Genomic DNA, 67,376 nt, shown 5'->3' with positions numbered 1-67,376 from the left:
GAGGATCACAAGTTAGAGACAAACCTGGGCAATGTAGCAAGACCCTATGCAAAACAAAAAGTGCTGGGGATGTGGCTCAGTATGAGCATATTTGCCTTGCATATGTAAGATCCTGGTTGCACTCCTGATTATGGGAAATGGGCAGGTAGAAAATGTGCATGTTTCCTGGCAGAAGAGTTGAGAGCTCAGTTGAAGTCATCCCTCTTAGCTGCGTGGACTTTAATTTGTTCCCAGATCAACTTTGCCAGGTGCCTGCATTGCTTTGCTACTATGTTGTAGGACATTCATAGGTCCCGCTCCTGAACTGGGCCCTGAACTGGGAATACTTGGTAGACACTGAGAGGAGTATTGGCCATTCCAATCATCTGCTCTGTTATTCTCTCAATTCAACAAAAACAGGTTAGTGTTCAACTTAATTTAGAAAGTAGTGTAATAGTGTGCACTGTATTTTGATGCTCTCAGACTTTGGCCAAGCCATTTAAATTATTTATCTCAGCGGTGAAATCTAATAATGAAGCTGTATATTTTATCATAAATGGTGTACATTTTTCACCTCCAACTGAAACTATTTCCATTATCTTTTTCATTTTCCTTTTTAAAAAGATCATTACCACAATCATAGGTTGACTGGTTACGAGTGCGCTTCTCCTTCACTTAAAAAATGATTGCACCGAAATCCAGATTACATTAGTAAATGTGAATCAATGCTATTATTTTTTTCAAGCTTGGAAAAATCCATTTCATTTTTTTAGTATAAATATTGGGTAAACATTATATTCATTGTGGGTAGGATGTGTTCATGCTTTGAAAAATGAATGGAAAAATTAATTTTATTTTTCATATATACTTGTATATATTTATTATTGAACTGTATTGTATATATCATAAATTTTACCCTTTTAACCCTTTTTGAATGTACAGTTACTGTTCACTGCATCAAGTACCTGCTCATTGTGCAACTATAGCCAACATCCAACCCAGAATGGTTTTTTTTTTTTTTTTTTTTTTTTAATTTTTTGTCTTCCCACACAGAATCTCTATACCCTACACAGGGAGGACCTCATGGGGTCATTCTTCCTCTCTCTTTTAACCAGAATAGTAATTCTTTCCCTTCTTTCATTTTTATGAAAAAACAACAACTATGGTTCTTTTGTTTCTGTTCTGTCCTGGCAGGACCTGGACACTCTGTCAGCTAATTTCAGTGTTTACCCAACCTGTCAGCAAAGGAGACCTTTGCACTTGAGAAGAAGCTCTTTATGTGAGTAGATCTCTATTTTAGGAAGGAGCTTGATGTCTGTTGACTAAATTGGTGATATCCATAATTGGACCAAGGATCTGATTGGGAGAATATCAGTATTTTTCTTTTCTTTCATATGTTGATTTGTTTAAAGGACCAATACAAATCATATATACCTATCATGTACAATATGAGCTTTCAAAGTATGTGCAGAGATAACCAGTATTAACTGAAAAAAAAAAAAATGAACAGGGTAGAAAGTCAAGTGTATGGGGCCTCCTGCCAAAGGAAGAGTGAGTTTTGGGGTGAGGTGTAGTCAGCAAATTCCAGTGCTGCAGAGAAAGCAAGTAATAAAGGAGCTGAAATTATCTTTTTGTTTCTAGCAAATAACAAATCAAAATGACTCTGGCAAGAACATTTTGAGGAGCTAGGTAGAATTGTAGTGGTGGGTTAATCAGCAAATTAGCAGTAGTAGATAAAGCTGACAAAGAATTGAAGGTGTGCAGCCTTCAGTGGATTTAAGAATGGAATGAATCAAAGAAAAAGAAGAAAAGGTTCAGTTTTTCTCTTGAGATTTTCAAATATAAAGGAGATTTGCCCGTGCTTACATATGCATCAAGGATAGCAATCATCAGAGAGGGAAGGGATGAAGATACTGGTGGAAGAGTTTGAAAATACAGGAAATCCATGTGAAGAAGAGGAAAGATGAGGATTTAGTATCTGAAAGGGGGTATTGTTGAAAAACATGATCATTGAAGGAAGAAGTCTTTTTTCTTCTTTTTATATCATGAGAGGAGCAAAAATAAAAGGAGAGGGATGGGATTGTAGCTCAGTGCTAGAGCACTCTCCTAGCACATGCAAGGCCCTGGCTTTGATCCTCAGCACCACATAAAAATGAATAAATAAAATAAAGGTATTGTGTCCAGCTACAACTAAAAAATTAAAATTAAAAATAAATAAAGTAAAAGGAGTTTAGGAAACTGCACCTGCATGTAGGGCCTTGGAGAATAATAAAGCCACCTTTGTCACAATCATAAGTGGGGAGAAGAAAACCCTCTGTTATCACTGAGATTAGCCCCTGACATTTTGCGCTTCAATCAGAGCCCAGCTCAGAGGAGAAATATAGCCTCTGAGGAAAGTGAGGAGATGCAGACTCTGTCCCTGGAGGGGTGATGTGGGCCAGAGTGGGCAGCACAGGAGGAATGCTGTCATGAGAGGATCCCGACAAGAGCCTTGGGGGGCTGATGCCCCAGGAAGGCTACACCTGAAGTGGAGAATGACGTGGGAGTGGGGGTCAGCCTACAACCCTAGGATATCTGCAGTGTCAGACCTGGTGGCAGCAGGAGTCTGCACAGCAGAGTCTCCCCTGGGCTGTGCCTTCCTGGAATAATCTGGGATGTATGGTATGTGTTTTTGTTCTGCAGACAAGTGTACATCAGTGGATACTACAGAGTGTCTTCTTACTTCTTTGGAATACTGTTATCTGATTTTCTACCCAGGAGTTTGTTAACAATCATTCTATTTACTTGTACAGTATACTTCATGTTAGGTAAGTAACAAGACAAAGAGGATGTGTTCGTAGTCTTACAAATGAAAGGAAACCAATTTCTCTTTGTAAACATATTTATGGTTTCCAAAACGAAAGATCAAGTCATAAGCCAGGAGAGCAAGTATTCATTCCTCACTTTCTAAAATGGTAGTTCAGTTGTCAATACTGTTCTACACAAATTCTTTTATTTTTTTTGTTTACTTGTGTGTGTGTGTGTGTATACAGTACTGAGGATTGAACCTGGAGCCACTCACATGCTATACAAGTGGTCTACCATTGAGTTACATCTCCAGCCCTTTTTTTTATTAGCCTATAACAATTACTACTAGTAGTAATAGTACTTTATTTTTTTTATTGGTTGTTCAAAAAATTACAAAGCTCATGACATATCATCTTCCATACATTTGATTCAAGTGGGTTATGAACTTCCATTTTTTCCCCAAATACAAGTTGCAGAATCACATCGGTTACACATCCACATTTTTACATAATACCATATTAATGACTGTTGTATTCTGCTACCTTTCCTATCCCCTACTATCCCCCCTCCCCTTCCCTCTCATCTTCCCTCTCTACCCCATCTGCTGTTGTTTAATTCTCTCACTTGTTTTTTTTTTTTCCCCTTTCCCCTCACAAACTCTTATATGTAATTTTGTGTAACAATGAGGGTCTCCTTCCATTACCATAGTTTCCCTTCTCTCTCCCTTTCTCTCCCCCCAGTCGTCTCTGTTTAATGTTAATCTTTTCCTCATGCTCTTCTTCCCTGTTCTGATCTTAGTTGCTCTCTTTATATCAAAGAAGACATTTGGCATTTATTTTTAAGGATTGGCTAGCTTCACTTAGCATAATCTGCTCTAATGCCATCCATTTCCCTGCAAAATCCATGATTTTGTCATTTTTTAGTGCTGCATAATACTCCATTGTGTATAAATGCCACAGTTTTTAAATCCATTCATCTATTGAAGGGCATCTAGGTTGATTCCAAAGTCTAGCTATTGTTAATTGTGCTGCTCTGATCATTGATGTGGCAGTATCCCTATAGTATGCTCTTTTAAGGTCCTCAGGGAATAGTCCGAGAAGGGCGATAGCTGGGTCAAATGGTGGTTCCATTCCCAGCTTTCCTAGGAATCTCCATACTGCTTTCCATATTGGCCGCACCAGTTTGCAGTTCCACCAGCAATGTACAAGTGTACCCTTTTCCCCACATCCTCGCCAGCACTTGTTGTTGCTTGACTTCATAATGGCTGCCAATCTTACTGGAGTGAGATGGTATCTTAGGGTGGTTTTGATTTGCATTTCTCTGACTGCTAGAGATGGTGAGAATTTTTTCATATACTTATTGATTGATTGTATGTCCTCCTCTGAGAAGTGTCTGTTCAGGTCCTTGGCACATTTGTTGATAGGGTTGTTTGTTATCTTATTGTTTAATTTTTTGACTTCTTTGTATATTCTGGATATTAGGGCTCTATCTGAAGTGTGAGGAGTAAAAATTTGTTCCCAGGATGTAGGTTCCCTATTTACCTCTCTTATTGTTTTTCTTGCTGAGAAAAAACTTTTTAGTTTAAGTAAGTCCCATTTGTTTATTCTTGTATTTAACTCTTGGGCTATGGGTGTCCTATTAAGGAATTTGGAGCCCGACCCCACAATGTGTAGATCGAAGCCAACTTTTTCTTCTATCAGGTGCAGAGTCTCTGATTTGATATCTAGCTCCTTGATCCATTTTGAATTAACTTTTGTGCATGGCGAGAGAAAGGGGTTCAGCTTCATTTTGTTGCATATGGATTTCCAGTTTTCCAGCACAATTTGTTGAAGATGCTATCCTTTCTCCATTGCATGCTTTTAGCGCCTTTATCAAATATAAGAAAGTTGTAATTTTGTGGATTGGTCTCTGTGTCCTCTATTCTGTACCATTGGTCCACCTGCCTGTTTTGGTACCAGTACCATGCTGTTTTTGTTACTATTGCTCTGTAGTACAGTTTGAAATCTGGTATCGCTATACCTCCCGATTCACACTTCCTGCTTAGAATTGCTTTTGCTATTCTGGGTCTTTTTTTTTTTCCATATGAATTTCATGATAGCTTTATCTATTTCTACCAGAAATGCCATTGGGATTTTGATTGGCATTGCGTTGAACCTGTAGAGAACTTTGGGTAATATCGCCATTTTGATGATGTTTGTTCTGCCTATCCATGAACAGGGTACATTTTTCCATCTTCTAAGATCTTCTTCTATCTCTCTCTTTAGGGTTCTGTAGTTTTCATTGTATAAATCTTTCACCTCTTAGACTTAAAGATAAGAACCATATGATCGTATCGATAGATGCAGAAAAAGCATTCGACAAAGTACAGCATCCTTTTATGTTCAAAACACTAGAAAAACTGGGGATAACAGGAACTTATCTCCAGCCCTTTTTTACACTTCTATTTTGAGATAGGGTTTTGATAATTTGCTCAGGCTTGCCTTAAGCTTGGATTCCTCTTTTCTCAGTCAACCCAGTTCCTGGGATAAGAGGTGTATGGCACTCTGCTGGACTCAACTGAACTTTCAAAGCTATAAATACATTTTATGTGAGTAAAATGCTGTGATTTATAAAATAAAAACATGGAAAGAATCCCTTCATATTTGAGACTATGCTGGAGATAATGGAATATTTATTGCTTTTCAGTTTTTCTCTATGTCTCTGTACATATACCTCTACATAAAGATAAAATATAAATGGAAAAACTATAAATAGATATTTGAGATACAAAGAGAGAGCTAAGAAATCAACATACACACACATACACATATGCGCACACGCGGGCACACACACACATACATATATTTATTCTCCCTCTCCCTTTTTCCTATTTAAAGAAAGATGATGACTTTTGGGTTCAGGGATTTAACAAGAATACTTGTTTAATGGCCATAGACACATTCATTCGTGCATTATGCTCAGACTTCTTCCCAGGCTCATTCTGTAAGAATGTAAATGTATTTCTTTCTCTCTCTCATGCACTCACATGCACACATACACACATCACAGAAATATCTATTTTTAACAATACACTGCAGAGTAAGAACCACTAAGAAAGTGTAAACCTTCCAGTTTAGAAATAAAAATTTTTTCATAAATAATTAATTATGTAATCTAACCCCTCCCCCACAGTCCTGATTGGTGTTCCTGCAGCAATTGCAACATTGTAAGACTGATGGTGATCATTAACTCATTAGAATTCATAAGGTGGTTGAAGAAACTTCATTTGGCTCCAATCTGAATCAGAGTAATAGGATTTGTCTAGGGGGATTCAGGGTATGGATTCTTTCTCTTTCCTCCCCATATATTAAAACCATTGTGAGAAAACAAAATATATAGAATTATGATCCTAGGTTTTTGTTTCTGACAAATGCAGTTATAACAGACAGTGAGTAATGTAGAGATGTCTGGATGCATGGATGTGCTATTGATGAGTTTCCATTAATAGGAGAAGGCAGTATAATTTGGCTAGTTATGTTGCCTGTGTCCACCTCACCAATTCTAAATTGGTCAAAATTACACATAGGGAAACATCAGTGTTATATGGGAAAATGCTTTGGTAGAAAGTGTAATAAATCTGTATGGTAATGTTATATAGTGGTGAACAATGCAATTAATGTCCCTGGGTATTTCGGTCTTGGATGACAACTTTTCATCTTGATATTATTTTTTTTTCAGAGTATTATACTGTCATTTGTGCATGCTCGTATACACACATACACACACACACACACACACACACACACACACAAAGTGTCAAATACATGGGAACCTAGGCAGGTAGACTGACCCTTTCTTTTCTTTCAAAGGATTGAAACCAGGGGTGAAGGCTTTCTTCATAACAATGCTTACCATTTTGATGGTGGCTTATTCAACTGGTTCCCTGATCCTTGCTATTGGAGTTCACAGTATTTTTTTCACAGCAGCAATTCTGGGACTATACTTTCTATTGATGATGGTGAGTGTGAACTGTGATTGTCTGAGAGGAAATTTTTCCCCTTGTTCCTTCCTGCTCTTTCACCTGTCCTGTAAAACCTGCTTTGAGGATTCTGTGCATAGACCTAAGATGGTTTCAGGAGGCCATGGACTAAGATCCTGTTTATATTAGAGAATGTACCACTTTCCTCCTGGCACTTGTCTTGTTGTTTTTTTTTTCCTGGTGCTTAATGTGAACTATGTTAAACTTAATTAACATGTCCTTACTAGCAGCTTTTAAATGAACATCTTGGTGACATTATAAAACCTTGATATATTAGAAATTCAAACACCAGAAAAAAAACGATTAGGCACTTCCTTCATAAAAATAAGCTATTTGTCTGCCTTTCATGCTGGTATTGAGAACTGCCAGCTAGATAAGAGCAGAGGTTGTTCAGTTGGGTTCATTACTCTCCAAGGTCAAAGTTAAGTTCCATGAGAAGATAACAGAGTTGTGCCACATGGGGAGTCTAACTTGAATGACTTTTGCATTTTGCAAAGGAGTATTTTAAAAACACTGGAAATCCCAAACTCATAGTACAAGGTCACCCTATTAATGGATCCTTGATGCTTTTTATATCAATATTTTTCTTCTTACTTTTGCTTTTAGTGATTACTTAGTTTTAATCTTTTATGCCTTAAATTTTGCACTCACAATGATGAATCAGCAGATAACTAGTTACCAACCTTTGCCACACAATGGCAACAAATAGGAGTGGTTATCCTATTAATACACACGTCCTTTCTTCTACAGTAGGAGGAGTTGTCTTTCAAAGATACATGCTTAGCATAAGCTCTTGACAAAGTTTAATTCTTTCATGTATAAATTTGGCAAAAACCAATGTATATCACTGAGAAAGCAATGTCTTGTTTATAGTTTCTACATTGTCATAAGATAAAATAAAATATATGATTAATTATTATGTAAGGTTTTCTATGTAGAAATTTAAAAATCAGTCCCAGGATCACATTTTACTCAGAGATGCTGACTTATATACTAAGCAGTTGGTTAGGTCCAGTTTTAACACATGCAAACAAAACCACAACATTGTCATTGTTCCGAATATCCCAGGGTACCTCATGCCAGTTAGGACAAGCATTATGTGCACCTCACAGCTGTCTCTTGTGTGTCTCTGGCAGTCTTTCCTGGCATCTTCATTGCCACACTGCTTCCTGGTAACTTTAAATGGAGGGATTGACCATGGTTCCTGCTGTATTTCACTACACTATGCTGTTCATCAGTTCTAGGGTTTGGGTTATCTAAAGCCTCCTTTCTGAGCTCCAGATGATTCCTAATGTAATGGATATATAGTGTCGACCCTTGTGAATAACAAATTACATGTTGTGTGAAAGTAGAAAGGGTCATGTGATGCTTAGGATTGTTCTTAAACTGTTAGGTTCCTTACTGGAGACATATGATGTAGTATAATTTGAATAGTCAGTAAAATCAGTTCTTCATGTCCATGGGATCCACATTCAAAGATCCAACCAACTGCAGATTAAAACTATGCAAAGCAAAAATTATGTCTACAATGAGTATGTGTGCTTATTTCTTTGTCATTTTGCTCTATTCGTATGAACTATTTGCATAGTATTTATGTTGTATTAGGCATCAAGAAATATTAAAATGATTTTTAAAACACACTATGTTTTCATTTATGCATAAAGAATGTATGTGGGTTACATGAAAATATTATGCCATTTTAAAAATAAGGGACTTGAGCATCTGCAGATTTTTGGTATCTGTGGACTAGATATCCTGGAACCAATACCCTTGGGCTACCAAAGGATAACTGTATTTCTTGGTATTCTTTTATGTGCAGTTACTTAGAAATTAGAGGACTTAGTCTTGATAATTACAAATCTTCCAAATAAGTAGAAAGTATAATATAGATTATATTTCCTGAGTATTCCAAATAAATAAATGTATAATATAGACTATAGGTATATTGTCCTTACCCTTACTTTAATACATAAACTATCTTAGCTGTGAGGAGGTATAGATATGCAAGGGATGAAGGATGAAGTTTACTGTCTAGAATAAGTTGAAGAAATTTTAAGAAAGAGTTGGTCCTAGCAGAAGTGTATAGAAAGTTCTAGAGTTCTTGGAGAGCCTTATCTAGAATTTCTAGTAAAATCACTGGACTTGTTCTGTTTCATGGTTTTGCTTTTTTTTTTTTTTTTAGATTTTGATAAGTTTTCCACTGGATTTTGGAAACTTTGCCCCTTGGCTGTCATGGATTCAGTACTTAAGTATCCCTCACTATGGTTATATGGTAAGTTGTCCTCATCTGTAATAGGAAATGTATTCCCAAGCTGGATGCAACAAAAACAATGCCTATCCATATTGCTTTGACCATGAGCAGTGAGGGAGTCCTATCCAGGAGTTACCTTTCATGACTGAGAATCTCCTATTAGCCTCAGTTAGTACAAACTCCAGGAGTCACATGGGATTTTCCCCAATCACCTCATTGTTTGAGGAAGATGAAGGTTGTAGAGAAATTAGGGAAAGTAGAAGAGGAAAAAATAAGACCATAATACACTCTTAACTGTATTGGCTTTAGCAAGCCAATCAACTCCAAAGTGACTGTCCATCCATGTATAACCAAATTTCTAACTCACATAATTACAACTAGTTTTGAGGAAAACATAATTATCATAAATCAACATTACCTTTGATCACCACTGTATTATTGCAGTTGTAGTGTTTATGGGACTATAAAATTGGGAAGAGATGAAGGAATGACTTCTTGGCCAATGGGAAGCAACATCCCAAGTTTAGGCCTCTTGATTTCCAGGGAAAATAAGGTATTTTGTGGGGAAAAGACTGTGAATGTGAGGCTTTGGCATGTTGTAAATAAAAAATTAAGATTAGAATTCACATCATTGGGATAATTTCTGGGAAACTCTTGGAATCCAGGTCTGTTTCACTTCTGTTTCCCCTTGTTATAGGCTTTGCAGTATAATGAATTTTTGGGACAAAACTTCTGTCTAGGACTCAATACAACAAAAAGAAGGGGCTGTTCCACCTATGTGATGTAAGTTTGTGTTCAATGTCACAAAGGGTTTGATTACTCCTATGATGTGATTAAGAAAGGCCCCAAGGCTTAAAGCTGATTTGAGTCCTTTTAAGGCTAACAAAACTTCCTGATTCTAAGTTTTATCACTTGTAATATGAGTCCTTGTACAGTAATATATATGAACACCAATACAATTCCTGTATTGAACATAAAATTGTGTTTAAGTTTAATGTGGAGACATATTTGCTTTGAGCCTTTTGAAAGATTGTTTTGATGTTTTAGTTGTGGGATTAGTTCTTATTTTTTCAGAACTATTGATTTTGAACTTAATTGCTTTGACAGTTTAGTGAAGGATCATAGTCTCTGATCACTTGAATTCTGTGCTACCAGTGAGCCCATCTCTTGGATATTAGTAATAGCTCAAAGAGCAGCAGTAGCATAAAAGTGGTTAACGTTGCTTTGCTGAGATCGTGGCCTTTCTCTTTGTTCACACTTATGGGAAATCAAAGCCTATATAGTTGTGTGTGTGTTTGTGTGTGTATATGTCTATACATTGAATCAGTATACTCCTTATCAAAGGCTATATCCTCTAGAGAAGGAAATACATATTTCAGTTAGTTGACAAGAAAATCTATGTTTGCATAATGTCATTAAAACCTAAGTGCATATTTCAATTAATTTAGAAGATCTCATTTTTAATTTTTAATACTACTTTCGTTTTCTATGATTGCTGTTATCTTTGACTTTAACAGATAAATTATGAAGGGAAAAGAGAATCTGGCATGCTCAATCTCTCCTAGATTTTTCAAATGTATAGAATTAAGTCTTTGTAAAAACACAAACCCTATTGTTAATGATTGATAAAGCCTCGAATAAGAGTTTTCCTTAACCACTCTTTTAGTTTTGATCTGGGCATAGTCTTTGTGACAAAAAGTTAGTGCCAGGCTATTAGTCAGGATGAAATGGACGGGAAACATTAGACCACATAAGGAGAAGCTACCACAGGCTTCATGCTCACAGAAGGCTCCTTCACATAAGAGAAAATAAGAAGCTCTTCTAATTGCACAGAGAGGTCAAGGATATTTTTGAAATGGCTGAATTCCAAGAGATGCACAAGAATGGCAGCAGGCAATAATTGTGACTGCACAAGGTGTTTTTTATTAAGAACCACTTTTCTACCTTGTGGCAGGAATGCTCCATCTTGCTTTGTTCCAGCTGCTACCTAAGTCTTATTCCTGGGTGTCTTTCTGTGGTGGAGTGTCTGTGATGATTATTACCATCATGGTGCAAGAGCTGACAGATCCTGACTGCCTAGAAGCATTTGTTTTCTCTATTTGTACTTGTAGAATTCTTGCTTGTGTTTTTTGGATAACTATTCTGTGGGTGAGCCAAACCAGAAGGAACTTTTGATGCTCTCAGTAAGGTCTATAGGTGTCATCAGTTAAAACTGAGCTTTTACCCACTAGGAGTGGTGAAAAGTTCCTCCATCAATACTTCCTTTGAGAAGAGTAGCATTATAAATATGAAATGGAATGAATCTGAGGAGACTAGAACTTTGTTCATTGTGTGACTCTGTAAACTTGGCCAACTTCCTTAATCCTTATTAATTAATCCTCCTCTTTGAAATGTGTGTAATACCTATACCCCCTTGGGTTATTTTAGGAATTCCCTAACTTACTAGGTGCAAGGTGCTTAGCACAGTATCTAGAAAAAATTTAAGCACTCCATGAAAGGTATTATATATGAAGTGATGATTTCATATGATTTGGTTACTTATTGGCTTCTAAGAAAGAAATAGTGAATATATTGAGTAAACCTTGACAGATGCTACAAATGTAATCAAAAATTTTGTGTTGAATTTTAGATGTACTGGTGAAGAATACTTGACAGTCCAAGGCATTGATCCATCTCCGTGGAGCTTGTGGAAGAATCACCTGGCTTTGGCTTGTATAACTACTATCCTTCTCGCAATTACCTACCAAAAATTGTTACTTCTTAAAAATAGATTCCTAAACTCCCTTTAATTTACCATGAATTACCCTAATATTAAAAAGGAACACTGTAATTTATTTCACCAATGCAGATATTTTTGCCTTTGCTCAGTTGCCTGCATACTGTTTTTCAGAAAAAAAATATTTTTAATAGAAACTATTCACAAAAATCACAACAAATTGAATTACACATGAAAGAACCCAAGCCAAAACAACTGACCTGTTATATTAGCTCATCTCATCAAACAGTAAAGAAGTCCAGTCTAATTTATTGATCTGAAAAGGAGAATTAAATTAAATTAGAAAGTTAATAATGTCTCTAGTATGAGTTTTCTCACCTTCAAAATGCATGGGAGGTGAGTAGACCTCTAGTTTTAATAAATGATGAGTCCATGATCTGCCATTCTGTAATAAATAACAGATATATATTAATGCTGTATTAAACTATGAAATCTAAAATGTGTTGTAATAACCTGTGTTATTTCTAGGGGACAAAAATCTATGATGATATAAAAAAAACATTTTGATGAGGTTATTGATGTTGTTGGAACTTAGTTATACTTCTCTAGTGAAATTGTAAAATCTCAGGAGTCTCAGCTGGGGGCTTTGGGTCATAGTTTGAATACAGAGCCAAAGATATGGGGATGTAACTCCTGTGCCATTTCTGAGACACTCTACTCAGAAGTCACTTTACTTCCCTGGTTGAGTCAGCGGTATATGCATCAGATTCTCCTGAGAGCTCTGTTAAGACACAGATGCCTGACCCTGCTTGTCCCACAACAGCAATACATGAAGAGCCAACTCCCTGAAACACACCAGGGCTGGATTTGGTCATTTCCAAAGTCCTTTCAGCTCAGAAAACTTTGGAATTATGATTCAATGACTGTTATATCTGGGCCTACACAGGATTCCCCTATATACCTCATTGATTTCCACATACTATCTTCATTCTACCAATAATGTCATATTCTTGTTACTATGTGAACCTCAAGGCCAATGAATTTTGGGGGTTTTGACTACAATTCCAGCTTTTTATATAACTATGTTTTACTAAGTACAGACATCCTTATTATGCAGAGAAATGCTTATGTATATCTTGTGCTCAAAATATACCTGCCAGAAGAAAGAGAACAGTCAAAATTACTAACATATACATTTTAATGAGAATTTAATAGCATCTACAAATAAATTATTATATTTATCACCCTTTTGCATTGTGATTGACTTTTTGGATAGTGTTTCATTGTGATAAGAAACATATAAAATAAAATTTATTATCTCTATATTTTAATTAAGGTGCATTTTTAAATTATGAATTTATTTTTCTATAAAGTAGAAAGAAAAATGTTAGTTTTAGATATTTAAGAATATGACTATAATCTTTATAAAATGCTTTTTTTTTTTGTTCTTGGATGTCAGAATTAATCTATAATGGACAGGACCAATTAATTTGGTTTAAACTAAAAGGAACCACAGAAATAAATGAATTTCTGTTTCTATTTATACTCCAGTTACTTTTTCAAAAAGTCAACCAAGACTATAAAAAGCCTGTGGCTATGGAAGGCTACTTGGTAAGTTGGGAAGGGAGGAAAAAAGGGGAGAAAAAGTGAGTAGTTTGGAGAGGGATGTTAAAGAAGAATATATTCTTCTTCTCCTGCCTTTGAAGTCATCCTATATATATTTAGATTTGAATTTTATTAACATCCATAGCAAATAGACATTTGAAAAGTGGGATTACTCATTTATGAAATGTTTTTCACTATTCCAGTGCTTGCTCAGTAGGTGTTAGAAGAGAATCTTCAAGGTGGCAGGAATGGAGCTCTCAACTGGACCTACAATAGCTGGGGCTGTCACAAAAGTTGAGGTACTGACAGCACTGCTGGTGCTAGAGTTGTCAGCAGAAGGAGCTGATGCTGGGCTCTTGGTATGTTTATTACATTGTAGGAGACCAGATGAGTCAGCAAATGGGTGTCAAGATGATAGTGTACAATAGTTGAGTGATCGTCCCTAACATGAGTGGGGACCATGTCTTGGGCTTTAGGTCCTAATACAGGCATTAACTTTGCAGAAATATTTTTGTATTATCTGTTTTTGCCCTTTCATGGCAAAGTAGTTATGACAAAGACCATTGGCACCAACAAAGCCTAAGTATTTACTATCTGTTTCAGTAATTTTTTTTTTTTTTTTTTTTTTTTTGCTGCTGTGACTAAAGGATTTGACCAGAACAATTGTGGAGGAGAAAAAGTTTATTTGAGGGCTCACACTTTCAGAGCTCTTAGTCCATAGAAGGCTGGCTCCACTCCTCAGGGCTCGACCTAAGCCTGAACATCATGATGGGAAAGGGTAGAGAAGGAAGGCAGCTCACATCACAGTGACCAGGAGGTAGAGAAAAAGACTCTACTCACAAGAAACAAATATATACCCCAAATCACACCCCAATTCCCACCTCCTCCAGCCACACTCCTACCACTTCAGTTACCACTCAGTTTATCCCTATCATTGGATTAAATTACCGATTGGCTTAAGACTCTTACAACCCAATCATTTCTCCTCTGAAACTTCTTGCATTGTCTCAAATGTGAGCTTGGTTGGGGGGGGGGCACCTCTCATACAAAACATAACACTATCTATTTCTTTATATAATTTTGCAAACATCTACATTAAACCAACAGAGCTTGCAGTATGCTTATATTTAACTACAAGACTGACTAGGATTAATAATAAAATTTATATTCATAGCATTAATTCATTCAAATACATCTTTTAGCCAGGCATGGGGTGCAAAACTGTAATCAACCTAACTGAAAAAAAAACAGGCAATGAACAAAACATACTCGTTTCCCATTAAGTCAAAATATAAAATTTTAAAGGTTTGATCGCAAATATACAGAAAGGGAAACTCAATTATGTAACAACTCTAGAGTACATATTCAATGTTACCAGGAATCAGGGAAAAAAGTGGCTCAATCTCAACTCATTCTATCAGGAAGTAGATGGTACCAGAGACGGTGAGGTTATGGCTTAAACTGGAGTCCTAGTGCACATAATTAGATTATCCTGGGCAGTCATTCTGGTGGGCAGCCTGATAGTCCTGGGTAAAATATTTATTCACTTCACTCTTACCACTCCAACCCTTATCATACATCCAGAGAGGAACACATGAAAAGTTAACAAGGGAATTATGTTCATGCAAAGATTTTGAAATGATGGTAATAGAACCAAACATTCACTATAGGAATGCATAAGTAAAATATGGTGGGTTCATACTAGCAAATACTACACAAATATCAGAAAAACTTACTTGATTTACATAATACAGAAGAAATATACTGTAATAATTAAGACATGTATACCACATTAGTAATGTATAAGGAAAGACAAGATCCTGTATTATAGTATAAATTCACTTACTTATACTAGTAAAAACCCATTAATTATAACACATGAACAAAACATTTTTCTACATATCCAAAATCATCAGAAGGGCCCATTTTGGGAGAAATGACAGTAATGGAACAGTATACAATTGGAGAGAAATATATATCTTAGCGGTGCATAAGATAAAATGGCTAAAATATTTATTGGGGTTGATATAAGAAACACATGACACAACATCCAACAAAAATCCAAATCATTAGCCAGGCATGGGGTGCACAACTGTAATCACAGTTACTGGGAAGACAAGCAAGAGGATTACAATTTCCAGGGCCACCTGGGAAACCTATCTTAAACCTGTCTTTAAAAAAGGCTGAGGATGAATTCAATGGTAGAGCACTTTCCTAGACTAAATGAGGGTTCAATATCTAGTAGAGAATTTTTTTTTTTTTTTTTTTTTTTTGTTAATGCACAGGATGCATTTTACTAGAAATCTTAGAGGTAGAAAATAGAGTAACTGAACAAGAAACTGTATAGTATACTTAAAGACTTTGGACAAATTTGCTTGATCATAAGCAAATAAACTATCAAGATAAAATAGGTCATTTACCATGGCTTTACTAAAAATAGTTTTAGTTGGGACTCAAATTGAGACATGGAAATTGGCTTTTCAAATCTTTATAATTGTATACTTTGATCTAGTGGAAAACAAATGTGTTTTCTTCAGGTACAGAAGAGCCATTAGAACATGTTATTTCATATGTATTTCTAAATTATATTTTTCTAAAAAAGTCTGAACTCAGATAATAGTCAAAAATAACAACTTTATTTGCAGTTGAACATTCTATTCTGCAGTATGCTTATATTTAACTACAAGACTCACTAGGATTAATAGTAAAATTTATATTCATAGCATTAATTCATTCACTACATCTCTTTAGAGTTGAAGTTCATAGGCATTAGATTTTCTGGGAACACTTACTGCCGCCAATGGTTAATGTACATTGCATTTCTCCAAGCTTTTTAGTTTTCTAAACCACTTAAGAGCTTTTAAGTAACTTACAAAGGGTACATAGCTTATTTTTGATAACAATTCTTAACCATAATCCTTTAACTTTCTGGGTAACTTACTGAGTCCCAATCATTATGGCATTTGTTGGTTCATAGTGAAAAGTGGCATATATTCCCTTTTTTCATCCTCTGAATGCATACAGCACAAGTGGCTAATACCAATATTTCAATGAAATGCCTTTGTCTTTGTAGTGCTAATATTATTTAATAAAATTCTATTAGTCACCTTAATTACATCTTGGGTGTATCTGTGCCCCAATAATATTAATATATCCTTTAGTCAGTACAAGAACCAGCAGTTGAGCTGGGAATGAAGCTTAGTTGTAGAGTATTTACACAGGATGCTCAAGGACCTGGGTTAAATCCCTAGAATCATTTAAAAAATCAGTTCATAAAAGAAAAAACCTATAGATGATTCATATAACAATCCTTTAGGAATTGCAAAATGGATGCCATTTTGACTTATTACACTGGCAAAATACATTCTGTTTTAATCAGAGGATTTGTTTTCCTTCTAGAGACCAATTGAGATGCACCAAGTCCTGTCCAGATTTCTTATTGGCCATATAGGGTAGTTAAAAGGACTGTGGGTTGAGCATAGTTTATTTTAGTCAATTCATGTTTGGTGTCTCTTATCTCTCGATAACAATTTGGAATTCATGTTTGGTGTCCTTTATCTCTCGATAACAATTTGGAAGCTGGCACTGTTTAGTGGTGACTATACAGAGAAGCTCAGGAAAATCAATGGGAGAGTGTTTAGCATGCCTCCTTAATATTGGCTTTACAGCTCACATGTTTAATCTCTTGATAATAAAATGAAACTCCCTTACTATGTTTTATGGAAATCTTCCCCATTAGATAAGGATATCAATTACATATTAAAAAATGGGAGCTATGAACACCAGGTAGTTGATAGGCAGCAGGTGTCTAAACTGAAGCATAAGTGTTGACAGTTGAACCCTTACTGTTTTTCCCATCACACCCATCAATAGCAGTTAACTTACCCAAGATTTTGTCAGGAATACAATAGATCAATGCATATTCAGCTTCCACATCCACCAATACTGTTAATTTCAATGTTTTTGAAGACCAATGTACTGCTAATTTTATATATGGCCTCCAGTCCAGATACACAATTCAGATGCCTGAACCTTGACCCCCAACTTACTCATCCTTTAAGCAAACAGCCAAAAATTCATCAGGCAAGTTCATGGTGCTTCTATTATACCTCTTTTTTTATTTTATTATTTTTTTAAAGAGAGAAAGATAATTTTTTAATATTTATTTTTTAGTTTTCTGCAGACACAACATCTTTATCTTTATGTGGTGCTGAGGATCAAACCCAGCGCCCCGTGCATGCCAGGCAAGCGTGCTACCGCTTCAGCCACATCCCCAGCACCTATTATACCTCTTAATAGCAGGAATTTGTCTTTGCCTCTTTGGGGAGCAGGAGTTAATTTATGATTCATGACTGTCTCCTCTCTTTTTTCCTTCTTGGAAGATAAGGGTAATTGCTTCCATAATTGTACCAGAGTGGCATTAGGTTGCTTATCTATTTTCTTTTCCTCCACTCTTGTTTGTTAATTCTACCCACATCTGTTCACAGGAGAATTGAAGGGGTCCTTTCCAATTTTAGATGGATTTTATGGGGCTCCATTTTCTGCTACAATCTTTCTATCTCTCCTAGATTAGCTATCATTTGTGTGATAAATATGAGAGACTGCATTCCCACTATGTGACAGATGGATTTCTTCAGACGTTTTATGAGTACATTTCTTTACTATATAATGAAGATTCCCACCTACATATTGGAGAAAAGGGAAATGTCCAGTTTCGGTCCCCTTTACCCAAATAGTCACATTCCTTGAAGCTCTTTATATCTCACCATCATGAACAACAAGCCTTCCTAGGCACTGACCAATAATTACCCCAATGACATGTAACTGTGCCTTATAACTATAGAGTGGTGTATTTAGTGACATTTCTCCACAAGTCCATAGAATCATCATCACAGTGGGGTTATTATCTGCTTTATTTGCCATGGTATCCTCAGCATCTACCACATCTCACACTGTATGATATAAGTATAGTACACATTATATATTATAATACATAGTATACACAATATACAATATTTATGGAAATATAATGGTGGAGTATCTATTTGAACATTAGGGCTATCTTATTCTGAAGGACTAACAAATCTTTATCAATTAAGGGAGAATCTTAATATTCTATAGCAGATATGAGAACAGAACATAGAATACATATAAGTTCCTGGCCAAAGGCTCCATTTTCAGGACTGATAATTTCAGTTGGAATGTTGTCCAACTTCTCTTTCCCAACAGAGGCATCTAACATTCTATATTGGCTTCCAAATTGCTAATTGATGCATACACATGTCTCTACTGAAATGGTTAAACGGTGTGTCATCTGAGCAGACTTTTAATAGCAGACAGGGTCTGAGACAGGCTTTCAAAATGGTAGCAAGGTGAAGCTTGCCTACTTACTCCCCATTCAATAATGTAAGTGTCACATAAGTGTCTCTGTACTAGAAGGTCTTTTCCTCTGTGTGTGGTGGTAGTCATTTCTATCTCAGGCATTTCACACCCCTGTGGGTTATTTTTAAATGGAGGATGAAATGAATGCACACCAGGCAGTCAGCACAGAAATATGAGCAACCCTACAGTTTGCTTCTCATTGGCTAAAAAATGATTTTGTATTGAGAGTAGCCTCTATAGCTTATCTATTATCTATCATTCATCTATACATCTATCAATTATATATCTATCATCTATCTTTATGTGAGGACTTCAAGAAAAGCAATTTCTCTTCTTGTGCAGTAGTTTAAAATTATTTAAATATAAAAAACAAGGTGTTAATTTTCATGTTGTGATATTTGATCTGATAAAACAATTGAATAACCTGGAAGGTTCTGCCTATTAAGGCACAACATTCAAATAAGACCTCATTTGAGCAGTTCAAGTCACCACAGTTATGTTCCTCATGTAGGTGACTGATAAACTGAAAACTAGACGGCCAGGGTCAACTGAAGGATCCACTGAAGGACTCTCAGTTCTTGGATTGTGGATCCTTAGGATACATTCTGGTGTTCCCAAGTCCTAATACTACCAATGTAACAGGGTAACAAAGAATTAAACTTCCCCTAGTGTTTCTTTATAAAAGGGAGAGTACATTTCAGAGGGTTAAAAATTAGCTATAGATAGGCTTGTTGGCACATGCATATAATCCCAGTTACTCAGGAAGCTAAGGAAGGAGGATCAAAAGTTTGAGGAAAGCATGAGAAATTTAGCAAGATCCTGTCAAATAAATAAATAAATAAGGTAGGGGTTGTGGCTTGGAGGTAGAATGCCTAAGGGTCCAATCCCCAGTACAGAGAAAATAAACAAAGTTTTATGCTATTGAGTGACTGTGAAGGTGCTGACATTAAAGTTAAAAAAAGCATGTGAGAATATTCTATTATTGAGACACAGTACTATTTGGGGTAATTATAAATTTGTACTTTCTCTAATTTTTTCATTTATTAAACACACTTAAATGGATAAATTAAAGACCATAAAGATGATATTTGATTAAGGTCTGCAATGGAAAATAATATGAATTTTCTAAAATCAATTTTGCCTGCTCTTTGCCATGATGGGAAGTAAAGTGTGAGAAAAAAAGATGCTCCTTTATAAACATGGAGCCTATATCACCACACTATAAACAATAGTGTACATACTAAAGAATGAAGTACAAATGTAGTAAAATACAGTGGTTCTGAAACTTTATTAACTTCCTAAACTCTGCCAAGTTGATATACCAAAATGATGCAGATAAATTAAAGACCATAAAGATGATATTTGATTAAGATCTGCAATGGAAAATAACATGAATTTTCTAAAATTAATTTTGTCTGCTCTTTGCCATGATGGGAAGTAAAGTGTGAGAAAAAAAGATTCTCATTTATAAACATGGAGCCTATATTACCACACTATAAACAATAGTGTACATTCTAAAGAATGAAGTACAAAGGTAGTAAAATACAGTGGTTCTGAAACTTTATTAACTTCCTAAACTCTGCCAAGTTGATATACCAAAATGATGCAGAACTGAGAGAAGATATAAAAACAAAGCAAAACATCAGAATCCAATACTGAAGAATACCCAGCTGTTAATGTAACATTTCTTAAAGATGATTTCACATTTCAGGCAGTTGTGGCAGTTCTGGAGAGCTGCCAAATAATAAAAATGTCAATATCATTGAAAAAGTCTTGCTACTTATATCAGCAATTGAAGTCTTCTGGAAGGATAATATGTTTTCATTCTACCTGTTATTTCCCTTCGATTAATATGAACAATAATTATTATTAATTGATGTGGCTCTGTGAATCCATGTACAATCTGGGTAAAACATGATAACTCAACTTTTTACAATGGTTACTCTGGATCTGAAAATTTAAATTTCTTAAAAGAAAAACAAAAATTTTTAAAGAATTACCAGAATTGCATATGTTCAAAAATCTAATATTTTCATTCACTCAAAGTGAGATCAAAGTGGATTTGTATTTCCAGGGTCAGGTTTTCATAAATCATTTCAATTTCTGACTTTTATCAAACAGTAATTAACTACAGATAACTCTGCCCAGATACACAAAAAGTCCTATCAATCAATTATCATAGGAGTCCTCTCCTTTACTAACTACTAACTCCTTCATACATGGGACAGAAATCTGATGCTGGCTAGTTTTCTTTTGCTCTGTTTTGTTTTTTTTGCATGTATGGGAACTTAGAAAAAAAGATAAAAGAAGTTCTAAGTTTTGTCTAAAATATTAGAAACATCTTTTTTCTTATTAAATAAGTTTAAGTTCTAAGTATATGAGAACAATTTTCAACAGGAATTAAACTATACAGGGATGTCTTTTCAGAGACTCCAGTCCAAACTAGGTGCTAAAAAGACCTTGGTCTATGGAATAGTGCTGGTTTTCTATAGCTGTTTCATTATATCTCAATGTGCGAGGGCAGGTAGCATAGACATCAGCATTTAATAATGGATTGACTTCTTTGCATTTGTGTGTCCCATTTTGAGTGACAATTTTTAACATTTCATAGTGACCAAGTGGCAACCATGAATATTTCTTCATCCTTGAAAAGGACGTGATCTCACATTAAATATTTTCTTCTTAATTATATAAACACTGAAGTCAACAACCTGAGCATAGAAAGTGTGGAATATTAACTGGGCATATTTTTGCCACATCTAGACAGTCATGGCAGACTCATGGTCATGTTAAAATTGGAATTTGAAGAACTGTAAAGAGGGAAGACATAAAAAAAAAAAAAAAAGATTGGAAAAGCCCAGTGGTATATACATATAATGCTATATTTTTCGGCCATAAAAAAGAGTGAAATTTTAATATAAGAATGAGTCTGGAATCATGCCAGAGAGAGATCAAAGATGGTGGATTAGAAGAGGGTTGCACTTTTTAGTTGCTCCATAGCTTGGGATTCAAGAAGCAGGAGTTCTGCTCCTCACAAAGCTCTGTGACAAAAGAAATTCACTGAAATTTGATACTGGAAAGTGAGAGAATCATAAAAATCCAGAAATTTGGTTTCTTGTAACAGAGGACAAGAATGCGTGCATTAGAACCAAAGCAGTGGTGGCAGCAGCACGAGTTCCCCACAGAGTGGAGGGAAAACACAAACAGAAAGACAGAAGTGAGGCACAAAAATTCAGCATGAGAAAACCTGTGGAACACAAAAGCAGTCTGAACTTAGCCAAACTCCCAGAGCTGGTGTTTAAAAGTGCTCTGTGTTTCTCAACTGGAAGAGCTGAGGCAGGTAGCCATCTTGAAGATGTCATGTTGTGGCATGCTGCCACAGGAACCCAGGTCATAGCAAATATTGCAATACTGTGCTGGCAAGGACCTACAGTGTGGCATAGGGTGTGTCCATTAGAGTGGGATTGAAACAGGCCTAGGGAAGATTGTTCCCAAGGGGACTCAGGTTAGGGATATGGAGGGGAATGTGGCTCATTTTCCCTCTGAATCTGGCTGGTTTATGTAACCAGCTGAAGAGAGTTGGGAAGCTAAACAGGCAGGCATGATTACAATAGGATCTGAGCCTGGGAAGGCCATGTTCATGGGTGGTGAAGTCTGTAAGAGTTGTAAAAATTTGGTTATCTCATCCTGTGAGTGGAGTTCTCAAGAGGCCTCTGAGATTGAGACACTCAGAAGAGACAGAAATCTGCTTGGTCCTAGGAGACAGCACCTGACAAAATTCCAAAGGTCTGATCAGAGCTTAACCCCAACTGTTGGAAATTCCCACATAGAAATTTGCATCAGCTCCACCCTAGGTGTACATCAATCTAGTCTGTCTGGACTAAACCCCTGTGGACAGTACTTCACATTCTATTCTGATTTATACTGGAGAGAAGGGAAGCTAAGAACTATTTCAAAGAGCTTCAGTTCCAGGCTGCTCTAGTTGGCAACCTGGTTATCTGTTTCCTTGTTTTGATTAGCCAAATTAATCAAAACAAGGAAAGAGAATATCTAAATTAATAAAATGAGAGAAGAAAACTGAGATATTACCGCAGATATCTCTGAAATTCAGAGGATTATTAAATAGTATTTTGGAAACACATACTCCACTAAATTAGAGAATCTAGATGATATTGATAAATTCCTAGACACATAGGACCTACCACAATTTTTGTATCCTACTAGGAGGATATAAAAAAACCTAAACAGACCAATCTCAAGCAAAACTATTGAAGTAGTAATAGAAACCTCCAGGAGCAGATGGATTCTTAGCTGAATTCTACCAGTCTTTTAAAGAACTCATGTCAATTGTTCTTGAATGATTCCATAACATAGAAAGATAAAGAAGACCCCCAAATTCACTCTTTGAAGCCATATCACCTGATGCCAAAAACAGGTAAAGATGTTACAAGGAAAGTACAGATTAATATCCCTATTGAACATTGTTACTAAAAATCTTTAATACAATATTAGCAAACTGTTTTCAGAAACATATTCAGAAGATAATACACCATAATCAAGTGGGTTTCACCCTAAGGATGCAAGTATTGTTCAACATGTGAAAATCAATAAATACAATTTATCAAATAAATAGAATAAAGGAAAAAAGTAATATGATCATATCAATAAATGTAGAAAAAGACTTTAACTAAATGTAGTTATGCATTTATGTTAAGAAATGTGAAGAAACTAGGGATAGAAATAGCTTAGTTCAACATCATAAACTTGTGTATGAGAAACCCAAAGCACATATTGAGATGATTATGTGTTTTTGTCCTTAATTATATACATATTTAAAAATGTTTTTATTTATAAATGTTTTTTTCTATCTATTTGTTTATATGCAGTGCTGAGGATCAAACCCAGAGCCTCACATCAGCCAGGCAAGCATTCTACCACTGAAGCACAACACTAGCTGCTTAATTAAATTTTTGTGATGAATTAAATTTATTGATTTACATAAGTTAAACCATCTTTGAATCATTGGAATGAAACCAACTTTGTCTTGATGTAAAATCTTAATGTGCTGTTGAATGCAATTTATATTATTTGATTAGATTTTTCATCAGTTTTCCCCAAGGACATTGGTTTGTAGATTTCCTTCCTGGACATGTCCTGTGGTTTATGAATCAGAGTGATACTAGAATGAATTTGGAAGTGTTGTACCCCTTCTACTTCATGGAATAGTTTGAGGAGTATTGGCAGTAGTACTTCCTTAAAATACTGGTAGAATTTTCAGAGATTTCTTGTCATCCTGGCCTTCTCTGTGTTGGAAGTCTTTATATTATTATTTCAATTACATTACTTGCTTTTGTTCTGTCTGCATTTTTCATATCCTCTAAGTGCAGTTTTTTTTGGGGGGAGGTATATATCTACAAATATACCTATTTCTTCTACATTTTCCAATTTATTGATTTAAAGATTTTCAAAATATTACTTAATAATCTTCTGGATTTCCAAGATGTCTGAGTGATATCTCTTTTCTTTCATTTTATAAATTTGGGTCTTGTCTTTCTTTTGGTTAGTTTGATTAAGGGTTTATTAGTCTGGTTTATCTTTTCAGAAAATTAACCATTCATTTCATTGATTCTTTGTATCTTCTTTATTCTCTATTATATTAATTTTGACTCTGATCTTAATTATTTTATCAATTCTACTCATTTTGTAATTTGTTTATTCTTGGTTTTGTATATCTTGTGATGCATTATTAGGTTGTTTATTTGGGACATTTATGATTATTTTATGTGGACACACATGGCTATAAACTTTCCTATTAGAATTGTCTTCATAGTGTCCCAGAGATTCTGATATGATCTACTTATTCTTGGGCTATTCACCCCTTAGAGTTGGCAAGTGCTTGGGATATTAAACACTTCCTTCTTTTGTGTTGCTTACCAAGTGGCTGGCAGGAGTGTTGGGAACAGAAATTGACTGAAATGGCTGTCAGTTTCATTGTTTACCAGCATGAGGTAGGATACAATGGGAAGTACTTTCTGGAGTACTGTCTGGACATATTAGATTGATTACATATTAGATTGATTATGGAGTTCTGTCTGGACATATTAGATTGATTACAATTGTAGGGCAGGGTTGATGCAGAGTTAGACCTAAATAGGAAGTTCCAGTGACTGACATCTAGGATCTGTGGTACTTTGTTGGCTGTTTTCTACTCCACAGAAATTAGATCAACACATCTCTAGGGGTGGGCACAGGTTGATTTCTGCTGGTTATCTGAATTTCAGGGGCTTCCCAAAACTTCAGCACATAATATTGGCTAACCAGTTTCCTTGGTTGAAAGAGGAAAGGCAGGTCTTGTACATTTTACCACCCATAAATATCCAAGTCTCCCTGAATGTAGTCCTGTCCACCTGTTCAGTTTCCCAACCCTCTCCAGATGGTTGTGCAAGCACCAGCCATAAAGGGAAAGAGAGTTTCACTTCCTCTGAATCCCTGACCTGAATTCCCCTGTATGCAATCATCTCTGTTTTAATCACATTCTGGCCACATAGTATGTGCTAGCTGGCACACTAAGACAATATTTGCTATGATCTCCCATGTTTCCCACATCATGATCCAGCATCAGCCCCACAAGACTGCTCCCTGCTTCAGCTTTCTGCTCACAAGTTGAGAAACATGGACATCATTTCACATACTGCTCACTGTGCCAACTCTAAATCAGCTAAGCTCAGACTGTCTTTCTGTTCTACAGGTGTTCCCATGCCAATTGGTCCACTGTGTTTCTCTCTTGCTCCATTTGTGTTATCCTTCCCTGCTTTAGTGCCCTGGTGCTACTGTCACAATCTAAAAAGGAACAAGCCTTCTTTATTTTGTTTTATTGATTTTTAAAATTTATATGCGACAGAGGAATGCATTACAATTCTTATTACACATATAGAGCACAATTTTTCACATCTCTGGTTGTATACAAATATATTCACACCAATTCATGTCTTCATACATGAACTTTGGATAATAATTCTTTCTTAATATACTAGACATTGGAGGTATGTTTACCAAAGAGCACACACACACAAAACGCAGAGAAATCCTTCAAATATGCATATGTGTCAATATAAATTTAAAATCACAAATATACATCTGAGAAATAGGGATATTAAACCAGAAAAATATTGTCTCTCCAATTCAAACTTTATATAACTATACTTTATCTGGAGATTCCCTAACAAACTAAAAGTGGAAACACCATATGTGCTAGCAACCTCACTAAAATGTATAGGAAATGAAACCAGCATATTCAAAAGATATCTGCACTCCCATGTTTATTGCAGCACTATTCAAAATAGACAAAATACATTATCAATCATAGTAAATCAACTGATTCATGGAGGGTGAAAACATGATATATAAGTATATAATAAATCAAGCTCTCAATGAGTCTCAAGGTGATCCTCCTGACATTGTTGCCCTTGGTAGGACATGAAAGGGAGAATCACCTTCTAAGCTTTGCTGAAATTATGCTGTCAGGTAACATATATCCCTTTCTTGGTAACCAAGACATCCAAAACCCACATTTGTTAATAGCAATAAATATCTATCTATCTATCTATCTATCACACATGCCACTTGTATAATATATCAGAGGATTAGGAATAATTTTCAGATACCCTAGTAAGATACCCTCACCTGTTATTCTATAAATCAAAGTTGGTAGGACAAGAAGAGTCATCTTCTAGAGCTACATGACCTGCCATACCTAGAACTGTATTGGACTCTAGTTAAGGGTGTAGAATTCTAACATTCATATTCATGGAACAGGTATTGAACATGAAGATTAACAAGAGCCTACTTATCCTTCCAGAAAAGGAGCTCATAATGTCCCCAGGGAACAAGCTGTCTGAGCAGTTCCAATATAGAGATGGACACAGATGTGATACAGTCTGCAGAGGACTTCTGTGGATTCTGAGCCAATTGATGGGACAAAGCTGACATGAAAGTATAGGGAGTGAAGTTTCCTAAAACACCTAAACAAGTTAATTGCTTTCAACTAATATGAAATTAGAAGGTGCTTTGGATAGATTAATATAGAGCATTCTGCTATTTTCTCACCTATGGGTTTGTAGTTTATCTTCAGGAATTTTGAAAAATTACTTAAAATATTTGAATTCTAAATAATGGTATAGTTATGCATAATAAGTAAATATAGGTATCTTAGCTACTAATTTAAAAAAAATGTATCTCCTTTATTTTCCTGTTGTGTTCCAAAACCAATATTTACTTTCACTTTTGGAATTCTTGTAAACTATATTGGTTTTGTTCAGGAAAAGCTAAGCAACAGATCTCCTTGGTTGTACACCACCCCCTGCTGGACAGCCAGAGAAACAAAGCCTTTCAGCTTTCATTTTTTTTTATTTTTTTATTTTTTATTGTTGGTTGTTCAAAACATTACAAATTTCTTGACATATCATATTCCACACTTTGATTCAAGTGGGTTATGAACTCCCACCTTCACCCCATACACAGATTGCAGAATCACATCAGTTACACATCCATTGATTTACATATTGCCATACTAGTGTCTGTTGTGCTCCGCTGCCTTTCCCATCCTCCACCCTCCCCCCTCCCCACCTCTCCCCTCCCCTCCCCTCCTCTCTTTCTACCCCCTCCACTGTATAATCCTGAGGGTCTCCTTCCATTTCCATGCAATTTCCCTTCTCTCTCCCTTTCCCTCCCACCTCTCATCCCTGTTAAATGTTAATCTTCTTCTCCTGCTCTTCGTCCCTACTCTGATCTTAGTTACTCTCCTTATATCAAAGAAGACATTTGGCATTTGTTTTTTAGGGATTGGCTAGCTTCACTTAGCATAATCTGCTCTAATGCCATCCATTTCCCTGCAAATTCTATGATTTTGTCATTTTTTAATGCAGAGTAATACTCCATTGTGTATAAAGGCCACATTTTTTTTTTATCCATTCGTCTATTGAAGGGCATCTAGGTTGGTTCCACAGTCTTGCTATTGTGAATTGTGCTGCTATGAACATCGATGTAGCAGTGTCCCTGTAGCATGCTCTTTTTAGGTCTTTAGGGAATAGACCAAGAAGGGGAATAGCTGGGTCAAATGGTGGCTCCATTCCCAGCTTTCCAAGAAATCTCCATACTGCTTTCCAAATTGGCTGCACCAATCTGCAGTCCCACCAGCAACGTACAAGTGTACCCTTTTCCCCACATCCTCGCCAGCACTTGTTGTTGTTTGACTTCATAATGGCTGCCAATCTTACTGGAGTGAGATGGTATCTTAGGGTGGTTTTGATTTGCATTTTTCTGACTACTAGAGATGGTGAGCATTTTTTCATGTACTTATTGATTGATTGTATGTCCTCCTCTGAGAAGTGTCTGTTCAGGTCCTTGGCCCATTTATTGATTGGGTTGTTTGTTCTCTTATTGTCTAATTTTTTGAGTTCTTTGTATACTCTGGATATTAGGGCTCTATCTGAAGTGTGAGGAGTAAAGATTTGTTCCCAGTGTGTAGGCTCCCTATTTACCTCTCTTATTGTTTCTTTTGCTGAGAAAAAACTTTTTAGTTTGAGTAAGTCCCATTTGTTGATTCTAGTTATTAACTTTTGTGCTATGGGTGTCCTATTGAGGAATTTGGAGCCCGACCCCACCGAATGTAGATCCTAGCCAACTTTTTCTTCTATTAGACGGCGTGTCTCTGATTTGATATCAAGGTCCTTGATCCATTTTGAATTCACTTTTGTGCATGGCGAGAGAAAGGGATTCAGTTTCATTTTGTTGCATATGGATTTCCAGTTTTCCCAGCACCATTTGTTGAAGATGCTATCCTTCCTCCATTGCATGCTTTTAGCCCCTTTATCAAATATAAGATAGTTGTAGTTTTGTGGATTGGTTTCTGTGTCCTCTATTCTGTACCATTGGTCCACCCGCCTGTTTTGGTACCAGTACCATGCTGTTTTTGTTACTATTGCTCTGTAGTATAGTTTGAAGTCTGGTATCGCTATACCGCCTGATTCACAGTTCCTGCTTAGCATTGTTTTTGCTATTCTGGGTCTTTTATTTTTCCATATGAATTTCATGATTGCTTTCTCTATTTCTACAAGAAATGCCGTTGGGATTTTGATTGGCATTGCATTAAACCTATAGAGAACTTTTGGTAATATCGCCATTTTGAAACATCTTTACTGAGCAAACATGAACTTAGTTTCTCACCTTCCCTAAATCCTGGGCTGTCTCAGCTGTATTTGAGTGACAATTCTACACACTCCAGAAGTCATCTACATCATAATTCTATGTAACTGGAATGTAAATGACCCCTGGATTTAGTGTCAGAATATTTGAGTCAGTGTTTCATCTTTTCTCCATCCTGACTGACTGTGGGATTCATGATTCTGAGGCGTGGTGTCTTGGGTTTTGGACAGCTATTAACTCTCCTGGGTTTTATTTCTATTTTCCAGAAAATGAGCATAATATTATCTAGGGGTTTTGTGAAGCCCAGCTAAAGAAATGTATATGAAAGCATTTGAACACCTTAAAATGCAATTGGGATGTGACAGTTGCATCACTTCTCCTTTCATTACCAATGGAGAAATCAGCATATTCAAAAGACTTGGAAGGCAGCACTCACTCTCACTAAATGAAATGAATTGTGAAGGACACTGCTGCCACATGGAACAGAGAACCTGAAGTGAGGACCAGAAAGGAAAAGTGAATATTACAATACATCAGCTAAAGGACACATATGTATCCATGTGCACATATTTTCTTCTGCTATTGCAATCCTGTACCAACCCCTAATTTTTCTATTTTCCAAAAACTAAGCCAGAACAAAACATAAGACACAGAGCATCAAACTACCAGCATGTAAACTACCAAAAGCTGCCTTTAAAACATGGTGTATTATTTCAAAATAGTTAATAGATACTATTGTATTCTTAATATTGTTGGGGAAATGGTGATACAAATATTAAAAACAAATAAATTCATATCTCTGTGCAAATTGCATCACATGAATGAAAGAGCAAAGAAAAGAAATTAATAAAGAATTAAACTTAAGAAATTAATAAAAATTATGTAAAAGTATAAAAAAATAAAGAACTAAGGTGATAGAAATTTGTCTAAAGTATAAATACAAATGATTTAAACTTTTACTGATGACAGAGTTTCCAAATATTGGTTAAAAATAAATTTAAAAAATCACCTTAGAAATTGTATAAGACCCCTCAAAGTAAAGTTAAAGACAAATAGAATTTTGAGAAAATATGTGAGAAGAAAATGCTTCTTAAAAGGGGTAAAGGAGTCTTATACTTAATAGGTTGACTATGGAATCTAACAAAAGTTATTTAATATGGATAAATGGTTCACACACATGATTTAATTATCATGAATTTTATATATGGAATAACAGAGCTTTAAGATATATAAAACAATATCAGATTGTATATGAAGAGCAATAGGAAAATTACATTGTAGTTGGAAACTTAACCCTACATATCTCAATCTTTGACAGAGAAAGTAGACAAAAATGACCTATACATATGAAGGGTTTGAAATGAATATGTGACATACTATATACACATCTAACTTCATACAAGATGCACGTCCCTAAATCTAAAATTGTTCCAAAATCTGAAAGTCTTTGAGGGGCAGGTATGATACTACAAATGGAAATTTCCACACAATATAATTTTGTTTTATCCATGAAATTATTAAAATGTTGTACATTGATATTGTATAAATTACATCCATGCAAAGATTATATGAACTTGGGTCACATTCCCTGGATATCACAGGATATGTATGCAAACAGACCAACATATAAAAAAGTCCAAAGTCTGAAACACTTCTAGTCTCAGGTATTTCTAATAAGGGATATTCAGTCTCTACTATCAAAAGAGATCACTTAGTTTCTTCTTTAGGTATCTCTGGAATATTTACAAAACATGGTACTATGCTAAGCCATGAAGAGAAAAACAGTATATCCATAATATTAAAAATTAGCTGGACAGGTGTGCTTATAATAGGTTGTCCACTTAAAGAGAGAGGCAGGGAAAGCACCTAGTGAAGACAGAGACAGGAAGAGTTCTACATTAAGACAGAGAATTTGAGTGATACAGCTCCATACAAAAGAGACCAAGAGTTGCTAGCAATCACTGGGAGTGACATGGAGGCAAGGAAGGATCCCTACGGTTTTAGAGGGAACATAACCCTACCTTCACTTTATTTGGACTTCTAGTCCCAGAACTACAAGACAATGAATTTCTGTTGTTCTAAATTTAAAACAAACAAAAATAAGAATGAAAGAAAAAGAAAAAAAAAAGTTGAGCATACCCCCCCCAAGTAGAAAACAATCCACAAATAACATAACCAAGAAGCATTTTAAAACCATGAATTCTGAAAATTAACAAAAGGATAAAGAAGCATAACATATAAACTTAAGCCATTAGAAATTAACTTTTTTTTCCCATGATTACCCATGGGCCAATAAGGAGATGAAATTGCTATAACATGTCACTATACCAGATGTAGATAGTAGAACCAAGATGTCTTTGGCTCAAGTATCAGGCCTTAATGAAGCTGTCACTTTGCACAGGAAACATAAATTCTTTGCTTGCTCTGTGCTGGAATGTATTCTAACAAGTCTATGGTGGACATAAAATAAGGACACACTGAGCTGGCCACCATGGCCCTTACCAATGATCACAACTAGCCAGGAGGCTGAGGTAGGATTGCAATTCTAGGCCGGTGTAGGCAACTTAGCAAGTTCCTATCTCAAAATAAAATTTAAAGAGGGCTGAAAATGTTGCTCAGAGCTAGACAGCTTGCCTAGGATTCTCAAAGCCCTGAGTTCAATCCTTATTGTCTCAAAGGAAAAAATAAAGAAAATAGGACAAATATTAGCAGGAACTCTGTAAAACTGAAGTTCCACACATAAATCAAAGGATTAGTAGGTTTAAACTAATTTGATGCATTCCTCACCAACTTGCAGGAAAAGTTCTGTACATTAGTCAATGAGAAGTATTGGTGAAGAAGAGGGAGGTGTTCCATGTTGCCAACAGCAAGTGTCAGCCCTGCAGTGTGCATGGTGCATGACAGCACCCATTCCTCCCTCCCTGTGAGGGCTTATTTCAACCAGCAGGGCTTCCTCTTCTTATCTTGGGACACTCTCCCAGAACCTGGGCTCTCAGGCCCCCTGATGCTTACTTACTGCTTCCTGTTAGCAGCACCACCCCTTCCTCTTTCGTTTTACTGTCTGGGCCTTGGGGAGCCAGCTCTTGGGAGGCAGCAGCCGGCGCCCCAGCCCTGAAGCCCGATCCCGGTATGGCGAAGCCGCGTCCAAGCCACTTCCTCCCCACCCGCAGGACTGAGCGGGGCCGCCCATACCTTCCAGGCGCCTCCAGTGGTGAGTGGCGGACCCCAAGACAGCAGATTCACTGGGGACCTCTGGGTCCTGTGAAGGTCTCTGCGGTGGCTGTGGGCGTGGTCCAGGATCCGCACAGACCACGTCCCCAGAACGCTGGGGGATGGGAAGCCCCCGCAAACCCCTACTGGACTTGGCTTGTGGGTAAAACCCCAAGTGAATACATAGGGAGGCTGTCTGGGGAGTCAGAGGGAGACATGGCTCTGAGGAAGTGTTAGGCAGGTTCTTTGAAAACAAGAAAGGGTCTCTGTGTTTATTCACTTGTACCTGTTGCTGAGGAGCATTTGACCCTCTTTTAAGGGGAGGTGGGCCAGTCTCATTTCCCCACTCAGAATTTCTATGCTGTTAATTTTAAGGGGTCATATTTTTCATGATGGACCCAGACTGCAGGAAGGAGGCAGCCTGGAAAGGAGCCAGGGGTATTTGGGGAAAGCTCTTCAGGAATTCAACAGCACAGCAGAAAATGATTGGCATCATATTAAGAGGAAGCTGTTTCTTTGGATCTGTTTGAAAGACCCAGCTGACTCCTCTCAATGTTTGAGTCAAGACCTGTTAACTGCCCTGCCTCTGAGCACACACAACTTGGGCAAATTTATTTGGCAGGAAAGTTGGTTTATATTGTGATTTGTTAAAAAAAAAAAAACAGCAAGCATGCTGCTCAAGTGAGATGATGGGAGTTTTTGTTAACCAGAGTTCAGTCCTAGTCCAGAGGCCTGATGAAATGGAGGTGAGGTGGGGGGCAGTTAGCAAATCAGTTCTTTTCCTTGTCTCAAAATCAAATGAAAGAGTAATGGTGAAAAGCGGAAAGGAAGTTTAATCAATATAGGTATACTGGGAAGTAGACCAGTGTTTCCAGACCCTGTATTTGGGGGCATTGATATGAACTTCTAGATTATTAAGACAAGGGGAACTACATAGAAGTATCCATAGTCAGGCAGCTTTTGTCAGACTATGGCATGGATGATCATTCTCACAATTGGTCTGGTGGGAACCTGTTGGATATAAGAAAGCTGGTATTTCCTAGTTGTATGTGTATGTGTGTTTTGTGTGGTATGTGCGGGGGTAGTTTCCACTCATCACAAGGGGTTTATTGGTCAGGTCTGTCATTTCCAGAATCCAAGGTGACTGACAAAGGAGACAGATATAACATGGATCCAGAGATGCCAAGATTTTAATCCTTCTTTTACTTGCCAAGTGGATATTCATAGGCTCAAGTGGAGAGTCGTAAATCCTTATTATATGTGCAGAACCTGACAGTTTCATTTGAAAATGACTATGAAATACAAACTGATGATTCAGAATGGATTCTCAGAAAATGATGTGGGGGAGCAGTTGATTCCTGGTATTATAGTGGGTTTTTGCAGGTTGGTAAAGGTAAAACACTTACCTGTCTCCAAGTGTGTGAAGATAAATAGAATTGATATTGAATGGACATAAATTTACTGAGCATAGGAGTTCCTAAAGGTGTAGGAGAAATTGGTTCACATATATTTTAAAGGCACTGACTAATATATTGGGGCTTTTTTATTCACAGGAAATTAAGTTTAACTCCAAGTTTGGGTGGTTTGTTAAAGAATTATTGAACTTCCGTTTGTAATTTTTCTGTGAGTGGTTGTTTTAATAATTAACTTTAAAAATTAACCAGCCTTTTACAATACATATAAAAATAATGCTAAAAATGTTCAAATATATGACCAAAAATTAAGTTGTAAATATATCATCTTGTGTGTGTATCTTTAATAGTACCTTGTTTTATTTTCTTACCTAATAATGGAAATGTAATTGCTGATTTTTTTTTCAGAAATGTATAGAGATTCATAGTAACAAATGTATATTGGGCATATTTATTTCAGGTACTGGGTATTGTACAGGAATTCTCTTAGGAAACACATTGTTTTTGAAACAAGGTGTATTAAATTACACAAGCATGCAAAATCTGTTTCTGCATTTATTGTCATTAAGCATCCTTGAAGCATTTGAAGTGAGCATAAGTATGATGTTTACAAAATCATATACAACCTAGAGTAGAAAGCTGCCATGAGGGAGCACATTACAATGGACATGGTCTGACCCAATGGCCCTCTGCACTTAATAATTATGTTACACCAAGGAGGCCATAATGAAAACAGAATGGTCTGTCACACAGTTTAGTGACAATAAAGGGGATAACATTGTGTCTCTTCAGAGAAGCTTTATCTGGCATTCACTTTTGAGGGCTGTGTCTTTTGTATGTGTCACACAAGGATGTCATGAGCTTTGTAATGTTTTGAACAACCAATAAAATAAATAAATAAATAAATAAATAAATAAATAAATAAATAAATAAATAAGGATGCAGAGGAGACTGAGGATTGGCAATGGAAGAGCCCTCTCAGTGTTTCCATAATGCATGCAACAGTGCATGTTCTAATTGTACTTCTTGAAATGGCTTGTTGTAGTTGTAACTATCATAGTTGTAATTTTGCTTGCTTTAAGTGTTGTTTCTGAAGTCCTACGCCAGAGGTCCAATGTGGTGGAGTCCCAGAAACTTAGGTCCAGCCACTAGCCTTTAAAAACTGGAAGAAAAAGTAATGTCAAAAAGCAGTAAAGGAATTTTAATCAATATAACTATACTGGAAAACAAAGGGGACCAGAGTTACCAGTTCTTTGTTTAGTGGTACTGATGTGATATTATTTAGACAAGGGGGACCAGAAATAGGCATAGTGAAGCAGAGTCGGGAGGACAAGATCATTAGAGGAGAGAGAAAGTCAATGGATGGGAATGACAAAGATCTTTCAAATGGATTCTGAACTTGCTGTTGCCTCCAACATTTTAAACTTTACAATTGTGGTCTTGCTCTTACATGCAGTCCGCCTGCTTCAACCTCCAAACTATGGCCAGTATTTCTGACTGATACTGCTTCATTTTTCCCTCCTCTCCCACATCTCTAGTTACATGTAGATCAGACACCCTTCCCATCATGCCCTGTGTTCCTTATCCTCTTACATAATTCTCTTCAATTCAGAAAACTAAAGTTTATTAATTCTCTTCAATTCAGTAAACTATACTAATTCTTTTCCATTGTCATTGTTTAAACTGTAGCTAAACTCAGCTATTGAATGCTTAATGTATTTTTTCCCCTGTACTGGGGTCAAACCCAACCCATGGTCTCAAGCATGCACACTACCACTATGCTACACCTCCACAGTCCCTTATTTTTCATATAAGAGACAGAGTCTCACTGTACTACCAGTGCTACCTGGAATTCATGATGATCCTGCCTCAGCCTAATCATATAGCTAGGACTATAGGTATGCACAACCACTTAAGGCTTGAATTCTTAATTTTGATTTCTTTTTTCAGTTTTTGTTTTCAAGTCTTGATCTACTTAACTATTGGTTTAATTAACTTAATCATTTTCATACTTAATTTGATATCTTCCTAGAATTTAAATGTTTTCCTAGTGACGAAATCTGTTGCATTGTAAACAATATTGGAGATTACCTTCTTACTTGACTGAAAGTACATAATAAACAGATATGTGAAGTCTGGACTCTAAATTCAGAAAACCTTCTGCTGTCCCTGATTGCCGGTCTAAGCCCATTTTGGTAGCAACATTATGAATACTTTCAACATTAAAAAAAAAAGTACAGGGGATATTATGATGCTCATGTAGGCTGTCCCTGAACTGAAGCTGTATCATAATATGCTTTTTGAAGTCAGGAGCAGTCCTCACCTTTTTTTAAGTACTGGGAATTGAACCCAAGGGTTCTGTACCACTGAGGTACATTTATATTTCTTTTGAGACAGGGTCTTACTAAGTTGCCCAGGTTGACCTCTGAGATTGCAATCCTCCTGCCTCAGCCTTCAGATTCACTGGGCTTACAGGGGTGCATGTGCCAATGTACCTGGCTCACTTGTCTTTTTTCTCCTTTATGAGTTGTAGGTAATTTTCATCCTCAACTATTTTGCTTATTGGAATTTATCTGACATCTAATTTGAGTACAAGCATTTAAAGTTTCATCTGTCTCCCATTTTAGGTTCTAAGGTTATTCTTATCATAGTGATGCAGGCTGTTTATTCATTGGAAAATAATTTACTCACTGCAGCACAGTTTAAAACCATCTTGTTTTCAATGAATTGGTATCTAGAGTTTACAATCTCGTTTATATGGAATATCAACTTACTATTACTTTTCCCTCCACAGAAAGGCAAAACCTCTGAAGATGTCTTCCAGTAATGACCAGGTTGTTATCCCAATGCTACAAAGACACACCAATGACCTCCCTGAGATGATCGCTGGTGACCAGGAGACAATTACCCAAGGAGCTGTGTTGAGTTTTCATAACATCTGCTATCGCTATCTAGTACAAGTGAAGAGTGGTTCTCTGCTCTGATGAAGAACGGTTGAGAAAGAAATACTATTGAATATCAGGTATGTGCATGAACTTTTTAAAAGATCACTTTATTGACCTTTAGGCTTTGCTTACTACCAATAGACTGCTGTGAGCATTTGAGTACAAGTTTTGTAGAGACATATAGATGCATGCTTTCTTTCCTTTAGGCTAAGCTAGGACTGAAATGATTGGATCACTTATCAGGCAGTTTAAACTTTGAAGAGAATTTATGAACTGCATCAAGTTTTGTTTGCTTTTATGACTGTGCAATTAATGTATTAATGTGTCATTTAATTATTAAAGTGGCAGTGAGTTTGGAACTTCTCACTACTTGTATCTATATGAGCTCACAGATGCTGGCCATTAGGGTTGTTACTGTTTGTCTGATTGCTAGAGAACTGCGCTTCCCTCTGTCATGAGGGAAAGTGAATTTGGATTTGCCCTGGCAATGATTGTTTCTTGTTTTTTTTTTTTTTTTTTTTTTTTTTTTTGTTGTTGTTGTTGTTTTGTTTTTTAATAGAGGAAATAACTACTCCTAGTGTATGCAAGCAACTTTTCCTGACTCTCCAAGGCTGGGAAAGTGGTTATAACAGTCCTTTTGCCTGGTGTGGTTGTAGCTCTATATAAAATCAGGTGTTTGACCAGTTTTCTTGATATTTTGTATGCATCTGTGGTCTTTACTGTCAGTAATGCCTAACATCCTTCAGAGGACAAGGAAATGACAGGGTTGGGTAGACAGTATTGGGGTGTGCCTGAGAGAAAAATGTTGAGGCTCTGAGGATTCATGGGCTGAGCTCAGGGGCTTTGTGCAGGATTAAAACTCTCTGGCAATACCTGCTATCATGCCTACTTCTTGTCTCTCTTGTGTTGGTTGAGAAATCCTGACCAGGTGAATAAGAAGAGGAATAGTGGATCTAAAGCTTTTATCCTTTGTTAATGATTAGATAGAATTGACTTATGAAAAGCTGACAAGAGTTTTGTGAGATAATCAAGAAAATATTGGTACTTTCAGATTTTGTGTTGAAAGAGGTAAAAGGTAATTTGATTTGAATATGTGTAGGATAAATACATATAAAGTGCATTCTTCATGTGAGGGTACATTTGCCTGCCCCTGCCCACTTTGGTGTTGGGGATCAAGCCCTTCGCCCTGTGCACAGTGGGCCATCTTGCTACCACTGAGCCACATTCCCAAACACCTCTAGATTATCTTTTCCTCCAAGTAGACTAGTTATGGGATACCCTAAGTGTCACATCTGCTCAAGACTTCTTGTTGTGCTTAAGGCTCAGTGTTGTGCCTCTTAGCAAAGGACAGGGGTCATGGTTTTGTGCTCTTAGGCTAATAAAAGTGCAGTCAAATATTGAAGTTCTTTCAATTTTTACAATTGCAGGGACTGTTGTTTGTGATTTCTTGTGTTTCTGGTGTAAGTATCTGTAGGAAAGGACACCCATTTTTGGTTGCTGTGTGTCAGATCTTTCTCCTGTCTGCTCACTTCAGGTTAGTAGGCTATGGGATGGTATTTGATAGCACAAGTCACCATTCAAAACAGTAACTATATTCCAAGAAATGTGGTGAGAATCTCGATTTTCCTTTGGATACTTTTTTGCTTTCCTTTTGTAAGAAGAAGTTAAACCAAATTTGACCATGAGAATTGAAAAGATTTTCATACCTCATGAAAAACTTTCTCTTAAGCTTAGTTTTTCTTCATACACAGCACTTGAACTTTTCCTCACCAGTGTTCAATAACTATGGGGAAAATTATCCATTCCTGAAGATTTATGAATATTCTATAATGGTGAGGAAAATTCATTATTCTCTTTGGGAAATTTTCAGATTAATGATTATTTTTTTAATGATTTCAAACATAAACCTGAATGAACATAATCCTTTCACTAGATTTCTTACCTGTTACATTGCACTGTTTGCTCCCCTCACTGTCTCTTTTTTTTTGGGGGGGGGGTACTGGGGATTGAACTCGGGGGCACTTGACCACTAAGCCACATCCCTAGCTCTATTTTGTATTTTATTAGAGACAGAGTCTCACTGAGTTGCTTAGCGCCTCACTAAATTGCTGAAGCTGGCTTTGAATTTGACATCCTCCAGCCTCCACCTCCCAAGCAGCTGGTATAACAGGTGCGTGCCACTGAGCCTAGCCCTACTGTGTCTCTTTTTGCATTCATTTTTACTAGTGTCTTTTGGGAATCATTTAAGAGCAGACTGTTCACATGATGATTTTCTATCCCTAGCTCTTTCAGCCTTACTTTCTAGAAAGAAGGACCCTCTCCTGTGTAATCACTCATTTGTTGTCTGGCAGCAGCTGAGGAGACAGGTATCCTCAGAATGAAGGCAGGTGTGGTTCTGAGGACTGCCCATCACTGTGCTCCTCACCACATCATGTTTCTTCAGGCTCATCCAGACTGGTACCTTCTAATTCCATCCCACTCCAGGTGATGTTAAAATGGATCACCTGGTTATGCATCTGTCTGCCAAATTTCACCACAGTGTCACCATTTTCCTCTTTGCACTTCATTACTATTGTGAAAGGTGGTGCTCTGACATTAATCCAGAATCTTGTTCCTTATTATAGTCCAACTCATCAGCTTCAGCTCCCATTCATGACTCCTGTCTAGATCAGAAAATATGATAATTACCAAAAGGTGATTTATTTCCATTAACTCATAATTTGCATTAAACTAAGAGGAAAAAGCTTCATTTACTATTTCTTCTTTAATATACTCTATTGAGTCATGGATTCCTCTTTCAATAACACTTAGTGGTAATGTATTATTATTGTTATTTATCTTGATACTTCTGTTGGTCTGAATTTAGTCAGTGGGAGACCTTTCAATTTGAGTTCCCTTCTTCCTTCACTGTTTTGACTTACTCTTTCATTTTTTGAGTATTTTCTTGTTATAGCTAGAAGTTCCATACACTTTTGAGGTTGAGGCATATGCCTGTAATCCTAGCTATTCAGGACACCAAAACAGGAGAATCACAATTCAAGTCCAGAATGGACAACTTAGCAAGACCCTGTATCAAAGTAAAATTTTAAAAAGGCAGAAGCTGTAGCTCAATTATAGAGTGCTTGTTTATGATGCATGAGTCCCTAGGTTTAATCCTATTACCAAAAAAACAAAAAAAACAAAACAAAACAAAATATGCACTGACCCTGCTAGGCCAGAATCAGCTGATGTTCATTTTATGGAATTGTGGAGAATGGTATTTATAAACTGTCATCTGAGTGTTTAGAATGCTCATTGCTATTCATGTGTCATTGGAATTAAACCACCTCAGTGGACATGCCTAGGGAATATATGTATGCATGAACATACACACACATGTATGTATGTGTATGTAGGTGTGTGTGTGTGTGTGTGTGTGTGTGTATGTATATATATATATATATATATATATATATATATATATATATATATATATATATACTTTGGTTAAAAAAATAAAGCTGAATCCCTTATGCAAGTGCACGAGGTTGTGGTTCTGTCCAGGAGGGGTAAGTGGAGTGGTGGCTGGCAGATGGTTCCTCAGCACCCTTCCATCTATACTCTTCTATAACTATTGTGTAGATTAAAACCTATTACTTCTAATTAATGCACCAATTCCAATCTAACACTTTAGGTTCTTCACACATTTTCAATGTTTATAAAATTTTGTTTTTTAAAAAGTCTATTTAAAAACAGTGAAAAAATGCCTCTTCATAGTCTTAATGTAATTATTGATTTGTTCAGTTCTTTTATTTTCCAATATAAGCTTCTTCACAGCCTACAACTTTTCCCCTCTACTCTCTCACTGCTTCCCATCGTGTATTCCCAGGTGCCGGTGTCTGTTGCCCTATTCCCAGGATATCCATCGTATTCCTATTAAGAAAGGAAGGGGAAGGGCAAGTCTAATATAAATGACTGACACACTGTGTGAGCATAAAATCACAAGTAGGAAGGTAACTAAGTTCTGTTCATTCAGAATATACCTATTTTCAGTAAGTCATTTCCTACTTCTTTTTAAAAAAAATAATTAAGAGATGTTAATGAGAATCTGATGCAATTTCATGAAATTCTCTTAAGTGTGTTTAACATAGATCATAATTTAATAGAACTTTGTTTAAAATGGAACAATTACTCATTTTTGCTTTTGTGTTTCAGTGGAATGATGAAACCTGGTGTCAATGCCATTATGGTACCCAAAGGTCAAAACAAGTCTTTATGAGTATAATAGAAATTATAAGTCAGCTTTCTTTTTGTAGTTTCAGTGTGCTTTTAGAAATAACTTTTATCAGTCTTACTAATACAGCATCATAAAGTGGTTGAGGTACACCTGTCGAACCTATTATGAGCTAATGAGGAATAATAAGAAGGGAATAATATTAAATATGGGGAGATGGAACATAAGGAATAATCGAAGACACAAGTCTTAGATAAAAGAGCACATTTCCTGGGTTGGATCCACCAATGTCAGATGGACAGGAGGGTCCTTTAGGAGGTCTATACAGGATAAGCCAAATTTGCCTTGCTTTTATATTTCTGTGCTTTCTTGTAGCACAAATGAAAAGGAAGGTGAGGATTTGAATGTAAACACACACACACACACACACAGAAACACACAAACACACATATGTACAAAATTTTAGTTGTCATATATCTCTTAATTAGTTAATTTTATAGCTTGAACAGAATTTGAACTAACAGTAGCTGAGAGAGGCGGCCTGTATTGAAGGGGGAAAAAAAGCTGCACCATGTTTATCCTTTTGTAGGTTGTTAAATATTTTAGCTGCAAGGAAAGATCTAAGTGGATTATCTGGGGATGTTTTGATCAATGGAGCAACTCGACCTGCCGATTTCAAATATCATTCAGGTTATGTGGTTCAAGTAAGTATTAGTTGATTTACTTTTAGGTTTCATTTGTTTCTGTATAGGGAAGTGTCTTGGTTTGCAGTTTATTGTGCTTCCAGTTGATTATGTGACATACTCATAGAATCAACTTTTCTTACATCTGCTTCTCATAATTTCCCATTAGAAAGAGGGTGGAGTTAAATGGAAAGGCAGAGAGGACCTGGAATATGACCTCTGTAGGACATGGATATCAATTCTACTTGTATCATTTTCAGAAGGGTCTGCTGATATCTGTTTTTGCCCCCCTGCCTCTTTTCCTTCCTGAGAACATACTTGAATGTGTCTACCAGTAGTCATATCATACTTCCCTGTGCTCCACTTGGATGTTCAGATGGGTGTTGAAATTCCTCCCTGGGCTCTGCAGCTGTCTGTATATGGAGTCTCTGTAGTTAGCAGAGTTGAAAACACAGCATTAACTACAGCATTTCCTTGGGTTTGTTATTTTCATCTATTGAGTTACATATACTAGAGGGATAGTATAATAAAAGACTCAGTATGTCTCATTAAAATTGTATTTCCCTTCAGAATAATGTCCCCATGAACACCTTGACAGAGAACGTTTGCAGTTCTCAGCAGCTCTTCGGCTTCCAACAACTATGACAAATCATGAAAAAAATGAGAGGATCAACAAGGTCATTGAGGATTTAGATCTAAGTGAAGTAGCTGATTCCAAGGTAAAGTGAAAAAAAAAAAAAAAACAGGTAGAATTGTAGCCAGGAAAGCGGACCTCCCTGTGTGGACAGTGTGACCTTAATCAGAAGTTTCTTATGACATGTGTGGCTGTTTTCCGTAATGATGAGAAAAATAACTACATAGCTACTTGGAAGGTGGAAATGAAGCTGGAGAAACAATCTCAAAGATGGTGGAATCCCTGGAGCGGAGTGTGCTCTCTTTGCTGTAGTCAGGGCTCATTTGATGTCTTTGCACTAACTTTTCTTCTTCCTGTTTTTCTCTTCCTGACTTTTTCTGCTCTTTTCCTTCTCTTCTTCTTGGGACCTTTGTTTCATGGCTTATTGAGGCATATTTCTGGAATTGATAAGTGACAAGTTCCAGGTATTATTTCTTTGTATATATAACTTGTCTGTAATTTGACTTCCAGAATTATATTTGATCACAGTAGGACTGACTTCTAATTTGCATTGCTACTAATTTTTTCTATAGCTTATCTTTGGCAGTTTTTCTTTTTTTTTTCTCATCCTCTCTTTCTTCCCATTTTTTTTCCAATATTTATTTCCATACTCATCTACCAGGCTCTTAGGTTTGAGAAGTATGTTTGTGGGCAAGAGTAATAGAATGGACTAAGTAACTCAACCTTTTTTGGGTTATGCAGGATCATGGAGAGAATGATCAAACTTTATAGTTTACTGCTCCACGTGGAGGGTTTTCTGAGCAGATATTTGGACCTGTATGTGATAATGAGTTGTTTAGAATATAGTGTCTCTGAATGAAGCCCCTGATCTTCCCTCCTAAAAAAAAAAAAAAAAAAAAAAAATGAAGAATGTGGGTGGAGCATCCTACTGGCTGCTGTTTCCTGTTATACTTGCTGATAGGCTTTATGTGAAGTATTTTATTTGGAAAAATAGTCCTGTGATGCTACTTATTTTTGATAACTGAGTATTGATTTTCTTTTCCTTGGCTCTCTTTATTTATTTGATCTTCTCATTCCAGTTTGGTACTTTTCTTTTTTTTTACACTATTCTTTACCATTAAGCACTCATTGTCCTTAGTTACTTGCTTGGATTTCTGGGGAACATATGTAAAGGCTGTTTTTGATTTCTTATAATTAACATAATCTAATAGAATGAAATAATTTTATATAGTTTTAGTTTTTATGATATTTTGAACATAACAGAAATCTAGAGAAGATGGACTGATTATTATAATGATGTGATTTGGGGGTAATTAATATATTTGTTGTATATTATATGTACATTGTATTATTTATATATTATACATTATGTTTAGTATGTATCATTATTATGTTAATTATATGGAAGTTAATATAATTACTAGTACCATTCACCTTGATTTCTCAATTGTTAACATCTACCATAATTATTACAACTCTGTCTTACAGAACCATTTTATACAAATTTGTATGATATTTTACCCCAAAATACTTATATGCATTGGGAAAAAAGGACATTTGCCTACCTTATCACAAAGCCATTACCAACTAACAAAATGAAGAGTAACATCATATCCTTATATCATCAACTATGTCAATCAGCATTCATCCACATTTCCCAAATTGTCTTCAGATGTCTTTTTAAAGCCCAGTTATTAAAAGTGTTAATTTAAAAGTGTTAAACCAATGAAGTGTTATTATTTGCATTTGATTATTTCTCATTGGAGACTCTTCATTTGAGAGTTGTTCCCTACTGCCTTTCTCCCCAGAACTATTCTAGTCTTCTCACCATACACAATAATATTGACTGGTTGAAAAGTTTAAACCAGGAATCTGGACTATCCCACCTCCTGTTTTTATCTGAAAAAATTAATTGGGAATTCTGTATTGAGTTAGGGTGTAGATGTTATAAATTTAGAAAATCTTATGGGAATTAAAAAGTGCTTATGTGGTATAGCAGAACATGAGCTCTCCTGGCTTCAAGTGTACCCTTTTCTTGTAAGTCCACTCAGGGACTTTTGTCAGAAGGAGTGAAGTGTGTGTGTGGGGGAAGGGGGGTTGTTGTTAGAAGACTAATATAATACTCAAGGTGTTTTCCTTTTTCATCTCCTAGCATTATCTCCTGTTTTAGACTGTGGTTTCACTGTGTCAGGTCCATGTCTTTTAGTTTTGTTACTCACTGTCTTTAAACCTTTGACTTGGAGAGGAATATACAGAATGTTAAAAGTAAGAGCTTCATATCAGGTCCAGCCACTTGGATCCTCTGCCCTTATCCTCCAGGTACTTACCTGTTCAAATAGAGACCTCCTTCTTCTTTCAGGTGTCCATTTATTTCTTGTTCAGAATAATGAGGGTAATAGAGAAAGAGTATCTTGTAGGACTGAAGTTAATCCACCAAATGAAGTTAATTCACTATGGTGGTGACCACAGTGGTTCTTGTTGACAATGTAATAATCTGTGTTTTAGGTTTTATCTAGAGGAGAGAAAAAAAGGACCAGTATAGCAATGGAGCTGATTGCTGATCCTTCCATCTTGTTCTTGGATCGACCAACAACTGGTTTACATATAAGCACAGCAAATACTGTACTTTTGCTCCTGAAAAGGTAAATACTGTAGGAACATTGTTCTTTTATTTATTTACAATTGGATGACTTCCATGTACCAGGTGTTTGGGTGCCAGGGATTCAGAAGTGAAGAGAAAAATTCTTTCCTTTCTTCTTAAAGAGAAATAGTCAAGGAGCAAAGAAGTGTTATTAAGAAAAATGAATGAACAACTTGGGGAAGAAAGGCCATGGAGGGAGTGAGGAATTGTTTTAAAAAACAGGATAGTCATGGAGGACCACAAATATATGAAAAGAGACCTGTGACAGAGTGAGTCCTGCTCTTTCTGTCAGCAGAGAGTTTTGGTTGGAAGGAGCAGCCAGTGGCCCTCAGGCCCAGAATGCTTGATGCTTGATGTGTGTGGAGCATCAGAGAGGCCAGAGGGACAGAACCCAGTGCAGGTTGGCTGCTAGACTCTTATAACAAGACCATGGGCTGGGGGCTGAATAACAGATACTACTTTTCTTCCAGCTCTGAAAGCTGGAAGTTGAGATAAAGGTGTCTACAAGTTGTTTCTTCTTGGATCCTTCAATAGACACAGTCAGATGAGTCACCATTTAATGACCTTCTTTAATCTTAGTGACCTCTTTAAAGACTCTCCAGAAGTAGCCACATTCTGAGGTGCTGGGTGTTAGGACTTTAACATATCAGTTTTGGAGAAGCCACAATTCAGCCAATTAGAAATGATGTAAAGTAAATTTGGGCTTGGGACAGATTACATAGACCTAATTGGCCCCTGTGAGACATATTTTCTGCTGCTAAGGTCCAGGGTCATTTTGAGAATGTCAGCATTGACTGCACAATGAGGCCAAGGTGAATGAAGGACATCAAGAAATAGCTGCTGAAGTAGGCCCCATTCTACTAGGATGCTGGTGGTCAGGTGGTAAGAAAAGCATGGGTTCTGGGTCTTTTTTGAAGGTGAGACCAACTGGATCAGCTTAGGAAATGGACTTGGCCTGTTATGACTGACACAATGACTTCTAAGTGGGGGCCTGGAAAAGTAGAACAATGGGAAAAAAAAGTCATTCATTTACATCAAGAAAGGAGACTGGCAGGAATGTAATAGAAATTTTTAAAATTAATTTGTGAACATCTTCTTTAAAATTATAAAAAATTATTTCAAACTGACAAGAAAGTTCCAAGAAAAGTTTAAAGAAAAAAAATTCCCAGTTCCCTCACCTGGATTCCCTAACTTCTATTTTACTGCATTTGCTTCCCTCTTCTTCCATCTGTGTTCCACCTGTGTAAGTTTTTTTCTGACCTCATGCTCCATCTCTGGTACATACTCCCCGGTGTAAATTCCAAGAGGCAAGGACATTCCACTACACCAGCCTTCAGGTAAGGAAGTTGACAGTGGTGGATTCACAACCATCCAGTGCTTAGACTCTAGTCACATGTCACCAGCTTCCCCTGCAGTGTCTGTTTCCTGCAGTGCCTTGGGATTCTTCACTGAAACATGTCTTTTATGGCTTTCCTGCTTTGGTTGGTTTGATAATCTGTGTGAGTTCTTCAGTCCTTTCCTGTCCGTGATGCTCTTATAAGTCTTGGTGGATTTCATGGGGTGACCCTCTACTGGGTCCATCCCTATGTTCCATGAGCAGATTCCGGTCTCATAGGTGGTGTGAACTTCCATCATTTGATCAAGTTGGGGTCTGCTGGGCTTCTCTGCTGGGAAAGTACTTTTCTTCTTTAGAGTAGATTAGTATTTTTTTTTTCTGGGAAGATAATTGCCTATTATACCAAGATTGTGTTCCTCCTCAAGTCTCACCCACCAATTTTAGCGTAAGCTAATAACTCCTGTTCTTGTGGTAGCTGCATAACAAGTAATTGTTGACATTTTATCTAAGGAAGAGTTTTTCCCCTGTTCATTTTCTGTGTGATGTAATGGGTTGGAATCTGCTTTTCTTCACTGTTTTAATGATTAAATTGATCCTGATTTGTCTAGGGCTTTTCAATTGTCTATGTGCTCTTTTGACCTCTCCCTGATCATTATTCCATCATTTTTTTACTTTGTAGTCACAGTGATGTTCCATGTTTGTGTTGCACTTTTCCTGAGTTAGCTACTTGTGTATGGATCTGGTTTGTTCTGGTTTAATTAATATTAGGAAACCAAAATGTGGTTGCTGTTGTGCTCACTGCTATTGGAGTGGCATTGCTTTTAGATCTTCAGTAGGCATACCTAGGCCTACTGTATGTGTTTATATAAAATATGGAAATATATCCTATTTTATTTGGAAACATTGGTCCTGGATGAATTTTATATGTGTGTATACAGATGTGTATGTGTGTGTGTGTGTGTGTTAGTGTGTAGTGAGGTTTTTATTGTGTGTGTGGCAGGGTTCCTACCCATGGCCTCATATTTGCTAAGCACTTACTCTACACCTGAGCTATATTTCCAGTCCTTCTTCCCCTCCCTCCCTCCCTCTCTCTCTTATATATATATATATATATATATATATATATATATATATATATATATATATATATATATATATATATATATATATATATATATATATATATATATATTATAAAGAAACATGTAAACATACTTCTGTAATTATTGCTATTTATAAGAGTATATATTTAGATACCCATGAGTTCATATTTTTATTTTTATTTCCAGTCCAATACCTCTGTGTCACTTTTATTTCTTTTCCTTTCAGCCTTTGCAAGTCACTTCAGACCATGAGAGATGTGGCTCCTTTTATTTTAATATATTCACTTACTTGGTCTGTCTATAATTTAATTGTTTAATACAACCAGTCTGCCACTTGCTCTGGGCTATATCTTTGTCTCCTACCTCTGGAAACCCCTCTACTTCTTACTTTAACGTGCCTGACACACCACCTTCATGGCTTCCCCTAGTACTTACCTTGCTTTCTCTGGTGGCCATGCACCCGTGAGAAAGTTTCTGATAGGAGAGAAAAAAACAGGACAATGCAAAGATGGCTTTTTGTTTAAATATCTTATCTTATGCTCTAGATGTCAACATACATATAAGTGAAGATGCCAGGTTATGGGCCTGGAGTTCGGGTTCCTTTATAGAACATACCCAGGGAATTTTTTATTATCTACAGCTCTGCTGACAGTGTTCATTAGACAATGATGAATTGATACAGAATATTGTAACTATTTCCTTTATGTTTTTTTTTTTTTTTACTGGGTAGCATTCAAGCATCTTGCCTCTTGCAGAGATCAAGCCCTGCTATGCACAGTCATCACTTGGGGTCTCATTAAAATGCAGATTCTGTTTCTTTAAGTCTGAGGTGGAGCCCAGGATTTTCCCTAGAGGACTCTAAGAGGAGATATTTATACTAATGACACTGCCCATCCAATCACACTTTGGGTATCAGGGCTCTCATACAATTCTTCTTCCTGCTTCTAGTCTTCTACCAGCTCAATGATGTCTACTGAATACAGTTCCAGTTTCTGAGAGAAGGGCCAATCTTAGGCTTGTCATTCTCTTTTTGTAGTCTCTTTAGTTACCTTATTCATTTAATAGCAAATCACTGTCTCTCAGACATATATAAACACACCTCTTTCTTTGTAACAAACCTCTTTCTTTGACCAGGAGTATCCTTTTTCTTAGCTCAGTCCTGTTGGTCCTTTTGATGTTCCACTTGTATCATCTTTAGCCTAAGTTGTTAGCCTCCTTTTTACTTACAAGGAACCCTTAGCTATATCTATTCCACATTCTATTGAAATTTTTGGTCTTCTTGCCCAAATATCTTTGGGGCAGAGCACCCTTGGGCACACTGCTAAACTATACTAGGAACTAATCAAATTTGTAAATTGAAGTGGGTCTCCTAAAGTTTTTTTGTTGTTGTTGTTGTTGCTCTCAGGATTGAACCTCATTGTGCTCTATCACTGATCATATGACCTTCTTTTTATTTTGGGACAGAGGTACACCAAGTGGCTTAGGCTAACTTCAGACTTGAAATCTTCCTGCCTCGACCTCCTGCCTAGCTGAGATTATAGTTACATACCACCACACCTGGCTCATAAACATTTTGAATAACCACTTTGAACATTTTTACCTTTATTTTTTGCATCCATAGTAATAACTCATGTGAAATGGTCTTTTAACACTATTTCTACCACAAATTAAACCAGAGTTAGAATCATAGCCTTACTTCCTCATAACTGTGACTTAGAGGGCATTTGCTTGACTTTTAAATTTTTCCTGTGAAAAATTATGAAATTATAATATTGAAACTACCTTATGACAGTAGTGTAAAAATTAAAATGAAGTAATTTCTAAAGCATATAGCAATCTCATAGTACATACTTCAGAATGTTCATTGTTTTATCAAGGTAGAAAAAAGAAAACTAATCTTAAAGTGACAGAAGACAAATCATCAATAAGAATTATTTGTATGACTGTTGTCTTACTATTTACTCTATTATTACTTCTCAAACTTGATTATATTTGTAGGTTGCCTGGACAGCTTGTTAATAATATGAACTTCCTGTATCAACCTCAGAAATTCTAATTCAGTGTCTAGGAGGACTGTCCAGACTTCTGCATTTTTAACAAGCCTTACAGTAGATTCTAGACTGTTGATGTACCGTCTTTTCAGAAGCCCAGTGTTTTTAGTTTTTATTTTTCTTGGCAAGAATTGTCTCTTTTTTTTTGTTTATCTTGATTATGTATTTTAATTGCTGTTATGGTACTTATAAACACTGCAAAACTCTTCCAAGGGAAAAAAAAAAAAAACGATTATAAATTCTGCCAAGTTATATCCTGTTTAGAACACAAAGAATATTAGTAATGTATATGAACAATTCTTTCAAAACAAGCAAACAAATAAAACATGCCCTTAGGGGTTATTATTAAAGATACAAAGCCCATAATAATTACTACTTTTTCATAATAATTACTAAGGTGCACAAAAAATCTTGATTTTTTTTTTCATATCTGGGTATGAAACCCAGGGTCTTACATATGCTAGGAAAGCACTTTTGATGAGCTATGTTTCCAGCCCATCATGATTTTTTTTTTTTTTTTTAGTTGCAGTGTTGTTGAAATAATAAAGAATAATAACATGTTTAATTTATAAATCACATATTAAAGTGAATTTCTAATATTTTAGTACTAATAAAACCATTGAATTAGGGGTGAGGCTGTGGCTCAGTGATAGCACACTTGCCTGGCATAAATGATCATTAGCACCATGTATTAAAAAATAAAGGTCTATCAACAACTAAAAAAAAAATAATAATAAAAATAAATAAATAAATAAAGGTATGGTGCCCAACTACAAGTTAAAAAACAAACAAACAAACAAACAAACAAAAAAACATTGAATTTAGATTCCCCAAGTGTCATGTAGGTAACATAAGATGAGGTGAGAAGACTGTAAGAGAAAATGAAGTTGAACTGCGAACTCTTGTTTTAATGGTAAGAATAAACTGTTTTATCAGGAAGGGCAAGGTTCAGATGTGTAATGATCATTATCTTCCCTCTTTTAACTTAGGATTTCTGAGCAGGGACCAGCAATCATCTTCACCATTAATCACCCTTGGTATTACATCTTCAAGCTCTTTGACAGCCTCACCTTATTGGCCTCAGGAAAACTAATGTACCAAGATCCTGCAAAGAAGGCTTTGGAATACTTTGCATCAGTAGGTTTGATTGACTTTTTCATGCACTAGATCCTTCATTCTTGGAATTCTGGGAGAGAACAGAGGGGTTGATGGGAGTGCTGTTTGATCTTTGTATAAATTTACCTCTGGGTTCCAACACTCTAAAACATTCTTGGTCACTTTATTGCCAAACATTTTCTTCATATGGCAGCATATGTGTGTGAGAGTGTTTGTACTGGTCCTGTGGCTGTACTGCTTCCCAGTGACTGTGTGGGTTAGGTCTTCATTCCTATAACACATATCTAAGAAAAACTAATTACAAAAGTTATGATGGTTTTTGGCTTCAAGTTTCAGATGTTTCAGTCCACAGTCTACTGGCTTCATTGCTTTGGGCCTGAGGTGAGGCAGAAAAAATGGTGGAGGAGAGCTGTTCAGCTCATGGCAACCAGGAAGGAGAGAGAGAGAGAGAGAGAGAGAGAGAGAGAGAGAGAGAGAGAGAGAGAGAGAGAGAGAGGAGGGAAGGGGGAGAGAGAGAGAGAAGAAAAAGAAGAAGAGGAGAAAGAGGAGGGAGAAAATGAGAAGGAAAGGTGGGGAGGGGAGAGGAAAGGAGAGGAAATGGGTTAGGGACAAAATAAATCCTTCCAGGACATGAACCCAGTGACTTACTTTTTCAAATTAGGTCCCACTTCTATGTAATCTATTCTCATTATTATCCCATGAAATGAAATAGTTTCCTGAGGAAGTTAGAACCCTCATAATCAAATAATTTCTTAAATGCTCCATCTCTGTACATTGGGTACCAAGTCTTAAATTCTTTAGTATTTAAGTATTTAAAGTGTATACTTTATATCCAAATCATAATATTCTGCCCATGACCCCAAAAGGCTCATGTCCATCTCATAATGGAAAATGCATTCAGTCCTACAAGTTCCTCTAGTCTTTAACAATTCCAACATTTCTCAAAACTCTAAATCCAAAGTATTCTGTGAGACTCAAGGTAACACCTTAGCTGTGGGCCCATATACATAATAAAAGGTAAGTTACATGTTTCTAATATACAATGGAACAGAGTAGACATTTCCATTCCAAAAGGGAATAAACAGTCTCCAAAAAAGCCTTGTTCTTTCATATATCCTTCCTCAGCAGACATTCTATGGTTCATGGCATCTCTTAGTCCTGGCAACTCAATTACTGATTTAGCTTCCTCTCACAGAATCTCACATCACCATCTCAGGGGCGGCCTGCAGAGACTGCAGCCTTGACACAAATTTCTATCTCCAAGGCCTTCCTTTGTAATCTGGGTAAAAACTTTCATGAACCCCCTACTTCAGAATTCTGCATTATTTAATACTGGCACAACACAGATGACACCAAGGCCAACTGCCTGTAGGAACAGTAGCTGGGTCTGCTCGAACAATAGCTGTAGCAGCTACTGAGTGCTTGGACAGTGAAATGAGTACTGGCAGGACAAGTTTCTAGGTGGCCCTGTGCCTGCAATGTAACCCAGGACTCTCTTCTCAAAGCAGAGTCTTTCAAACTAGTTATCATTTTTACACCTTTAAACATGTTTCCTTTTTTCTCCATTAAACATTGGTTTCTCTTTAAAGGCCCTGATTTCTTCAGCAACCACACCTTCCTTATTTGCAGCTTTACAAGTGTTTTTCTGGCCAAACAGAAAATTTTTAAATGTTTCTGTTCTGCTTCTTGTTGCCATTTCTCACTAAAAATATGGCTAAAAGCTACCAGCAATAACTATGCCACAGTCCCAATGATTTGTTGCCTTGAAATTTCCTCCAATAGATTAATTAGTCCATCACCTTTAAATTCAGTCTCAGAGAGTGTTGGGACATGAACAAAATGGAAACAAGTTCCTTGTCAGTATATACCACTTATGGACTTTAGTCCAGTTTCCAAAACAGTCCTCATTACAATCTGAAATCTCATGAACACAATCTTTACTGTCCACATTCTTGTTGACATTCTGGTCTCCTGAGGTCACACCATAATTGTCCATTAACCTCTGCTTACAACATTCCAAAGCTTCTTTATCTTGTATCTCCACATTTTCCAAATTCCTCCCACAAATCATTTTCAAAGGCTTCTGAAGCACATGGTCAGGTATACTCATAGCAATGACCCCACTTCTTGTTAATCAACTCTTTATTGTTGTGATCAATAATTGAGAACAGTAACTTAGAGGAGGAAAGATTTATTTTGGCTCATGGTTTTGGAGATATCACTCCAATACAGCTATATGCATTGCTTTGGGCCTTAGGAACTAAGCTTCATTTCTTTGGCCTTTGGTGAGAACATCTGGCAGAAAGGTGTAGTGGTGGAAACTGTTCAACTCTTTCCAGCGAGGAAGGAGGGAGAGAGAGAGGGATGGAGGGAGGGAGGGAGAGAGAGAGTGTGTGTGTGTGTGTGTGAGAGAGAGAGAAAAGTGGATCAGGAGCATGATAAATTCTTCCAGTGCATACTTCCAGTGACCTAATTCCTCCTACCACACAGTAGTCCATTCAAGTTATTAATTTATGAGATTGCTATATTGTGTACCATGCCTTAAACATGTGTGTTGTGGTTTAGATATGAGGTTTCCCCCAATAGGTCATGTGTGAGATGGCATAAGAATGTGCAGAGGTGAATTGATCAGACTATGAGAAGTATAACCTAATCAATGGATTATCCACTGCTATAGATTAACTGGATCATAACTACAGGCAAATAGGGTGTGGCTAGAGGAAGTAGGTCACTGAAGGCATACATTTTGGGTTTATATTTTGTTCCTGGTGAGTGAAGCTCTCTCCCTAATTCCTAATTATCATGTCCTGAGCTGCTTTCCTACACCATGCCCTTCTACCATGATGTTCTATCTCCCCTGGGCCCACCACTATAGAGTTGACTGACCGTGGACTGAACCTCTGAAATCATGAGCCAAAATAAACTTTTCCTTCTCTATGTTTTTATTTTCAGGTCTTTTGGTCACAGTTGATTAAAACAACATGCATCTTTGGGGAAATTCATATCTAAACCATAACAGTGATCTTTCCCTTAAAGTTCAAAATTTAACTACTTAGATTTATATCCAGTTATTCTGTCAGTTAAATATTTATGGAATGGCCCAATATTATTATTTTGAGACCTATAACAGATTGCTTTCTTATTTTTGTTTTTACCGTGGCATGTAATCTTGCTCTGCCTTCACAAGAGCTCATGGAGATACTACTTAACTTTCTATAAACATTAGACTGAAGATTTAGGACTTAAGTGGGTGTGAGTGATCTATCAATGGAATGGCTAATCCCAAATCTGATTGGACCAATATTTCAGGGATGCCTAATTCTTTGAATTTTTTATTAAATTGTGTGATTTTTAAAAAATAGCTCATAGAATCTGCTTCAGAGATATTTGGGTATGATCATAGGTGCTTCTCTATGACCTCAAACAGTTGTCTTTTTAAATTTGTTTTTGTTTAATATCTCTCCTTTAAAAATACTCAAGCATGTATGGATCTGGGGAGTCCAGAGTAGACAGGAATCAGACCCCAGCCAAAGTTTAGATGATTTATGCCACTAGAAGTGGAGGAAAGAGTTCAGGTGTACTGTACTGGTCATTTTCTCTCCAGAATGCTACCCTGAAGGATTTGTTCCTCTTTGGAATTATGACAGATTGACATATGATAAATTTGAGGTCTGAATTTAATAGGTGGGAAAGCTATCTTGCTGTCATTAGTACTGCCATTCCAGTATTTCCTGGATCAACTCAGAGACTACAATGCATCTGGGCCTTCAAAACTTCCTTCCTGGACTTAGCCTTAGTCTTATGAAGGAGTATTGATAAACTCCAGGAAATTTAGATAGCTTATTGAACTTTACTACTTATGTAGATAATAACTAACATAATATGTTGTAAAGAGTCCAGATTTGGTTGGATATATATATGTATGTACGTATGCAAGAAAATGACGGAGAAGATGATAATTCTGCCTTCCCTAGTCTCACCTGTCTCACACTGTGTGAGTCCTCTTTACTTTTAAAGACCATTGGGTTGAGTTGTTGGAGTGCCTTCTTTTGCAGGTTATCCCTGTAAGCTGTACAACAGCCCTGCAGTCTTCTTTCTGGAAATTATTAAGGGAGAATTTCCTGCTATGATATTAAACAGAGAGAAAGAAGGGAATGAAGGTACATCAGTCTCAGATTCACAGTTTTTTGCCTAATCAATTTGGCTGAGGTTTTGTGATATGGAAATATATTGTAACAGGGCTTTGTGAATTTGCATTAATGTTGTGTTCTGATACCAGTCAGCAGATAGGCTTTGTTACCTGAGAATGTTATGGATTTTTGTTTATTTGTTTCATTTATGAGTGAGCATTAATATGCTACTTTTTATTTTATGGGGGGTTTCCATTTAAAAATAAATATGCTTGGGCTGGGGATGTGGATCAAGCAGTAGTGCGCTCACCTGGTATGTGCGGGGCACTGGGTTCGATCCTCAGCACCACATAAAAATAAAAAAATAAAGATGTTGTGTCCACCGGAAAAAAAAAAAAAAAGAACACCTATATCACTCCTTCTATCATCAGCTCTGATGGATTGTCTGGTGTTTTTTCAAGAACTTGCTGAGTGAGCCTGAGGAAAACATATTAAATATTAAAAAATTCTCTCTCTCTTAAAAAAATATGCTCACTGTTATAGTATTTAAAAATGAGAAGCAATTTTTTATGCATTAACATGTAAAATAAAAGGACCAGATTTTTATATTAACATTATAATTCTGTATGAAGATATTTATTTTAATAGTTAGGTTCCAAGTTGGGAGGAAAAGGTCAGTGAGTTTGCTCTTATCTGTAATTACAATCATAGTAGTACCCAGCTCATTCAGCTGTGTTTTTCTAATGTGAAAAGCAGCAATAAAGCTAATATTTTTTATATTCAGGCTCTAAAATCAAATTGTTATTGAAGAAAGGAGTCAAAGAGGGTTGGTCGGTGGGACGGTGGCCTGTGACTGAGTTTTCCACTCTCCTGTTCGGAGGTGGGAGGGGCACAAGAGCGGCCCACACACCTGATCCGCCCGGAGAGAAGCGGGGGTCCCGCATCCAGTGGACCAGTTTGCCAAGGAGCAGGAAGAACAAAGAAATCGAAAAAGAGACGCTTGGCTGCTCAGAGCCGCGGGCGCTTTGCTCCCATCTGCTTCCTCTTTCGCTTCGCTCCGGGTGGAGAAGCTGAGTGTGTAATCAGCAGTGGATTGTAAGTACCCGAGGCAAAGAAAGCTCAGTGTGCCCCGCCTTTTTTTTTTTTTTTGAATATTTTTTATACAGGGAGAGTTTGTGGATTGGGATTGTTTGCAGGGCTGTGGTTTCTGTGCCGAAAATCCACTCCGCGGGAGCCACCATTTGCTTTCTGCTTGCTGTCTTGATGGCGCTGTATACACTGTCCGGCAGCCTCACCTAGAGGTTGGAGCTGGGCTGCGTGCCGAGCCCTGTCCTCCGAAGGCTGGACTGCAGCCTCGAGCGTCTCGGTGGCCTGTTCGCCGCTGCACCTTCGGGCAGAGCCTGCTCTGGGGTCGTTCTGCACCCCCCTGCCAGGGGACCCGTGCTCCAGAGGAGGGGGACGGAGAGCCGCGGTGGCAGCCGCTTGGGCCCCTGGGGCCGGGCACCGGGCGGAAGAGCTGCGGAGGCCAGGGCGGCTCTGCTACGATCGCAGACAAGCGCGGCGCTCGTGGGCGCAGCCCAGAGACAGAGGCGACGGCGGCAGGGTTTCATTTCTAGAAATCTGGACTGCAAACAGAAGCAGCAGTTTGTATAATCCCAAGAACTTGCTTATACCAGGAAGCTGTAAGGGCAACATGAATATCATTGATGAGATGTAACATGGTGGCAGGCGCAGAGAGATCAAGTCTCTGACATCTTCAACTGCGCGGGCATAGGGAGCCGTAAACTGTCTAAATGCTGTTTGCTCAGGATCACTAGGCAATGCTGAGCTGACGTGGATCTGGGGTGTACAGGCTGGGCCCCTCAGAACACACACACAGAGCCCGAATTGGAGGCAATTAAGCTCCGGTTCTCCTGCTTCGTGTGACTCAGCACTAACGATCCCGCTGAAATAATTGGCCGGCCCTTAGGAACTTACAGAGGTAAAAGCCAACCGAGCCTTCATAGGCAGTGGCCACAGGACTGAAACGGGGATTGGGAGAGACAGTCAGGACCCACCCGTTGCATTGGTCACCCGGCAAAGGGAGCAAACGGTCACCATTTGCATGGGATATCACCATGGCAGAGAAATGGCATCACGGGCGGAGGAGATAACTGCATTGAAACCAGCACGACAGGTGTGTAATTCCCTAGTCATCGCTCTCCACACAGCAGGGAAAACTTAAGGGCCACTCCCAGCTCTCCTGTGAACGCAATAACCAGACCGAGGGAATCAGGAGTGGCGCGGGACTCGCGGCGCGGAACTCCCGGCTACCGCTCCCACCAGTGCTGACAACTGAGGTCTCTTGCACCAGCTACCGGGGGCGTGGCTACAGGAGGGCAAGCAAATTCGCTGGGGGATCTCAGCCCCAAGCTCTAGAAACTTAGGGTCTGAGGGAGGCAAACAGGGAGAGTGAGCCCAGGTGTTCATGAAAACAGGGCTCCCAGGAGCAGCAGACCTGGCGTGTAGCCAGTATTGTGGTGAGCGCCACAGGTGAGCATGGCCTGGCTTGAGGAAACACAAGACAAGGCCCTAGACACTCAGGATTGGAGACCCGCCCAGTCTAGGAGAAAGAGCTACTGCACAGTGAATGGTTCCCACCTATTGAGAGGAGAAGCTTGGCCCAGTGGGCACAGCTCCACCTACTGGAAGAGAAGTTAATAGAACTCGAGGACTGCATTTATTATTATTATTATTATCATTTTTTTTTTCTCCTTTTTCTTTCATTTTCAATTTTTATTTGTTGTTGTTCTTTAACTTTTTTTCAATGTTTCTATTTTTTTAATTTTTTTAAATTTTATTATTATTATTATTATTTTAAATTTTAATTTTCATTTTTTATTATCACTATTATTTTTGTTAAATTTTTTTTTCGTCTTTTCTTTCTTTCTTTATTATCTAATCTTTGTTATTCTTGTTTCTTTTGTCTTTTCATTTCTTTTCAATTTTCTTATTCCCCCTTCCTTGAATTCTACCTGCCTACTCTCATTCTCTTTAGTGACTTCTTCCCTTCCCTTCTAATATCTTTCCTCTCAAGCATCAAATAAATCTATAAGAGTAAACAGTAACTCAGCAGTCAAACAGACAAGAAGTAACATGAGCAGCATAAAAAAGCAAGGAAGAAAAGGAGAACAAACAATGAAGGACAGCCTAAATATTCAGGAGGACCTAGAGTCAGCAGAAAAATGGTCATATAACGAACTCAAGGAATACCTTAGACAGATGGAATGGAACCTTAAAGAAGATACGAGACAGCAAATCCAAACAGTGAAAGAACACTTTGAAAATGAATTACATAGACAGATAAAAGAAGAAGTTAAGCATCTTTATCAGGAGATTGAGATTATAAAAAAAACCAAACAATAATTCTAGAAATGAAGGAAACGGTAAGCCAAATTAAAAACTCAATTGAGAGTATCACTAACAGAGTGGAGCAAGTAGAAGCCAGGACATCAGATAATGAAGACAAAATATATCATCTTGAAAAGAACCTAGCCAACTCAGAAAGGCTGGTTAAAAACCACGAGAAAAACATCCAAGAGATATGGGATAACATAAAGAAACCAAACCTACGAGTCATCGGGATAGAAGAAGGTACAGAGATTCAAACCAAGGGAATGAGTAACCTGCTGAAAGAAATAATTACAGAAAACTTTCCAGAAATTAGAAAGGAAACGGATATACAAATTGTAGATGCATACAGGACACCGAGCACACAAAATCACACTAGACCAACGCCAAGACACATTGTTATGAAGATATCCAATATACAGAACAAAGAGAAAATACTAAAAGCTACAAGAGAAAGGAGGCAGATTACATTCAGGGGTAAACCAATAAGGTTAACAACGGATTTTTCATCACAGACGCTGAAAGCGAGAAGATCCTGGAACAACGTATTTCAAACACTAAAAGACAATGGATGCCAACCAAGAATTATGTATCCAGCAAAATTAAGCTTCAGGTACGATAACGAAATAAAAATCTTTCATGATAAACAAAAGCTAAAAGAATTTGCAGCCAGAAAACCAGCATTGCAAAGCATCTTGAGCAAAACACTACACGAGGAAGAAATGAAAAACAATAACCAAAACCATCAGTGGGAAGTGCCTCTATAAAGACAGAGGGTGGGGGGAAAGCTAACCGTGGAGAAACAAACTAAATTAAAAAAAAAAAAAAAAAAAGAAGAAGATAAATAATCAAACATGGCTGGAAGTACAAACCATATATCAATAGTAACTCTAAACATTAATGGCTTAAACTCTCCAATAAAGCGACATAGGCTGGTAACATGGATTAAAAAAACAAATCCAACAATATGCTGCCTCCAGGAGACACATCTGATTGGAAAAGACATACACAGGCTGAAGGTGAAAGGTTGGGAAAACATATACCACGCACACGGTCCTCGTAAGCAATCAGGGTGACCATCCTCATATCGAATAAAATTGACTTCAAGACTAAGTTAATCAAAAGGGATAAGGAAGGACATTATATACTGTTAAAAGGAACCATTCACCAACAAGACATAACAATTATCAATATTTATGCACCAAATAATGGTGCTGCGACGTTCATAAAACAAATTCTCCTCAAGTTCAAGAATCAAATAGACCACAACACAATAATTATGGGTGACTTCAACACACCTCTCTCACAATTGGACAGATCCTCCAAACAAAACCTGAATAAAGAAACTATAGAACTCAATATCACAATCAACAACCTAGACTTAACTGACATATATAGAATATATCAACCATCATCAAGTGGATATACTTTTTTCTCAGCAGCACATGGATCCTCCTCAAAAATAGACCACATATTATGCCATAGGGCAACCCTCAGTAAATATACAGGGGTGGAGATAATACCATGCATTTTATCTGATCATAATGGAATGAAACTGGAAATCAATGATAAAAGAAGGAAGGAAAAATCCTACATCACATGGAAAATGAACAATATGTTACTGAATGATCAATGGGTTACAGAAGACATAAAGGAAGAAATCAAAAAATTCTTAGAGATAAATGAAAATACAGACACAACATATCGGAATCTATGGGACACAATGAAAGCAGTTTTAAGAGAGAAATTCATCGCTTGGAGGTCATTCCTCAAAAAAAGGAAAAACCAACAAATAAATGAGCTCACACTTCATCTCAAAGCCCTAGAAAAGGAAGAGCAAAACAACAGCAAATGTAGCAGAAGGCAAGAAATAATTAAAATCAGAGCAGAAATCAACGAAATTGAAACAAAAGAAACTACTGAAAAAATTAACAAAACAAAAAGTTGGTTCTTTGAAAAAATAAATAAGATCGACAGACCCTTAGCCATGCTAACGAAGAGAAGAAGAGAGAGAACTCAAATCACTAACACACGGGATGAAAAAGGCAATATCACAACAGACATTACAGAAATACACAAGACAATTAGAAATTATTTTGAAAACCTATATTCCAATAAAATAGAAGATAGTGAAGACATCAATAAATTCCTTAAGTCATATGATTTGCCCAGACTGAGTCAGGAGGATACTCACAACTTAAACAGACCAATAACAATAGATGAAATAGAAGAAGCAATCAAAAGACTTCCAACCAAGAAAAGCCCAGGACCGGATGGGTATACAGTGGAGTTTTACAAAACCTTTAAGGAAGAATTAATACCAATACTTTTCAAGTTATTTCAGGAAATAGAAAAAGAAGGAGCTCTGCCAAATTCATTCTATGAGGCCAACATCACGCTGATTCTGAAACCAGACAAAGTCACCTCAAAGAAAGAAAACTACAGACCAATATCTCTGATGAACCTAGATGCAAAAATCCTCAATAAAATTCTGGCGAATCGGATACAAAGGCACATCAAAAAATTGTGCACCATGATCAAGTAGGATTCATCCCTGGGATGCAAGGATGCTTCAATATACGGAAATCAATAAATGTTATTCACCACATCAATAGACTTAAAAATAAGAACCATATGATCATCTCAATAGACGCAGAAAAAGCATTCGACAAAGTACAGCATCGCTTTATGTTCAAAACATTAGAAAAACTAGGGATAACAGGAACTTACCTCGACATTGTAAAAGCTATCTATGCTAAGCCTCAGGCTAGCATCATTCTCAATGGAGAAAAATTGAAGGCATTCCCCCTAAAATCTGGAACAAGACAGGGATGCCCTCTATCACCACTTCTATTCAATATAGTTCTCGAAACACTGGCCAGAGCAATTAGACAGACGAAAGAAATTAAAGGCATAAAAATAGGAAAGGAAGAACTTAAATTATCACTATTTGCAGATGACATGATTCTATACCTAGAAGACCCAAAAGGGTCTACAAAAAAACTACTAGAACTAATAAATGAATTCAGCAAAGTGGCAGGATATAAAATCAACACGCATAAATCAAAGGCATTTCTGTATATCAGCGACAAAACTTCTGAAACGGAAATGAGGAAAAACACTCCATTCACAATATCCTCAAAAAAAATAAAATACTTGGGAATCAACCTAACAAAAGAGGTGAAAGATTTATATAATGAAAACTACAAAACCCTAAAAAGAGAAGTAGAAGAAGATCTTAGAAGATGGAAAAATATACCCTGTTCATGGATAGGCAGAACTAACATCATCAAAATGGCGATATTACCAAAAGTTCTCTATAGGTTTAATGCAATGCCAATCAAAATCCCAACGGCATTTCTGGTAGAAATGGATAAAGCAATCATGAAATTCATATGGAAAAATAAAAGACCTAGAATAGCAAAAGCAATTCTAAGCAGGAAGTGCGAATCAGGCGGTATAGCGATACCAGACTTAAAACTATATTACAGAGCAATAGTAAAAAAACAGCATGGTACTGGTACCAAAACAGGAGGGTGGACCAATGGTACAGAATAGAGGACACAGAGACTAATCCACAAAGCTACAACTATCTTATATTTGATAAAGGAGCTAAAAGCATGCAATGGAGGGAGGATAGCATCTTCAACAAATGGTGTTGGGAAAACTGGAAATCCATATGCAACAAAATGAAACTGAATCCCCTCCTCTCGCCATGCACAAAAGTTAACTCAAAGTGGATCAAGGAGCTAGATATCAAATCAGAGACTCTGCGTCTGATAGAAGAAAAAGTTGGCTCCGATCTACATATTGTAGGGTCGGGCTCCAAATTCCTTAATAGGACACCCATAGCACAAAAGTTGATAACAAGAATCAACAAATGGGACTTACTTAAACTGAAAAGTTTTCTCTCAGCAAGAGAAACAATAAAAGAGGTAAATAGGGAGCCTACATCATGGGAACAAATTTTTACTCCTCACACTTCAGATAGAGCCCTAATATCCAGAGTATACAAAGAACTCAAAAAATTAAATAAGAAAACAAATAACCCAATCAACAAATGGGCCAAAGACCTGAACAGACACTTCTCAGAGGAGGACATACAATCAATCAACAAGTACATGAAAAAATGCTCACCATCTCTAGCAGTCAGAGAAATGCAAATCAAAACCACCCTAAGATACCATCTCACTCCAGTAAGATTGGCAGCCATTATGAAGTCAAACAACAACAAGTGCTGGAGAGGATGTGGGGAAAAGGGTACTCTTGTACATTGCTGGTGGGACTGCAAACTGTTGCGGCCAATCTGGAAAGCAGTATGGAGATTCCTGGGAAAGCTGGGAATGGAACCACCATTTGACCCAGCTATTGCCCTTCTTGGACTTTTCCCTGAAGACCTTAAAAGAGCATACTACAGGGATACTGTTACATCGATGTTCATAGCAGCACAATTCACAATTGCTAGACTGTGGAACCAACCCAGATGCCCTTCAATAGATGAATGGATAAAAAAAAAATGTGGCATTTATACACCATGGAGTATTATGCAGCACTAAAAATGACAAAATCATAGAATTTGCAGGGAAATGGATGGCACTAGAGCAGATTATGCTTAGTGAAGCTAGCCAATCCCTAAAAAACAAATACCAAATGTCTTCTTTGATATAATGAGAGCAACTAAGAACAGAGCAGGGAGGAAGAGCAGGAAGAAAAGATTAACATTAAACAGATACATGAGGTGGGATGGAAAGGGAGAGAAAAGGGAAATTGCATGGTAATGGAGGGAGACCCTCATTGTTATACAAAATTACATATAAGAGGTTGTGAGGGGAATGGGAAAATAAACAAGGAGAGATATGAATTACAGTGGATGGGGTGGAGAGAGAAAATGGGAGGGGAGGGAGGGGGCATGGTAGAGGATAGGAAAGGTAGCAGAATACAACAGTTACTAATAGGGCATTATGTAAAAATGTGGATGTGTAACCGATGTGATTCTGCAATCTGTATTTGGGGTAAAATTGGGAGTTCATAACCAACTTGAATCTAATGTATGAAATATGATATGTCAAGAGCTCTATAATGTTTTGAACAACCAATAAAAAAATAAAAAAGAAAAAAGAAAATAAAAGAAAGGAGTCAAAGAAAAATGGGTTAAATAACTTGTTGTCTAATAGTAGTGTTTTTGTTCTTTATTCATTTTTGTTTGAAAGTCAGTGAGACTGAAGAGCTCTCCAAGGGGAAAATACCAGTCATAGAAACTTTATTTGAGTTTTACCTCAACTCCTCCATCTACAGAGAAACAAAAGCTGAGTTAGACCAACTCTAAGGTGGTCAGAAGAAGAGGAGTTCAGCCTTCAAGGAGACCACCTATATCACTCCTCCTATCATCAGATCAGATGGATTGTCTGGTGTTTTTTCAAGAACTTGCTGAGAGATCCTGAGGAAAACATATTTCAGGTGACCTGAGACTCTTTTAATTATGCTGTGAAATACCCATGTAGAAGTAACATGGTTTTGATATGATCTACTTCAGGAATTGGTTTATTCTCTTCCATTCACTTATTATCCTTGCTTCATTTGGTATGTAATCATGGTCAATAGAACAAAAAAAAAAAAAAAAAAAAAAAAAAAATCACAAGTTTTACTTATGGGAAAGTTTCTTAGTGATTCTTAGATTACCTCACCCAGAATTTTTGTTGATTTAGACAAATTATAATGGGTAATATTGAGTAGAAAAAAATTTTCTTCAAAAAAAGAAAATAAAGACAATGTGTCTCAGATATGTATGGGTATTGCATAGCTGTCCACTTTCATTTGCAGAGTCATTCACAAGATCATATGCTGCATTTTGGGAACTCACAAAGCAGTACACTAAATGAGTAAAAATAAATATTTCTGTTCTCACGCAATTCATTTGTTATGAGGGTAGAGACATGATAATTAATATATCAGATTGCAGAAGGGTCTGTACAGAAAATTTCAGCACAGATGGAGGGAGAAGAGGGATGGGAGACAAAAGGCAGTAGGGGCAAGAGGGTTGTTTTGCCCTTGAAATGAGGCAGTGAGAGAACTTGATGTTACTGAATATAGTTGAGGGTTGTCTAGGCTGAACATTGTCTGGACTGCCCACTGTCTGGTGGAGGATCCTGTATGCAAAGTGCTGTTCCTTATAATTCATCTTCCTTATTGAGAGATTTTAAACTTTAGAAAGCCCTAGATACCTCAAAGAGTTTGCATTTTATGCAGAGATAGTAACCAGACTAAACAAGGCTATTCACTGTCAGGTTAACCCTCTTAACTAGGATGATATAATGTTCTTTTCATCTTTAGCTAGCTCTGTGGTCATTGTTGATTATCAATTTTCAAGGTTTTTCTGTTGTTTTTAACCCTGTGTCATACAAAGCTTTTCTAACTTCCAGTTCATTTGTCCATCATTTGTAAGGAAATCAGTTTAGCTGAAATCAGTTTAGCCTAGACCCTGGCGCTCGGTCTGCATCTTAAGGAGGTCTAGGACCAAATGTACATTATCAATCATTGATTTTCAGTTGAGTATTGAATGATGACCTTTGTAGGCTCTAATGAAGTACTACTGACTATTTAACATTAGTCATCATAATTTTCATATGTAATTATTGCCTGCATTATGTATTTTTGAACAATGTGATGTAATCTATTCATTCTTTCATATGATTTATGTATTATGCTTCTTACTTGCTTCTCAAAGTATAGTTCTGGACAGAGTATGATTAGGACATAGCTACGTGCAAATACACCAGGATTGTGCATTTGGTCCTAGGTGTCCTTAAGATGCAAACAGAAGCCCAGTGCCTGCAGGCTTGGTGTTCAGCCTTCTGGTCTCATCAGTGAACTCAGTTCTGCAAAAGGAAGTCCAGCAATATTCAGAGAATAGTAGTCTCTAGAATAAGGGGAGAACTCTTAGAGATCCCTGAGCTTTGTGGGACAAATCTCAACATTTTTTTAAATGCCGGAATGTTTGTGTAGGAACAGGCAAACCCATTGTTTGGAAAGCACCAAATAGTTAATATTTTAGATTTATCAGGCCCATAGTTGTTTGTGGTCAGAAGAAAAAACAGTAGCTGTCCCCATTTGTCCTGTGGGGCATAGTTTAATGATTCTTGTGGCTTAGGACTCTTAAACTGGACTGTTCTTTTTGCCTAGGTTTTGAAGACAGATTTGTTAAAGTGTCAAGACAGATTTGTTTTATGGCTTCCTTCTTATAAGACCCTGTCTGTTGTCTGATAGCTATGCTTGGTTTAAACTAGTTATTTACATGATTCAGATTTGACCCCTATCCAGCAGTTGTATTTAGAAGTTCTTAGAATAAATGAATTATCTATATAAAAATGTTTATTCAATGTGCTAGTTTTCCTGATTAAATTGATTTGGAAGACATTATTATCAATCTGTCTGAGAGTCATTGTTTCTATTAACATATTGAACATTTATGGATTTATTTATTTATTTAGTGAAAGCTATAGACATCTCTCAGAACACATCCTTGAGAAATGTTGGTTCAACATATTTGAACAAAGACTGAGTAACATTTTGGGGAACTCCTTTTTCATCTTTGTGTTTAAAACAATCAAGATGCACAAAGCTTGTATATATGGCTGCTATCCCTATGTACTGCATTGTACAATACTTAGTTTTCTTTCTTTTTTTATGTAAGACAGAATAATATGTGTAACCTCATAAAAGCATGCATGATATTCTCATGTAATTCTTTGTTTTGTTCAATGTTTCAAAACTGATGACTGTAGAGTTTTTAAAACTATAGAAAACATCCTAATGATAATACTTATTGGTAGTATAAAATGATAAGTTTGAATGCAAAAGAAACTAAGAATACAGAGTGTTGAAACTGAAAGATTGAATGTTCTTAAAAGTTATACTGTATGAAAGTAAAGACTCTTATTTACCTGTTTATACTGCTTATTGGTAAAATAATCAGCATTTGTTTGGAAATCTTTCCAGAATAATGTCCTCACAAACTATTCTTTATAGATCATGCTTCATTTTTTTTAACTTTGTCTTCCTTTATGCCATAAATGTCCTTCACAGATTATTTCAAGTTTTAATATTGTTATTGTATTGAGTTTCATTTGTTCCCAAATGACTGCCCCAGGTCCCTGCATGTCTGTTAACTTGTGTAGCATTTGTAGGTTCAGTACCTGAGTTGAACTGGACCCTTATAGCAGTGCCTGGTGGACACTGAGAGTAATTTTAGCTTGACGAGTACTCTGCTTGCTGTCCATTCGATTCCCTGAAGAAAAGATACCTTTATTTGCCATCTAATTCAGATAGAATTTTCAAAACATATACTGCTTTATATTCTCCTAGTGACTGTGGCCATGTCATTAAAGTGTTTATTGAAATGGAGAGATGTGATTATATATCCATGTGTCATATAATAATAAGTGATATGAAAAAATCTTAGCTCTAATTGAAATTCTTACCTTTTTATGTTCATTTTTCTTTTCAAAAAGATAATTGTGGCAGTCATTCTGGGCATGGTCATAGGTGCATTTTTCCTGGCACTAAAACATGATTATACTGACATCCACCATAGGTAGGTAAATTTGGATCTTGATTTTGATAAAATGCCACTACTTTATTCAGGCTTGTAGACATCCATTTAAAATTTGGATTTATGATAAGTATGGTGCAAATCTCATGAAAGAGTCAGTATTTATTTTTACATATGTATACATATTTGTGGTAAATTATATGCAAGCTGAAGTTTACCCTTTCAGTCATTTTTATATGTACAATTCAGTGGCATCACATACATTTATACTGAGCATCCATCACTACTATCCACCTCCAGACCTTTCTTTCATATTCTGAAATGCAGTCTTCATACCATTGAATTGTAACTCTCCATACCCACCTCTCCCAACCCTTGGCAAACTTTTTAAAGTATTTTTAATCCTTTCTTTTATTGAAGGGTATGTAATAAAAATTACAGTTCAATGAATTACCAAAAAATGAAGATATGTGTGCACCTCCACTTTCTCTGTTGCAGTCATATAATATTTTTTGGCATGTGACTGGCTTATTTCCCTTAGCATAATAATATTAAAGATTTGGAACAGCTATAAGAACACTGATCAGGAGTCTGGGGCCTAGGTACCATGACCAATTCTTTATAAGACACCTCTTATTTGTAAACTGGAAGTGTTACACTTTATAAGTGGTTCTTATCATATAGTGTGTTATCATAAGTAGATATTTCCAGTGTATGTGTGAGATAAAGAAACAGAAAAATTCAAAGCAATGACCCTGGGATGAAGTCTGAGAACAATGCAACAGTGATCTATTAAATCAATAAACCTCAAAGTAACCATCTTTCTCTCATTAATAAGGAGAGAGGGAAAGAACACATGTGTACACAGACTCTTTTCTTTTCTATATATCTCTGTAGACCTTATCAATAATTCATACCAATCTAAATTTTATCTGTATATAGTTATATGTTGAGAGACAAAGAAAAACAATATAGATAGGCAATAACTATCACAGCATCTCAGCATAGTGTTGAGTTGTTTTA

The 67,376-nt window shown here is 36.8% G+C and overlaps 1 protein-coding gene across 2 annotated transcripts; it reads left to right on the top strand.

Annotated features, from left to right (window-relative positions):
* Window positions 1–32,014: 32,014 nt before the first annotated feature.
* LOC139706424 (broad substrate specificity ATP-binding cassette transporter ABCG2-like) lies at window positions 32,015–65,221 on the top strand. Of its 2 annotated transcripts, none has more exons than XM_071614436.1 (10): window positions 32,015–32,152; window positions 36,358–36,585; window positions 38,576–38,678; window positions 40,377–40,500; window positions 41,311–41,425; window positions 41,975–42,123; window positions 44,544–44,680; window positions 50,159–50,306; window positions 55,296–55,510; window positions 63,020–65,221. In XM_071614436.1, exons 6-10 carry the CDS (start codon window positions 42,046–42,048, stop codon window positions 63,129–63,131), a joined length of 690 nt encoding a protein of 229 aa, XP_071470537.1. In that variant the 5' UTR covers window positions 32,015–32,152; window positions 36,358–36,585; window positions 38,576–38,678; window positions 40,377–40,500; window positions 41,311–41,425; window positions 41,975–42,045; the 3' UTR covers window positions 63,132–65,221. The 2 variants fall into 2 exon arrangements, with proteins under 2 accessions (XP_071470537.1, XP_071470538.1); XM_071614437.1 differs by having other exon boundaries at window positions 63,016–65,221.
* Window positions 65,222–67,376: the final 2,155 nt, after the last annotated feature.

The sequence above is a fragment of the Marmota flaviventris genome, chromosome 7, assembly GCF_047511675.1.
Source record: "Marmota flaviventris isolate mMarFla1 chromosome 7, mMarFla1.hap1, whole genome shotgun sequence".
NCBI lineage: Eukaryota > Metazoa > Chordata > Mammalia > Rodentia > Sciuridae > Marmota > Marmota flaviventris.
This window is presented reverse-complemented; position numbering and strand designations above follow the sequence as displayed.

Excerpts from the sequence above, each read along its gene's own strand:
- LOC139706424 (XM_071614436.1), top strand. The coding sequence starts at position 42,046 with ATGACAAATCATGAAAAAAATGAGAGGATCAACAAGGTCATTGAGGAT. Across the intron at positions 44,681-50,158 it reads GTACTTTTGCTCCTGAAAAG|GATTTCTGAGCAGGGACCAG; the intron begins GTAAATACTGTA and ends CTTTTAACTTAG. Across the intron at positions 55,511-63,019 it reads TGTGTAATCAGCAGTGGATT|TGAGACTGAAGAGCTCTCCA; the intron begins GTAAGTACCCGA and ends TTTGAAAGTCAG.